We start from the raw sequence: 69,339 nt of genomic DNA on the forward strand, positions 1-69,339 counted from the left end.
GCGAGAAGTTTGTAGAAAGCGCTTTATTACGCAAGGTTAAAGGTGTTGACCTTGACTCCACGGAAGTTCAAAGACAGATTGTGCATTGGAAGCGTATGGACTTTGAACAGATCCTTCAATCTACAGAATAATTCCCCAAAACATGAAAGCCATTAAATTTAAACCAAAATGTTCCAGTGCCCACCGTGCGTACACAACTGAATAGACATTTCGTTAGCACCAGACTAATCCAGATGGGCTCAAATATACATATATGCATTCACACAGAATTCTACCACGTTTCACAGATGTGTGAATACAGAAAACCAACATGTTTTTGACTAAACAATCGGCATTTAACTATTACAATTCCACGACGTAAACATAATATGCATAAGTCATCTTGTAAATATACCGTTTAAAACAAGAAATTTTCTTGTTACCAATTTCTTTGTCTCACATCCAGTCACATCCACTCCCTGTTTATTTACTTTTACGGCGGAAGGAATCCCAATCCTTAGAGCAGAAGGTGCAATTAAGACAAAAACAAAATACCGTTTAGTGCTGGTGCATTTACGACAGTGTCTAGACTGGACGTGTTTTCAACCGACCGTTGGAAATTTCTTTTAGTGCGCTCCCTTAGCGGTCTTCTAGACTTTTACCTACACACTCGAGTTTTCTTCAAGACTATATGACTGTCGTACCTGGACGTTAACAAATGCGCTCTAGCAAGTTCACTTTAATTATTTGCAAACATTTCATGTAACTAATTATACCAAGATACACAGCCCGGCTGCACAACCATGACAAATGATGAATCAATGCATATTACCTTTAGTTGTTCAACAAAACCAACTTCGATTTGATGACTTTTCACAACAATTGATTTACAAAAGGAAACGGTCTCTGGTTTTCCAATTACAGGCTATAGTGGTTTTAAAGCTCGTTTATGTTTAACATTAATCTTCGAGTTTTCCATGTTTCCAAGAAGGCTTGTGTCAACTTCTGTTAGTTGTTTCATTGTTCTTGCATACACAGCGCACATGTTGAACTCTTTTTTAAAGAGCTTAATGTTTTAATCTTCTATATAAAAGGAGCACTAACTGTCTGATACCATCATAATTCATAAATGTCCATGCTGGATCGTCCCAAATGAATACTTCCTCACATTTGACTTAAATTCTATGGTGCATGCCAATGTTCTATATGTACAAATTCTAAAGTAAGGGTTCTGAGGGTCTGAGTGAAATGCTATTCAAATTCCAGCCACAAGAGACATATATGGTTTGGTTTAATTTAGGAATTACGTTGACTTTATTTTTGTTACATTCTTAACTTTTGATGCATATCTTCATAGTTTTCTCTTATTTTCACTGCATAACAAGTAAACTGCAAGCAAAAACATTTCTTAAATGGTGTAGAAATAGAAAACCCTGCAACCTTCACTATATACCTATAGGTACCTTCCAGTTCGTTTTTAGTAGATAATGAAACTGAAAAAGAAATTGAGTGAAAATAAAAAATACATATTTACAAGTAGTAATACTTCACAACTTGTTATAATGCTAATTGCATAGTCTCTTAAAGAAGGGCAGTTTGGTAATGTTTTAACGATTTCGACTACACAGTAAAAAGTCTTTGTGACTAAAATAAAGAATAATAATAATAATAATAATAATAATAATAATAATAATAATAATAAAGGATATTAACTAGTAAATATGCATCCTAATGACAATACTTACGATAAGCCCATTACAACGAATCAAAGACCGCGGAAATTATGATGGCTTTCACGTTATAGTTCATGTGAAATGTCACTTAGGCCTATCTCATGCTTCCACGCTAACCGTTTATGGGGAAAAAGAGCATTCACTTGATGCAAATGAACACTTTATCCTTTGCGCGCGTTCCCTTCTTAAGATCTTAATAATATTTTATTATTAATCCGATACTTGAAGTTAATGGCATTAAAAAGCAAGACAGACTAAGAAATGAAGAACCTATTTGTCCTTAAAGTCCGACTGTTGTGGCATCAACCACATTTTTGTCTGAAGTTGGTGCTTCGACGATGTCTTCGTAATCACTTCGAGTTTAATTTTGTAGATTACATATCCATTATTCGCCGAGGACAAAATGACAGTTCACAAAAGCGGATTACCAGAATAGTACTGCAGGCGATCTCGGCTTAATTTCTTCTCTTTCATTCGTCGGTTTTGAAACCAGATTTTAACCTGTCTGTCAGTTAGGTTTAACATTCTCGAGAGCTGGAGACGTTTTTCTTTGTTGATGTAAACGTTAAAGAAGAACTCTCGCTCAAGTTCTCGGATCTGAAACTTAGTATATGGACACCGCTTCTTCCTCGTCCGTGGTGTACCTTAGAACAGTTTAAGAGAGAACAAAACAGAGTGCAAGGTCAAATACGTTACAGGCACTACAATGTGAACAACAGCGTGCAACAAAAGCATCAAGAACACCTACCGTCCGGTTTAAAGAATAATTGTGTATTATGCTTACGTTTCCAATATTTGCGGATGCTCATTTGTATAAAGTAGACACGATTCTGAATCAGAGCGGTGCGTCCACCACGCCGAAAGCAGATGTAAATGTTTCTTTGTCTCATTCTCACAGGATAAAATCTGCCTCGATATATCAGATCTATATGCAAGTGCTCGTTAGTGGAAATAAACACGGAACACAGTTCGTCTTCAGCATGCATTACTTAAAAATGGATAGTAAATCGAATTGTTTTAAGATCACAGCAGATACGACATTGCATAATCTAGTATTAGTAGCATAACCTTAACCATGTCACATGATTGCTTTATAAAGAATTCGCACTGACCTCAAAATAAATTGTAGCCTAAATATATCACATTTAATGTTTGTACGTAGACTCATCAATGCCTAAATTACTAGTGCAGCGTGCATATCTAACGCTAACTTTGAATCCTGTTAAGAGTACATCTACAGTGTAGTAAAACACACTGAGAAAGCATTACATCTGCATATTTACACAATATTTACACAATAGTGTAAATGTTGCCTATCGTGTAAGTCAGGGCATGTTAATAGCTCAGTTATAGCCAATATAACATTTTAATCTAAATAAAGTACCCTTACCCTTAACTACCCTTACACTTAAGCATATCTAGGACTAATGAGATGACGGTATTTTAAAATATTTAACATTCTGCAGCCAAAGAACGTCGGGAAACGCTATTATGTTAACAGCTAACTATATTAATTAAAAATAAACCAAAATAGCAGTACATAGAAGATGTTGCACCAGCACTAATTGCAGGCGACACAAGAAGGATGCACTGCAGACATTTTGCACGTGTCTGTAAACTGCACATCTTAAAGCAAAGCTGCCAGCCTACAGTGTAAACCAAGGGAGCTACTTATATACCAATCAGTGAACTATAGCCTACTATATCTAGGCTTAAAAAGCTACTCGCCGAAAGCACTGTTATGCCCAATTGCTTTTTACTCTCTACAGCCGGCGAATCATCCCTTAAAATGCCTTAGCGCAAGTTCATGATCAAAGTTAGCATTTGTCACAATAGCTGGCTCTTAAAATTTCACAGACTCACATATAGCTTCGCCTGTGTGTAGCATATCGGTTTTTCAAAGATCTTTCCCATCGTAAAAATTCTTCTTGTTAGAAGAAAGAGCTTTGTAGGTTATAATAAAATCCTTTGAATGCTTATAAAACTCCACATAAAATCTGACCGACGAAACACCGAGCTTCTCCCTTTTCTCCATTTACAGCTACAGATACCTACTGGAGTGATCGGTTTTGCACAAGTTGTCATCTTTTTTCCCGGTAGACGAAGCACATGAACCCGACGTTGTGTTGTCCTCATCATCTTCATGTTCTTTTTCTGGATCTTCGGTTCCACGGAGGGCTGGGGGCGCATTCGACGCCGAATCCGACTTGCTGGTGTCGCTTTTCTGCACACAGTTCTCTAGCGAGCCACCGTCCTGTCCGCAATGGACACCGTCGAAAAAACGATCAAAGCCTTGCGGAAGGACGTTATTCTTCCCCACGCCGGAATAAAAGCCCGTGCTAGGGTGGTTTGAGCCAGGGTGGTGGTGATGGTGGTGGTTGTAGACACTTTCATTCTTCATCAACATTTCCGTCATGGTGGATGATGGCGGAAGGCATTCTCTGTGCACCAGGTCCTCCCCTGTATAGCAGGATGCATAGTTCCCTCTGTGGTGCCACTTTCCCGATGGATCCAGTCCGTATGACACGTCTCGAACCGGCTGAACTTGTGAGAGGTTCGTGGAATAGGGGTAGGTGATCTGGCGCGAATGGGCCTGCGGCAGAAACGAGGAGACTGCAGAAAATTCAGGGACGTAATAGGTGCAGCTTGGGAGGTATAGATTTGAGGCACAGCCCGTTCGCTCTCCGAAATCGGAAGTTCTGTCTTTTCGCGTCTGGGAGCAGAAGTTGCCCAGATTGACCGAGTTAAACATCGTTCTAACCCGTGCTCCCTGCGACTACAGATAGATGTTTTGGATACGAACAGCAGAAGGGGAAAATTTGGGAATGCGAGATGACGCGCTTTCCGTCTAAGTCGCTCTAAGACACGTGATCGAAAGTAGATATTGTCGTATATCAATTTGAAAACCTTACATGCGTAGGAGTGGTTCTCTTAAGATATAGGCGGCTGAAACGATTGGTTTTCAAAGACCACAGGAAAATAAGCGGTAATTAAGTTTTTATCCTGATGTAAATGCATAAATATTTCAGTGAAACTAATTTTGCAGCATATAGCACATGCGCAGTGTTATAGTACATATATTAAGCATTCCTTAGTTCATTATTATTTGATAATACACACACGCACACACACACACACACACACACACACACACACACACACACACACACACACACACACACACACATATATATATATATATATATATATATATATATATATATATATATATATATATATATATATATATATATATATATATATATATATACGTAGTGTACTTAGGTAAAATAGGTAGAGATATTAAACATTGTAGTGAAGTACACGTTTTCCAGAGGAACTGAAACAGGACAGCTGTGCAAGCAAATAATCACTTTTTCGATCTTTAATTATATCAGCGTGATATGTTGAACAGTACAACAATTCATAAAATTCATAATTATTTCTCTCTTTTTGACTAATATTCTTTAACCACGTTGATTTAATATATATTGCGCAGAATGTTACATTTTCCATGCGTCAGTTAAATAATTATATAACTGCTTTATAAAGTATCTGGTAATCAGTATAGTCAGGATCGTTATATTAGTCTAATCTAATTAGTCACATTAGTCTAATATGATCTGCAGGGTAAATGTAAGATACTAAAAATAAGATATATATTATAATATAACCTACGATATAACCTATATATAGTCTGGATGTTTTATTTCACGTGATACAGACATCAACAAATGTTTTATGTGGCTTAAGTATTATTAGATTACAAAACACGTACCATCTTTCTCTCTGTGACCATCTTTTGCGATCATTTTTCAGAAGTGTCTGATTGACAGTTGTAGTCGCTTCCAAGTCTTTGAGGACTTAGTTGTAACAAAACAACATCCACTAGCCGGAGCACGTGACATAAAGTGAACCCGAAATAATAGGTTGTATCCAAAGGAAATGTGAACAATTTGGTAACAAATAGGCCAATTATCCTTCTGTTTTGAAATTATGATACATATGAAACATTACCGTCGATACTGGAAAGTCCCATGTGGCGCTATTCCTTGTTTACATCTCTGAATATTCGCCTACTGGCTACGTAATTTAAGAAAACCGTCATCGATATGTTAAAACAGTGAACCGTTGGTACAAATGTGACCTTTCTTAGGGATAAAAGGTTGGATGCCTTCAGTCAAGTACAAAGGAACCAGACAGCTGTCCAGACAAGCCTTGAATTTGACCACTAACATTTTGTAAGCAACAAGCCTACCATAAAACGCCAAATAGTCGCAGAGGTGTTTTTGTTTGCGAAGAAGACTGGAATCATATCTAAATACACGGTTTCCTTAATTTGCTCCTTTTGGCACATAGGCCTACATATCATTTTAATGTATAATTTAAGTGTATGCATAAGGAATGCAATAAATATCGCACTGTGCATGACAACTAGGCTACGACATATTCCACTTAAGCAGTAGTAGTCACCTGGGTTACTAATTTCCATCAATATATAATTTGATGTGGCTTGATTGTTGCGTCAGCTAAGAGACAAATAGCCTATGCAACGTAATGTACAGGAATTTAGATTTTATTTAAATGGTTTGCCATTCTGAATAAAATATTTTTACCATTTCTATTTTCTGTATTATAAATGTATTTTATATTTTAAACATAAACTACTATAACAGCGCTAAATTTATAGCGGAATCGGTTGAGATAAAAGGCATTCTGGACTTTAGATCGGCCTCCAAAGATGACCATTAGCTGCCCCTTCTCTCGTTCACCAGTTACGGAAGCTACTCTGCACATTCAAATCGTTTGGCATTCTGTTATGCGTAAACCTCTGTCACTCTTTCAGATATGTATTACGGGACTAAATTTGATGCAGAAAACCCTTTACCTGATATATCCTTCTCTCAATTGTACCAGTATTCTGCTTTGTTCTCTGGTTGTCTGCCATGTAGGAAGGAGCTTCAGAAAGCTATGGACAGGAAATCATAGCTGAAATACATTTGGCATTCCGTGTTCTAGAGTAGAAACCGGTACTAGGAAGCAAATTTTAAAACATGTATTTCTGCGGAATATTGTCAAAGCCTCTGTCTTAGAAGCAAAAACGATGAGAACTGCTGGGCCTGTGTTTCCTCAATCGAAACATGAAGTCCCTGAAAATGAAAAGATCAAACCTTTCAAGCGTTTTCTCTCAACAGCGATCAAGATAGTTGTTCAACGGCATCTTCGCGCATAAATCGGCTCTGAAACAAGCCTTAAACGTGGCAAGCGTGTTAAATAACGTTATTGTCCCCTCACGGCTACGATCATTTTAACTGGATGTAAGCCAAGCTATTAAATTCGGTTGTATGAGCTGCGAACAGTCTAAAGCATCAGCAAAAGAGCCATCGCTAACACCAAGACTCGAGCAACCCAGTGAATGCTGCCATTCTTGCCTGTAAAAGCACGGTTAAAAGATCAACGCAAGAAAGACTTAAGATATAAAACAAATACAAACCATATGCTCGAAAGCAAAGCAAAGTAACACCTAATGCTAAATTATATTGCATTTATTAACACAATTATTATCACTAAGTAATGTGATCAAAATAAATACATAACCGTCGCTTGCATTTTGGCCGAATGCTCCATGAAAATGCAAGCGGGCGAAAATCAAACTAGACATTTATTGTTGTAAAACGTGAAAAACTGAAATTACTCAGTCTTAATGTGTATGCGTTCTTGCCCTTTATTGCACATACAAACTCATGCATATATTAGTCATACAAGACCCATTAAAACACGGAAACAATTTGTGCATTTAGCTGTGATTTATTCACTCTGGTTAACGTTGATGATTTCCTTAAATATATTAAAAATATTAAATGTGTACTGTGTTTGCATTGTATGGTCATCATTTCTGAATTAACTTGAAAGAAGACGTTTGACTTGATATGGTTTGGCTATGGTTCGACAAAATACATCGTTGAATTTTGTCAGTTGAAATGAATGGTTCAAATATAAACAGTTCGTTTTTTTATTAAATGATAGGGCTTTCATGGTGCATTGTATTTATTGTTTACACGAAAAGCTTACCGTATGTGTTTGTGGTTTTAAACTATAACAGTATTATCTGTTTATTGATGTGGACTTGGAAAAAGACGTTGATTAACCTTATGTTCTAATGTTAAGAACATTCTAACATGATTTGTCTTAGCACTTAACGTTTTGTATAAAATGGACTTTTCCCCACGGTGAATAGGTAGGGGAAACATGTATCAAAGTGTTTGTTCTCCTTGTCGTATCTGATAAAAAGCAGACGTATGAAAGATGAAGTAGTATCTGTATTTTCTTACCGAATTTCCGTTTTTGTTTCCTACAGCATTCTGTTTCACTAAGCATTGGGCCCTAATTAATTTCCTATCCAATTCAGGGTTGCAGCGCATAGCACATATACCCACGCAGCATTAAAGAGAAAATACAGCTGACAGAAAACGAATCAAAACATAGTCAGAACTCGGTCAGAACTCCAGGGCTGTCTTCACTATTCTTTCTTAAAACATCAGCGATGATTATCAGAACTCCATATAAGGTGCTTACCAACTCGACCTTCAATTTGTATTGGTTCCCGCCCACATACGGAACCTAAAACTCCAGGACCTTGAGCTATTTCTTCATTTTGTGAGATGAACTCTGGTTTCTACGTGTGCCGAGCAAAAAAGTACATTCCAGAGAAGGGACGGGAAAGGCATGCCTTGACTTTTGTACATCAAAGGGGTGTTGCACTGTAGATGAAGGTGGCATAATTAATAATCAATTAGTATATAATATACAATATAGTAACATGACACACACAATACATACTTGCTTACTTTCAAAATCTTTGATATGGGCACTTGTGTAAGTTTGACACAGTGATTCTCCATTTCTTCCCTTTCTGTCTGTCTCTGTCTCTTTCTCTGTCTCTCTCTCTCTCTCTCTCTGTTTCTCTCTATCTCTCTCTCACACACACACACACACACACACACACACACACACACACACACACACACACACACACACACACACACACACACAAATAAAATAGATGAACAACCGTAGGCAACGATAATTATGAACGCCTCTGCAAAATAGTGTCTTAAAGATTAATTTTTTTATCTTTGTGTGTCATTTTTAGAAACTTTTGGCCTGTCACAATTTGAAAATATCAATATAAAGAAGCGTAACTTCGCGTTTAGAATATAATGGGGCGATTGCCGACATGACTGCATGGTCATAATACGTCTACGTGGTTTGAAAAGATTTTCGAATTTTCTTTTATCTTTATTTGTGTTTGTGAGTGCACACGTTTGATAAAAACAATACATATTTACCTAAGATTAAGTATAACATTTGGATTAGTCTACAAAGGCTACAATTAAATTACATATCGGCTTCTATCGAAATATGTAATTTGTTAGAAATCAACATATCCTTCAAATTTATGTAAAGTATAGATTATAACGAAACGGTTGCGGTATATCACTGATCTATATAACATTTACGCTGCATAAGCTTTTTAATATATACTTGGTTACCGTCAGCTTGAATTCTAACAACATAGTCTACTGTGAATGTATCAAAACATCTTGAACAAGCTATATGAAATGCAAGAACATGATCTAGTAAAACTATAGTGCTATGAAACTGTTAAATTAAATAATAGAAGTGAGATAAACACACGCGCACACGCACACACACACACACACACACACACACACACACACACACACACACACACACACACACACACACACACACACAGAAGTACACACCTATACACAACAAACGCGCTTGCACGAACTCTATCACACACATTCGCACTCACACACACTCACGCACAAGGACGCTTCTTATTGGCGCGTTGTCAGTTCAAGGTCACTGTCTAGTGCGCTGGTATCTTGGATGTATCGAAACGGCCGTTCTGAATCCCAGACTAGATATGACAAGCGTAAACAAACAGTTTTACTTCCTTTTACGTTGCGTGTTGACAGCGCGATTGTAAAAATAACATACTGCGATTGTAAATCTAAATTAAAAATTTAGGCGTAATACATGTAAATTGCAACCTGAAAACAAAAATTAAAAATAGAGCTGACAATCCCATTGAGAGCAACGAGAATGACAGTAGGGCAGTCGAGTCGCTGATGTCTAAACACTTCGTCAGTGGAATCTAAAACTTTTTTGTTTGTGTGTGTGTGTGTGTGTGTGTGTGTGTGTGTGTGTGAGAGAGAGAGAGAGAGAGAGAGAGAGAGAGAGAGAGAGAGTGTGTGTGTGTGTGTGTGTGTGTGTGTGTGTGTGTGTGTGTGTTTGCTTGAGAATTCTCTCTGACCATGATGCCACTATTTTTGTAAAGCTAGTTCGCCTCTCTTAAACATCTGGACAAAACATTAAACGAGAAGAGGGCCTACGGAGACTTTGCATAGTTTCTAACCAAAGCAAGACAAATACGTAAGTTTATAAGTTTAGAACATACATGGTCTAAACATTTGTAATCTTACATTCCCTCTTGTACTCGACCCAGGCCGCTATCACCACACGCGCGTGCACATACACACATGCACACTGCCACATTCAAGGTCTGTGTCAATTGCATAGATATATGACCACAGACCTATAAAAGTGCTGCAAGTCCGTCTCAAAGTCAAAACCACGCGCCTTACTTAAAGCGCTGTAGTATCATTCAAACGACCAAAACACGTTGTGTTGCAGACCAAAACAAACAACTGCCGCGTTTAACACGGGAAAAATATGTTTCGTATCTTTTTCCCCTAGGATATTCACATATCAATATGTATATGGAAAATAGTGTCAAGTAAAGTGAATCCCTCTATGTTGACAGACTATTGCTAGACTGAGATGTCCAGTGATGGAATAGAAACTCGTGATCAGATTACATGCATAGGCTAAAGGTTTTTATATTGCCAATATTTGAATTTAAGTGATGGATGTTCCTGAAGCCAAAAATAGGAGAAATCCACATACCTGTGCATTTTTAGAAATAATTTTTTTAGATTTTTAAGCATAGCATACATTTACTTATTGTGAAGGTAAGTACAGCATGCATTTAAAATCATTAATAATAAATAATACAAATAAAATCTTAGTGTCAGGCCAAGCACTTACATTAAACCGAATTTGCTTAAAGACCTTTTGAAAAATTAGCTTTGAACGTTAGGAACACTGAAAGGCACAATGTTGTGGTAACATGTTGTGGTTCATTTTCACACAAAGCCTCACGCGCTGTTATTCTTAGTTCATAGACCAGCAGCAATGCAAAGCAATCCAAAAGGAATTATTCTATATGTTACGTAATGTAATGTTTAATGTACCCTAAAAGGCTACTGCTATAATACAATATCAAGTGTTAGGCTATATTTCTTTTTCTTTTTTAAGCAAATATAAAAAAATATAGTGCGAACACGCTGTGTTTGACCAAACTGAGTCAAATGGTAAACGTACAGAAAGCGGGAGGGAAAGGTTTTCATTGCAGAGTTTATTATGTCCTCTTTGCACCTTTTAAAGTACCGTATAAAGTGATGTTTGAAACAGATAACAAACATTAAATAGCATGTCGATTGTAACCATATTTTATTTATTTTATTGATTTAGAAATTTTGTTTTCATATAAAAAAATTTTAATGTTAAAGTCAATTACTAAATGTAAAAGAACATTGAGATTTATAATTTCAGCATGAAACTTTTATCAATGAATCGACATCAAACACATTAAAAACGTTCACAGTTTTTAATAGACGTGAATCGGGCACGTACACTTATATAGTAAGTTATATTATTTTGACAAGCAAACTTAGCAACCCAGAAGAGAACAGACAAACAAACACGAGTAAAACAGATCGTCGTGTTTACCATTCCAAGACTAGCATCACAGTTTCCTATTTTCACACATAAGTCATACAAACAGGATGTTTTGTGGAAAAAAAACTCAGAAGAAAAGTACGAAGGAAGAGCAGCACTTATTTAAATAGGCCACTAATGCATGCAAATACTGCACCAGAACAAGCTTTGCTACTTTCGAATAATAATTAAGCTTGTTCGTTAAATCTAGTTTCCTCTACAGAATACGAATGATTAAATGCATAAAACAATCGCTATGCAAATGCAGAGACATGTTTTGTTGGTTGTTTTTCACACCACTGGAACCAATTTTTTATTTTTTAATGTTTTCATCATATGTATGTATTTGTTTGTTCTCTCGCATGTAATCTAATGAATTAATTCTGCTAAATGTCGCCGAATAGGGGAACAGGGAGATTTTAGGGGCTTGTGAGTCCTTAAGTGATTGTTGAAACATTAGTTACTGTTTTTTTTTGTTTCACTGGGACCATAGTGAAATCTTATCATACGGCACAAAATCCCTAGTGGCGTCCTTGATCCCACTACTCGTCATGACTTTAATTCAGGACATTACGGAATAGCAACATTACTCAGACTTGTTTTGGTTTTTAATGAGTCAGACAAACATTAAAATGTATAATTCAAATCTATTATATGGTCAATTTATAGATGTTTCATCCCAAGCGGATTAGACCTATAGACTGGGATAATGTAAATATATTCTCTTCTGAAATATTACTGTAAAGGAATGCTTTTTGATAAAATATAGATTACCTAGTCATAGTTTTGGCGTAGAAGTAGCCTAGATGCAACTTAAGCACTAAAAAAGTCTCTTTATTTAATATAAACTTTATTTAATATACCAAGCTTGTTCAAATACACATGGAAATAAAATGGTTTTTGTGAAAGCAATGGAAAGTGTGTATAGCTAATAAACAAACCTTCCGTATACTTTCGCGTATTTTCTCAGTAAATACACACTGATAGCAAATAGTATTAATAACTGAACACCAGTTCGCGTCTAAGCTCCCAGATTCTGCTGATTAACTTTGCGTCCAAAAATAGCAGCAAGAACTAGCACCCAGTTGCACAATCTCCTACAACGTTCACTATCCAATTATATATTTGCTGACTCTGAAAGCCCCCACGTGATGCGCACGTGGAGGACAAAGTATGCTTAAAGCGTAATTACGTGAAAAAGGAACAATTTTATTGTTGTTAACTTTAAGAAATCTGATTGTTGATCATGGGTTCGATGAGAAATGTCACCTGCTTGTTTTCGATACAGAAGACCGTTAGTGACGTAGAAAGTTGCTTTCGTGAGTCTTTTTTTAATCATGCTCATGGACCTATAGTCTCTTTTATATCCTTTGTGTCCGGCCCATTGCATTTAGATATTTATGCATATATATATATTGGACATGCTACACCAATGGACATTTTTTTACTTCAATAAGACCTCAAAAAGTGTTTTCCTGTTTGGATTTCATGCGATACGTGTAAATTGTCATCGGTTAATATGTTAATTGAAAAGGTAATTTCCGATGCCATTAAACCAAGTCAGCAATATTTTAGTGTATTTTAATGATTCCTATTTGGCGATCTTATTAAACTAAGGATAGACTCGTGTCAAGAGAGATGCATTAATAAGTTTGTTGGCATTAATATCAAAATCTTTATATCATTGTGGTTAACCTATATTGGGAACACCTCTATGGGCATATTTGTTTGTGTCCTGAAATGTACGGTTTATTTTCTGCCTTTAAAAGAAGGACAGAGCCTGTTCTCTTAGCAACAGTCTTTTCTTCTTCATGCGGCGGTTCTGGAACCATATTTTCACTTGTTGGTCCGATAGATTGAGTCGGTCCGAAAGCTCCCTCCTTCGCTGACGGGTGATGAATTCGTTGAGCATAAATTCACTCTCCAGTTCGGCCAGCTGTAGTTTGGAGTAGGGCTTGCGCTTCTTACGGGTTCGTGTATGCACAGGGTACCACGTCGCACCTGTGGTGACAGGTTGGGACCATTAAGTGGGGAAAAAGAACATACGCACAACAATATGCATTTTCAGAAACAATATCAGAAATGTCAAAGTACGTATAATGCTTCAAATGGAGTCGAATCACGTCAAAAGCACATCTTTTTGGTACGTTCTGGCTACCTTTAAATATTGGCAATATAAAAATGTTTAGCATTTTCATATAATTTTCTTAAGAAACTTTAATCATACATAGGGTGAGTATCTTTATAACACCGGCGTACTTTTAAGATGCGGTCAGAACTACAGTGCTTTTGAAAGCTGAAACTAGGCCAAAGTGTAAAGTGGTGTTTTGAACTTCTAGTAGTTGTCACACAAATTGGCTGCACTGTACGTACACATATTACATTTGGTTAACCTTAAAGAACCTTTTTGTCTTGTTTTTCGTTTTTTATTACAGTAATACGTCAATACATAGGCCTATCTTTAAACAAATTTGGGGTATATGCGTATAAGCATGATCATTTCATGTAACTGTAAACCATAAGAACTGTTGTCTGCGTGGGAAGGGAGTAGCAGTATCAGTACAAGGCAATACAGACAAAACGATCTTGAATGTTGTTGATAGTAACTGTGTTCTCTGTGAGTACGTTAAATATCCCGTACGAAAATCTGCACACCCACCTCCCTGACCTTTATTTGAGAAGACGTGGGAATATAGTATCACAAAAGAAAAAAGAAAAACGTAAAGAAAAAATGGAAGATAAACGTATTTGCTGTCCTCATCAGCAGATCTATGTCTGTTTTATTGCGCAAAACGCGTTTACGGTTCTTTACAGAGGAAGATGTAAAGCCAAAATGGGTTTCTAATACCCTCCCCTAGTGCTGCCTACCCCAACGTGCAAGTGTTTCCCCCCTTGCTGCACTGTTTCTGTCCCGTTTCTGTCATCTTGTGGCAGCTATAACTACATATCCTAAAACACGATTATGTAGCCAAAACGTGCACATTCGTCTGAGAGGGGATCGAAACAGACTGTCACATATATGGAAACTACTCACCTCCGCCCGGTGCTGTTCCGTTTGCGGGTGGGCCAAGGGATGGTAGTGCATGTGTGAGGATGCCTGGGGCTTTGCCCCCTTCGTTTTGTGACGAACCAGAGTCCGATTCCATGGAGTTACAGGATGGCGGGTCTTGCGTCAGATTCTCGACAGTGGGTCCGTACTCGTATTTAGAGTAAATCCTACCACCGCCCATCATATTCGAATTGTGCAGTCCGTGCTCTGGCGTTATAGACACTGACGAATCGTCTCCTGCCCTTTCATCACGTTTAATGTTTGAACTGTCGGCGAAGTTTTCCCGGTTATTACCTCCACCATTGACTGTGCATCCACCACAGCTGTAAAAGCATTTGTTCTCTTCTTGCCGTGTAATCTCACATGCTCTGTTAAATGTGGGGTTCAGGGAGACGGGGTTGCTAAAGAAGGACTGAGTGTATCCGTTGCACTGCTCCGACTGACTCCAAGGTAGGGAGCAAACATTGTCCCTTCTTGGGTAAGGGAGGGAAGGTAGACCCGCCAGCTGTCCCCCAGAAGCACGAAAGTTGGGGAGGTAAAACGTGTCTCCGGTGTGGATGTTTACCAAAGGTCCCACAATCCCGGTATTAAGAAGGTTATGCTCGCCCATTTCGGCGGGCCCGAACAAGAGCTTCTAGTTTATAGCAATCTGACATTTAACGTAGTTAAAACAAGCGGCGCACCCCATTGGCTGTGTGTTGGTCACGTGGCACTGGTGAACTTGTATTACACAGAGTGCCACCCACCGGTTTCCACGTCTGACTAAACAAAACAACTTCTGGTTTACTGATTTTATAAGGTTTTAAATCCGCCATAAACATTTTACAAAATATAACCTGTGGTGAACCAAAAAAGAATAAAATTTGAATAAAATAATTTGTAAAATCTTTCGTATAGCCCTAAACTACTACAAAGAACAGGCTACCTATGAATTCTTCGTAGGCTAATTTGACAGGTTATTTGTATATTGTCACAGACTATTTTGACCAAATCCATTAATTAGAAACTTTGAAAAATGATAGCTTTATTGATTTGGCAATGTTGGAATGTTAACTGCATTTATAATTGTAGTTAGCACGACCTGATCACCGTTTCGTATCTATCTAATACGGGACTTTGTTTTACGTGAACTCAAAAATAAATTGAATGTCACATAAAGCGTCGAGACCCCCTTTTACAGGCTAGTTTTAAAGATATACAAAGCCACACTTCTCTTATACTTTACAGTATTGAGGCAATCGAAAGGAAGCCATTAACTCTGTAAAACGTGAATACATTTTGTACGAGACTTTATTTTAGCAGTAACACATTATTAGATATTTTTTGCACCTACAGGTAGATTAAAATTAGGGGCATGTCATCAAATGAATAACGTCATAATGCACATGTTACAGTAAAGACATAGTAAAGACAATAATAATAACTAATGTCTGTGCTGAGATAGACGGAGAGAGAGACAGAGAAAGTAGCTAAATGTAAAAACTGCCGTGTTAAATTAATGGAAATTTGAATGGGATGTTTTTATTTAGTTGAAAACATATGCAAACTAATGACGCAATAAACAATGAGAAACCAAACACTGAAAGATTTATTCTGTTTCTGATTGACCATGTTACTAATAGGCATAGCTTATTACACTGAATATTATAATAAATTTGCTATCGTAAAGTAGAACGAAATTCAAATTTTCACATAGGTTAGTTTATTTGTCACCTGCCCATGCTACATATGACCCTAATTCTCTTAATTTGTAAGCCATAAACATCACAAGCATGTGGCCAAAAGGGATGGCGAGCCATTAATATTTTTATTATCGTACGAAAAACTTGTTGAGAACTCCAGAATGACATCGGGTAAGAAACGTGGGGTGACATAATTCTCTGGTGGTATGTGTGAGTAAAAAGGTTTTTAGTTATTTAGTCATACTTCTTCGAACAACAAGCGAAACATAATTAGGCACGTTAATCTGATTGTAATTCAAGTAATATCACAAACCACAGACACGAAGATAGTGGTTTCATGCAATCTAGTCATGTTACAGTCATCTTTCGAGATTTATGGGAATACTTATGGGAATAATGCCACAAAGTAATGAATTTTGCGCTATGCCACTTCATTTCACTAATACATTAAAATGTTGAACAAATACGGGAATATTGAACAGTGTAAATGGCAATCATTTGTAAGATATTTTCTCATGAGGTTCTCATGAGTGGACATCATTCGAAACTACGCATTTACATACACGAAACATTGTTGTGTGTAGTATATACTTCTCAGGCAAGCATGAAAACCGCTTTTAGATGTGTTCGAAATCAGTGTTCTTCAAAAATCCATCAATACAGAGTTAGGAAACACATTTTAAACACTGTTTCCAATGTGCTGAAGCCCATTTGCTTGTATCTCGTTAGCTTTAGAGTTAGTCATTTCCTTTTGTGCTTTTCTCTTCTAGAGAGGACGTTTCCTATTGGCGCGTCGTCAGTTCAAGGTCACTGTCTAGTGCACTGATGTCTATCGAAACGACCGTCTTGGAATCCTAGACCAGACATGACAGAAGCAAACAAAGGGTTTTTGCTTCCTTTGACGTTGCCGTTGTTATACTCGGTAAGATTTCATTTTTATGTGCAGAAAATGTAAACTGTGCGCTGCAAAACAAAATTTGAAAGTGTATGTAGCTTTAGATTTAAATGAAATACAATATAATTGAGGAAAAAACAAGAGAATGGAAGTAAGACAGGAGCTGATATCTCAACACATTGGAAACTGAAACCTGATTTAACATCAATACTATTTACATCAACCTGTGCTTTTACCATATTTATTCTTTATGTGTGACTTTTTCGATTCCTTCAATTCTATTAAATTAAAAAATATATAAAACAAAACACAGATAGAACCATTAACAAAATGTAACTTACCAATACTAAACATAAAGGTCAGTTAAGTCGATTAAAAGTTCCAGAATCAGGACTTTATGAACAAATCAAAGAACTAAAAGCTGAAGAAAGAACAGACATAATGGCATTAACAATGTAGGCTATATGTTTTTTTTCTTTCGCTTTTTACATTTTTTTATATACTTTAATCAGTTATACAAAGGAAATGTCTGAATCAACAATCAGAGAAAGACAAAGAGAGAGAAGAAACAGAGAACTGGCAATTCGAAGCATTGCTTCAACACAAAACGATTTACTGTTAGGCAAATGTACAACGTGTGTACATTTTTACAAAAAGTACCATGTGAGGAGACATGTGCAAATGGCACATACTAACTGAATGTCACTAAAACTGTTGAGGTGGCACATTCACAATATGTAGTTTAAAAGGTATCAAATACAGAGAAACAGTTTGCGGTGTGGTAGTCGTGTATTATAAAATATACAATTATTCGCTTGGACAGTAAAACTGAGCTAAAACACGCATGCGTCGTCGCGCAAGATTAAATTCATTACACGAAGATCTACACTCAAAAAGTAGATCTACATTTACTCTCCCTCGCCACTAGAGGCTGTCATGCGCCATCTTTTCGGCGTTTGGGGCGTGGGGAATAACTCATTGCTCAAAGCAAGGGACGTTCCGAATAGTATTAGTATTACAAACAATACTGAGTAATAAGGTTGTTTACTACGGAGCGTAAATAGTGATTTCATCGCGGCAGCCTTTTCGTGCAGCAAAATAGATAGTTCAAATGGAATACAAATTCAAGTCTAGGAGACAGAAGACTGCAACTCATTGTCTTTTAATAAAATGTGATAATCGTACATGTTGTTTTAACTGTTACTTTTTTCAAGCGAAAGGCGATTTTTAAATTACTGGTATTTTCCTATATCGCAAACAATTGTTCATTGTTGTTAAATAACCTGTGAATCTACGCTAGAAATTTCCTTTCAATTTTCGAAAAGAGGCGCATGCCTTTCCTATATCGCAAACAATTGTTCATTGTTGTTAAATAACCTGTGAATGAACGCAAGAAATGTCCTTTCAATTTTCGAAAAGAGGCGCATGCCTTCAGAGAACGTTGTGACTGAAGCTAAACGTGACGTATTTGTGAAATTTATAGAACAATAAAACCTGCCGCCTTAGAAAATAACACATTAATGTGTAAATCCTCGTCCTTAATATCCTCTCAGTTACACTACTAAAATGAACAACCTCATATATTAATAATAAACCAATCGTATTGTAATATAATTTTGTTATTGCTATCTGTACATACAGAGGGTTGCAAGAGTAGTTCAACACCGTGTATTTCGATCAGTTAGGCCGACAAAGGGTTAAAGCCTGAAATCCATTTAAATTTCTGCCGTTTATTTCTTTCCACGTACAGGGAGGTTGTAGGTCATACGTAGCTTATTATGTTGGTTGGTAAGAAGTAGGCGGAGGTAAGCTTCGTGTTTCGGTGCAACAACGTTAGTGTTCTGTCTCCAGGCCTACAAACGAACTTGACTTACTTCACTTTGACAAAGTTACTAGTTTAATTAAAGGTAAGCTTTGATCTTCATGATTAGGTGATTGAAAAGAAAGCAAAACAAACAAACAAACACAGAAAAAAAACAAAGTGAGACAATCTCCGGCCTATTTAGAAATGTACATTTTGACTTTTTTATTACAAACAAAACAATAACATCCACAGCCCTATTAGTAACTGCTTGTGTTATTGCTGTTGCTCTTATTTTAGCGATTATGTAAACAAATTGAGAAAATTATTTAATTAGTATCAGTTCCAAATCAATATCAACGCCAAAGGGCCATAGCACAACTTGATAATAAAATTGAAAAACCAGGCTTACATCTTCTATTAAAATCATTTTACGTCCATGCTGGCTTTCGTTAATCATTTTTCGATGAAGATACTGCAAAAGTTTAATTTTCAAGCAGTGAAGCAGTATTGCAATAAAAGGATTGAAGAGAAAGTCTGCTAAACGTTTGTCATAAAGAAAATAAAAAATTGCAAACCTAAGGCATACTCAAACATACCCTAATGAAAAATCTTTACAGTCCAATTCTCTCTGATTTAATTATTCCAAAAGTCCACTCTAACTGAAATTAAAGACTGTAGACATGTATGGTGAGCTGGTAATAGGTCACATATACCCTTTGTATGGTCCATTAAAAGTAATCGCAGAAACCTAAATACACTCACAAAGTCAGGGGCTTGGTGGCACAGGGTGGCACACACACACACACACACACACACACACACACACACACACACACACACACACACACACACACACACACACACACATTATATTATATTATATTATACTATATTATATTATATTTTTGTGTATATACTATCTTCGTTATATATTATATATTTTCTCGAAAATTAATTCACAAAAAACATGCGTGTGCATTTTTACTTTTAACGTTCGTTCAGATTGGATTCTTTCCTCTGATTGGCTCAGCAGCAATTATACAGTGGTTAGGTCTGACAGTGCTATTGGCTGAGACCAGTTCTGTTAAAGTCACGTTGACCGCACTTTTAGAAATATTGTAGCTTGCTCCACCACTACATCCATCTGGGTAAACCTGTTTATCAGAGCAGTCTCACGATATAGTACGACATTGAGTGTGCCTGACACGTCGACCTAATTGCTATGCTATAGTAAGCTAATAGTAATTTCATATGCATGACGTCTGCAGACTTTACCACCAGAAAGCCTAGGATTCCGTAAATAGAATGGCTATAGCTGTCATTTGACCGTTTGAAATATACATGCTTATTTATAGTATACACGAGGTAAATAAAAGTGCATGTTAAATAGGTAATTAAAATGCCTGCAAGTCAGCTGTAAGGTTTAGGTTTAAATGTTTAGAATATTTATTTATTTATTTATTTTTCAGAACCATGCCTAAATATCTTGAACATATGGATCGACTGGTGCCAAGTAATGAATGAATTATTCTCAGTGTTTCTAGCAGCTCAGAGTAGTCAGACGAGGAGGGTCCATGAACCCAGGAGGCATCGCCGACTGAACATGAAAGCTCTTCATCTTCATCAGAGTTAGAGCCTCATCACAGGTGTGAAGTATCACTAAACCCTTAGCCGTATTTATTTTCTCTTTGGTGACATTTTAGATTCATGCTATTAGTTTCTATTTAGCCTGTTGAGCTGATGTTTTATTCTATTTATAGTTTTTTACTGATATTGTTTAATTTGGTAAATATTTTTTCATTTTAATTGTTTTGCTAGATGTGTTCTGAAGTAAACAACAGCCGACCAAAGCGATGGAAAACCAAACAAGTGTCAAAGTAACCCCTAAGGCCTTTCACGGTAGTCATATTGAGACTTTTTTGTGCTTTGTAATATAATTTTATTTAACAATTTTATATTAAAATATGCACTGATATAATAAAAGCAATACATCAATAGCCACTGGTTGTTCATTTCGGCAAGGTTATTAAAATTTGACAAGGATGTAAAAATTTCAAAAGGGTTAAATGTCTCGGTTGTTATAATGTTTGAGAGGTGTAATCCTACACAATTCATCTTGATCGGATACTTCACAATCAGCTTTTCATATTGACATATTTTTAGTAGCGCTCTATGTATTTTAATCAAATTCTATTATGAGTATTATGAACTGCATAGCAAATATGAAGTCAAAGCTGTAATATCATTATATGCCCATAAATTTTACATATAAAAATAATTTATTCTGCATATACAGCTTTGCGCCAATAAATAATTAGATGGCACAACCCGGTTACCTTTCCCTTTCCACCTCATGTATAACATTCTGCACAAAACTGTACTAAGAAAGATCGTAATCATACAACTAATCTCAGACACACGTACCTGCTAGGATCTCCTAAGCGTTACATGACTGGCACAGTACGGTTTCCACATAGGTAGACAATATAACATAACAACATGCAAAAAAGACTTCGCATCTCCAACTTCCAAGTCGGCGCGATACACACACTACAGATGTCAGTACTCTTCCTGTTATAGCTATATGAAAATATTGGTTTACAGACTCATGGCTATTCATCGTATTCATAGTATAAAATTAAATGTTTATTACTAGCGAGAATAGTTTTCAAGCATGCAAGCTTTCTTGCTTACTTTTATATCTGGGGTCAGAGAAGGGGTAGGGGTACACTAGACATGTTACAAATGAAGACTATACTTTGGAATGTTGTTGCAGGTCTGGATGGTTTGGACAGTAGTTATGCCGCATTTTCTTGCCATTTTATCACCATTTGGCCATAACTAAGCGGAAACCCACCCTTCCCTTGTTTGCCTTGAGCTTTTTTGTGTCAAGGTCAAAGTGACTTCGTAGTCATGGTCAAGGGTAACCAAGTGACTTGCGTAAAGACATAATGGACGACGAGCTGTCTGACTTAGACGGAGACTGGTATTATAGCCCACCAATAGGAAACTAGACTAAATGAAGATCTTGTAGTTTCAGTTTACTTCAGTTTTGCTGTTTGACCTGGAAGCAATATTTAGCTTTAAGCTAAGCCGTGACGATGTAGACTAACTTATTTTAATGTAGCTAAATATTTAAAAATTCTCAGTATAATCAACAACTCAGCCTACATCTAGCTAAACGTTTAGCTAAACTGTTATGATAAAAAATGTTTATGAGACTTGTTTTGTCTAGATCAGAGAAATATCATACCTTATTGTTGTAAAACGATACATTTGGATATAATATTAAGATATTTAATACTCTTTGTAATATCTCCACTTTTTAACTTTTGGGCTATTCTGCAAGTCAGCATAATATGAACGTGTCACCAATGTCATCATTTTTTCATCATTATGTTAATATTAAATGATATCAATGGATAACTAGGTTATCAACATGTAGAAATATCAATAAAGCACTGTTGGAGGAGATTGGTTACTACATTATCTGAATGGTTTACATCCGTTCTCTACTTTTAAATTCATTATATGTCTTATCTCTGCTTTTAAATTTATTGTTATGTCTAATCTCTTCTTTTTAGTCATTGCTATCTTTAAAATAAGTTTTCCTTCAATAGGATAATGGACTATGCGAGTGCTGACTTTATTTCAAAACTGTGTCATATCTTGTAATCTGTACCCTAATTTCTATAAATTCTGATTTAAATTACATCTTTATTGTATACAACATAGCTCACATGAAACAATTAAGTAAAATATTTGTGCAGTCGTATCTAGCTTATTATAGTAGACCCCTAAAACTAATACAGAGATGCGAATGGCGATATAGAATAGGACAATAATATCAAAGGAGGATAGTCTAAAATATGCTCAGAGTAAACCGCACACTGTGTTGCTCCACAATATTATCGACACTACTTTATATCAATGCTTGTGGTTAGTGTTAATGCTGATATTTTATTTCAGTTGAATATATTCGCACATACATAGAGAACATATGAATTTTGCATAATCAAAAATTGTTAATAGGAACAATGCACACATGCAGGAAAAGATACAAACACGCTACATAAACAGGATGAAGAACGTGCAATGTTACTCTTTAATATCAACATTCAAGTTTCGTGACAGAGAGAACAAGAGAACTGTGTAAGCAATTTACAGCTCCTATCATACAAGGAGGCCTTATTTAAATAATAACGCATGGCAATTTACAATTTTACAATAGCAGTCCTGTTTACACCCTTGGGGTCAGATACAAGACTATATTTGAAACACGCGCTTTATGAACATATTTAGAATATTTCGTTCTTAGCGATTCATTGTAGCCCTCAAAGAACTGCGCAGCACCTGATGTGTAATCTAACGATGCATCACAATAAAAGATAAAGTCAGTTCAATAGTTTTTCATACAGTTTTTATGTGTCAGATTTCTTCGATTTAGCCCAGAAAGTTGGGAGGCAAGGTACGCCAGGTTTAATATTAATTATATAAATATTTCGGTGCTTGAGATAACCTTTTAAAAAAGTTATTTTGGACACGAATCAGGTGGCCTGCATGTGGGTGTTTGATTTTGATTTAGAGACGAATTTCTTTTCCTTTACACGTCGGTTCTGGAACCAGATTGTAACCTGGCGTTCGGACAGGTTAGTAGCGTTGGAGATGCGCCGTCTCTTGTCTTTGGTGATGAATTTGCTGGACGCGTATTCTTTCTCGAGCTCTTTTAACTGGATCTTGGTATAAGGCACCCGCTTCTTGCGGCCACGGCGGTAGCTATTGACTTCCGGCTGCAGTGGCACCACGTCTAAAAAGGGTCAAGTAAGGACAAAACCAAACATTAAGCTAGCCAAAACACGCATATTATTTTTGAAAAAAAAAAAATATATATATATATATATATATATATATATATATATATATATATATATATATATATATATATATATATATATATAGAGAGAGAGAGAGAGAGAGAGAGAGAGAGAGAGAGAGAGAGAGAGAGAACATACAATTTTTAATTTCCAGTTTAACTCAATTCAAAGGTCTTGAAACTTTCCCAATTCAAAAAAAAAAAAAAAACTAAGGATAGAGCCAACATACTTTCATTTGCCCAAGTTGGATTTTTTCATATAACAGCCGAGTAGTTTTGATTGATTTTAAATCAAATCGCTGAAAGTAATTGAAAACATAAATTCTACAGCACCTTCAATCTTGACGTGTTTTTTTTATTAAACCTGAGCGATTTGACTGATGACAATTCTTTAACACAAAACGTATCTACAGAAGACGCCGACGATCAGAATATAAATACAATTGACATACCAGTCCAACAAATAAAAAAATAGATCGATGGCAAATAACACAGGTACGGTCACAGAATATAATGACAGTCTCAAGCTACGTGAGACATTAACATTTTGTTTCGTCATATTGAACGTCATATTCACGGTTGAAGTGTCAGATGTCAAATATCTTCCTGATAAAATATACAGTTGGCAGTGTGCTATTTTGCTGGACTTAGATAACCTCTTAATCCAATAATGACAAGAACTCCATAAGAGATAAAATAGTGTAATAATAGTGTTGAATATGCATGGAATGTGACTAAATTGTATAGTATTATTACCCGGTGTTTTATATGAACAGTGATTCAAATGGAAATTGTGGAAACTTGAAATTGTTGAGGTTTAAGGAGTATTACCATCATCAATAACACATGCTTCATCAATGTTAGATTCCGCGGTCGACAGTACTTCGGCAACTGTTGCTTTATTTCCTTTGCATGTCTACTATGTCATTAAGGGAATACAAGTGAATTTGTTTAAATAAAACATCTTAACTACTAAAATAAAATAAAAAAACTACCATCATTTATAGGGTCAAATATACAGTATTACAGAAGACAGTAGAGGGACAGACTGTTCTAACACGATGACTGATTGCAGGGCACAAGCCATTGGAGAAGCTTCAAGTTCTCTTTGAAAGACGGATACAAGCTGAAGGTTAGTGATCATATTAATATCGTGTGATAATAATATTCTACCTTCAGGCACTTCAGTCATCCACCTCTATATGATAACTGTTAACTAGACCTGGAGTGAGGAGACAAGATATCCCACCAAAGAACTCAGAAGCTGGAAGTGATACCAATATTCTGAAAAAGATTTTGATATTTAGGTGGAAGAGTTTACAGCGTTGCAAAGTTTTATCTGATCATTTTAAGATGAACGGAAACTGCATACAATACACATATTTCTATAAATACAAATGGAGGCCTATGCCAGTATTCGAGCTCACCACCACGCCCCCAATCCCCCATCAAACACGTACACACGCACGCGCGCACACAACACAACACACACAACACACACACACACACACACACACACACACACACATATTAAACAGAAATCGATATGGCGATAATAATAATAATAATAAGTACAATAATAACAACTATTATGTGGTTTAATTAAAATCCTAATATAATGTACAATTGCAAGCCACATAATATTTGCATTACCCAGTGTGGTAAAAAAATGTCCCGAGTGTGCAATATTTGCTTGCTGTAGTTAGAAACTTAAACATATTGTAATACAAGTAAACGATTTCAGCCAAAATGTCAAACATTTACGTCGTAACAGTCCGCTTATTCTTAAGCAGGATATGAACAAAACTGAGAGTATCCTGAAATTAAGAATATTCACTATTGATAATTGCTACATTATACGCATATATGAACTTGAAAAGTCTCTATTTCACTCACACCCACTCACCCACCCTCCCACACGATGCCCCCCACCACACACACACACACACACACACACACACACACACACACACACACACACACACACACACACACACACACACACAAACACGCGGTGTTTACATTTTCTATGAAGTAATGAATCCGCATAAATGTAATTTTTAAATTGATTTCCTTGGACCTAGACAAATGACCAGAATTTGTTTAAGCATGTGCGAAGGTTAATTTATTATTGGCCTAGCCTATACCTGTAAAAGGGGATTTCCAGAGGTGGCTTGACTGAGACTGCTCCTTGGAACAATATACCTGGCCGTCCCAGCTGTTCGACAGTGACCAGTGATTATAGCCATCCATTGGAATGAAAGTGTCATGCCGTGGTTCTGGATGTGCGCTGATTCCTGGCATCACAGACATATCCAAATAGCCAGGGACAGTTTGGTAAGAGCCGGTAAAGCTCGGGTAAAAAGCAAACTCTTTGGCCCGGCTGGAGAGCTCTTCAGTAAGTCCGCTAGGTTCCGCATATTTTTCGGAAGGATGGTATGAGCACGGTTTTTGCTGCACGTTGACGCTGTGTGAATGCGACAGACGGCATCCGTAATAGGGGCTCCCAAAAGTATAACCATAACCCAGCGACGCCCCCGAGGATGTTTGCGGGGCAGGACACTGCCTAGCGGTGTCCTGCGCGGGTAGGTCCGGGTAAACCGAGCCCTGGTGGCTCAGTATACTTCCAGAGTGGCGCCCCAACGCAGGTCGAGAGATCAGTTCCCTGCAGTGAGTGGCAGTACAGTTTCCGCTCAGTCCCTCCATGGCTTGGTTTTTATGTGGAATATTTTCATTCGGGCTTTTTTCATACACGTACATCAAGGTGTCCGCCCAGTGTGAATGCACGACCAGCGAAGTTGTCATATCACGAGCTGTCGAAGCTTTTTAAAAGTGGACTACTCGAAGAGGGACACCTCACTTCCAAGCTCATTTTTCTTTCTACGCGCATGCGCGTCCACCCAAGCCTCAAGTGTCCGGTTCATTATAAAGACCATGGATTTTGCTGACACGTGACCCTAACAGGAACGATGCGTTAGCAGAGAGGTTTTGGGAAAACATCTCATCCGTTTAAGTGGCCCATGCACAACGTTTTTAAAGGCATTTTAAAAAGCATCAGAGTCTGATATAAAAGAAGCAACTATGCTTAAAGGGAAAGGCACCTATGTTAACTGAAGAGGGATAAGTCAAAAACATTTTCCACTGTATTTGGCCTGATAGCTTAACTAGGTTTTTATTAATTATATCTACACATGAATAAAGTGTGGGTCTATATGTGTGAGAGATTGGGAGAGAAAAGCAAAAGAAATCACAGCGGTAACAGTAGACTGTTACACAAGATAGAAATACACTAATTTGTAAAGTTTGAGAAATACTTACAATTAAAAAACTTGTTAAGTATAAAATTCCTCTCTAAAAAGAAAGAAAATGCAACTAATTTGGTCTGGTAAAAAAGTAGCTCACTAAAATTCATCATTCGTTTTCACTGTCTGTCAGGAGGTTCAAGGTCAAGGTAGAAACTCAGACAGTCAGGGTCGTTCTCGGTCTAGACAGACAAGAGCGAACTTTACACTAGCGGTGTCGAGTTTACTGGCAATGTTGGTGTAATTAGTGAAACCTTCGCGCGCAGGCGAAATCCATTGTTAGCCTGTAACGTGTATCCAAATTTTGGATTGATTTAGCTGTTGCCACATTATGAACATGAACATGTAGAATTCCCAGTTTTCTAAAATATCCAAATTAAGCATTATGTTCAGATAGCTCACTTAATATAAATACGCTATAACATCCTCAATATTTTGAGATATGCTAAAATAACTTTTATAACAAGAAAAAAAAACCTCAATTAGCTACTGATCAACATTATCAAACAATTTCTTTAGTAAATTCTGAATTCTGAAGTTTTTCAACGTTTGATTTTGTGTGTGTTGGGGTAGGGGGAAAACGAAATGGATTTTAAATTGAAAATCAAATCAATTATATACACACACACACACACACACACACACACGCGCACGCAAGATATTTTGCTAATTCGACAATTTAAACCATAGTAAGTGTATTTTCCAGAGTCGGGCTTCTAAAAATTAGGCATTTCAAATCACTCTTTTGAAAGGAACAGAAACAAAAAGCACAGTTGCATTTCGTATTAACAGGATTACATGTAAAAAAATGATGTAGAAGAATGACATGAACATTTATAAGGATTATATGAGATTTTTAAGTGATTTTTCAAATGAGAATAACACAACTGAGCACTGAAACATTAAAAATACATATCCGTCATAATAGGCCATGTGTCTATTACACGCCTTCGGGAAAGTGTTTCATAATAATAGAACAGTCCGATTCATTGTCAAACTCGGCATTTCCCCGACAAAACGAGGAAAAACTTTTTCAGTGATGAAGTGACTATGATGTTTTTGTTTGTTTGTATGTTTGTTTGGTTTTTGTTTCTTTGTTGCTTCTGTAATTGTAAGTCAAATAGTTCAAATATCTTTGAATAACGTGTAACTTATAAACATACAACTATAAGCTATTTTACAGTGTCTCAGAAGACGAAGTTTCTCCTTCGCCCCCTTCCCGTGCAGCACAATAGTACCCGCAGACAGCCCTCTGTCTAAGACGTTCAAGTTCAAGTTAAAGGGCTTTTGTCCAGACAGCAGTCTCCAGATCGCACCAGTAAGTCTGAGTATGCAGGTTTTTCCGTTTGAAGTCAACCCAGCATTTAAAAGAAAGGCCTCTAAATGTATACATTATTTGTGCAAATGTATATAAAGCAAAAACCTGCTGCAGTGTTATCGGACTTCTTTTTTGGTATTTTATTAATGCATTGGTCGTGGATTTCATAATTAGCGTTAATTCACCACCACTGTGTTTGTCAGTGTTTGGAATCACTTGATTCCCTTATTATTAAATATGTTCATGCGCCTAAAAGAGTTACAAACTCGTTACAGAGAAGCAAATGAACACAAATGGATGGATATGCCGCATCAGTGAATTATAAACCTAACGAGTCCGCATCGATACTTCGTGTCCTAAGCACTTTTAATTGTCAGGGTGTATGAAATGTGCTATATAAATAAATTTGCCTTGTCTTCCCTAAAACATAGAGTAAATTCCCAAGAATATCCTAAAAACAGCATAGGACAACATTTGCTATTTGCATAAATGTGGCAACAATACAATTTTAACATACAGAAACAATACATATCCAAATCAAACAATGAAAGCTACATAGCTCCATTATTTCAGAATTGTACTTCAGTGCACTCGAATGAAGGATCTCAAACGATTAGGATATTCATTAAAATGTCTTAGTTGAAATGATATTACCAGAGCATCCTTAGTAATTAGACCTATAATATCTGGCTGATAGGTGAACTTCACTACATCTCATGCCGTTTTGAAAGTCCAAATATTCTGATTTCTAAGATGCTGAGAAACATCACACTAGTTTAAATTTTAGCTAGTTTATCACTCTATGTCGAATTACTAAAATTAATTTCTATAAATGGGAACTGACCTGTTTCTTTTACCAGTGAGGTTTCTCTAGCATTGTAAGGAATGAAGTGAGTAATTGTGTGATCGAACAATATACCACATTAATTTTATATGACCGTCTCAGACAACGACTTCAAAGACAGCTCTGTTACAACTCACCTTGCGAAATAAAACAAAGGTAGGGAGCTTTGTTTGGGCAATTACATGTCTGTGGCGAAAAACAGATTTTACAAAATGCGAGAAAGTGCGCGAAAGCTGACTCACTACATTCTTAGCCTGCGACAAAAGCTTGTTAAACTTGTTGAAGTAGTCCTCTGTCTATTTTAGAAACCGTTTTGTGAAGAGAATTAGATGTGAAGATAGTGGTAGAATTTTGATTTTACAGAAAGAAGGGACATATTTCATCCAATATCGAACAATTTCCCCATTCAGAGCTGCCTGTATCAAAATGAGAAATATGAAAACATTTCAAATATGGGCTACACACGTATTTCAAATGAAAAGAAGAGACAGTCCTGTTTGAGTGATTTCAAGTAAAAGTCTTAAGTTATCGTAGATTGCGGAAATTGCGCAGATCAGGACGGTTGAGACGGAGAGAAAATGCGTCCACCTGCAGTAGCGTATAATGATACCGCCTAAACAAATCAGAGATGGGTGCTCAACAGCATCATAAAACGTAAATCGTCTTTAAATGGCAGAGTAAGCATTATACTACACATATCTCTGTCTTTTCCCATCTAAGGTGTTCTGATAACTACGATCATTTTGTTAACCGAGGCCCAGACCATCATTAGATCAAACGAACTAGTAAATCGACAGCTATACAAAAAAGGTCATGGTAATACTTAAGAAAATGCCTCCAAGCTAAGACGGTTTTAACCTAAAAGTTGGACATCAGTCGACAGCCTGCAAACCTTTAAAAATATCGCAGTGCACATATTGAATATTGCATTCTACTAAAACATATGGTTTATTACTTTTAGATAAATAAAAACTGTCAAATACGTTTATACTTTACTAGAAAATGTTTCATTAGTGTTATCCTAATCTTTACTTTATTTTATGTTTTTAACTTGTTTTAATAAATAATAGCCATAGTAATTCAAGAATAACACATAGGCCACGTTTAAGTGATTATATCTGACCACATGTAACTGCCTGTAACAGAAACAGATTTAAAGAGGATGTTTGTCGATAGAAATATAGGCAAATATGGTTTTTACATGGTTTTTAATCTGTTTTACAAAACCGACCAAATGAACCCGTCAAATTTTCAGATTCCCAGATTCTTAAACTCAGAATATCCAAATGTTTTTTTTTTCTGTTCCCTGATGTCCATATTCAAATTATGAGTTAAAAGGGATCAAAGTTCAAGTTCAAGACTGTCCACGTCTAGTCGCTTTCCATGGCAATGCGCATGCGTGCAGAGCATTTAGGTAAACACAAACCCACGCGCACGAACACACGCGAACGCCACACACACACAGAGTGAGTCTGTGTGTGTGTGTGTGTGTGAGAGAGAGAGAGAGAGAGAGAGAGGGAGAGAGAGAGAGAGAGAGAGAGAGAGAGAGAGAGAGCTGGCACACTAAATGATTATTATTAAAATATAATCTAATAATATACGGTGGATCCAAATACACATTACCCACAAATAACATTCCAAAACCGAACAATTAATTATCTGTTTGACGAAATAATGACATAACAACACACATATAATCATATGATTGCAACTTACACTACACGTTTAAAACAAGGCGTTGCTTTAAATGTGCAGAGTAAGTGACAATACTCTACTACAAGGATTTTGCAATTGGATAAGGGCTGTAATTATGACTAATTTAGCTAGACGTTTCGGCTTCTTGTTTTGTTCTGGCAAAATATTACTTTTTTCTTAAGGATAATTAAGACAAAGTCATCGTAATTTGAATGCTGATTTCAATTTTTCTTTCAAATAAAAACAGCATTGCAATGCAGTTCCCTGCTATGAAACAAAAAAACAAACATGAAAATAAAGTAAACATACAAAAAAATTTATGTTGTTTTCATGTGTAGTAAAATAACATTTTATCGAATTACAACGTCTCTAATGTATTTTCAAACTAAATACCTTTACCGAAATGTCACCCGTCTCCTGTGCAAAGTAAGACGCTACACTGCTTACAGTTACTACAGTTGTGAGCTGACTTGTTATCCAGATTTTGTTGCAACGATTATTTAAGTAAGGCCTAAATGAAGGGGCTTCCCTTAGTACTTGTATTTCTGTCGAGATGCACAGCCTGCCAAGACGATAGTTTTTCGCATAATCTGAAGCTTTTGGATCACTGGTAAATTGTCGGGTGGAGGGAGAAAAAGAAAAGAAAGTCGTATTCCTTTCCCTAAACAATTAGCCGAAGTCAATAGCGTTCATCCTGTAGTGTAAAGATTCAAGTAATTCTTGTATTTAAATGTTCAGCTCTAAATAAATCATATCCACAAAACATAAATAATAATTTAAATATATCCCAGTAAATCCCCCTTTATGCTCATTCGTTTTAGTATTGAAGAATTTCTGTTCAGTTAGCGGCTAGAGTATAAAAAAACAACCATCATTAAGGCATTTCTAAAAAGGCAAAAGTAAGACAGAACCAAAAACGTCATGAATGATTTAATAACGCAGAGCTTGCGCAGTAACACCAAACTTAACACAGCACTTCCTTATCATTAATTGGCCGAGACTAAGATATAGTAATGTGTTTCGTATTTTTTGTTTTTGTTTTGTCAGGAGTCTTATACCAAAGACAGAAAACAGGAAATAAAAAAGGAAAAAGAAAAAACAAACAAAAATGTGCTATCTGGTGAATGAGGGTGTTACTATGCACATAGTTTAGAAGCTTAATCATTAAATAATGCTTCAGGCAATCAGATTTTATGATATAGGAAATGTCTGGAGCTCCTAAGACAACGCTATGTACTTGGAAATAAAAATTTCCATGGTGTTCTGAAGTGGTAATCAGTGCTGAAAATTGTATTAAGCCTGGTTTATGTGTGGGGGTAAGTGTAGGGTGTAGGGGTGGGGGTGCAGGGTTTGATGGAGCCAAAAAAGCACATTAATAATCTGCCACGATTTATTTTGTCTTATTTTGGGAGAGATGTGCACTTATGGCAAACTAAACACGACAGCACAGATGTTGCAAAAACATCTTAATTCTTATGCATATTGCATCAGGAAATTCACAGTAAATATTGTTTGGTACAGCGACACCGAAAGCAACTTATTTTTTCCCCAACCAATGATACAAAACTGACATTACATGGCGTGTCTTGCCAAATCCTATTCATGACAAAACAAGGCAGGAATTTAACCCCTCTGCCAATGCCCCGTTGTGTATATCAGCATGAATCATCGTGAAACAATTTTCCATCTGTTTTTGCAAACAGTAATACAAAAGTCTTTATGATCACACATATACAGTAGAGCAAATAATAGGGACTTTTTTATGAAAAGACTTAAACAAGTTTAGCTACTTGAAACATGTACTCAATAAATATATAAGATATTTTTACAAGTTACTTGTGATGGACTAGTCTGAGAATCAGAAGCTGAGGCTTTTATTGTAATAAACTGAATACTGTCACTGCTTTTTAAATATAGCCCAAGAATATCTGCTAATTTTGACAGGATGAAGTTGTAAATGGATATACGTTTTGACAGAATTTGTGGTTTATTTATGACTTTTAGTTTGTGAAGTCTCAGCATGAATGTTCAGTATCACAGAGGCTCAAGCACAGACACTCTGCTCCAACACAGACACTCTGCTCCAGCATTCTACTCCAGGGTTGTGTGCTGCTTCTCCAGTCCACCCTGGGCCCACTGGTCACTCATACCTGCAGCTCATTCAAGACTGACTGGGACTATGCACACTCCATACAACCTTTGAAGCTGTTCTGTGCAATGCACATATGAGCTCTCCTGTATTTATTGTCTGTTCCATTCTGTTTGTAAGTCTGTTTGTGTGTTATGGGTATGCAATTGCCCATCAAATATATTCTGCTTATTACACCCATTTGATACATGAAGTATTGTGTGTATCAATTTTTAATAATAAACAAATTTACAATATACAGGTAAAAGCTTAATTATAGGCCAAATTTTTATTTTATTTCAAATTTACAATTTGCAATCACCTCCAATCAGTGTGGGGTCCTCAATTTGGGAGGCAGGTAACCAGCTTCCTTCCTTGAGAATGTTTGTGCATATTAGTTTTTAATAATTAACAAATTTACAACAGGCATGTTAATTATAGATTCTTTAAAGGTTGTTTTTTTCTGTTGTGCATAGTTTTTCCATGGACAGATCAATTGTTAATAGGGCAAAATTCTGCAGCTCTACCATAAGAAGCAGGTGGAGGACCTTTTAATTTAATTTTTTTATATTTCAAATTTACAATCATCTCATGGGTCTTCCACACACCTCGAACCCCCTCCCACCCCCGCATGCCCTGTGAGCCCTGGCTACATCACTGGTCAGAATAAGTCTCCAGTCCACAATATAAAACACTAAAGAAAAATCATGTTAATGTTTTAAAACATGTTAAAATACATGTTTGCACACTCTCAGAGCAAGAAACATCGGGTGAGCATTATTCCACTTTCTACTGAGGAATGTCAGAGACATGTTTAGTTTGACCAGACATTTTGTGATCTTGTCCAGTGTAAACATTTACTCTGTGTACATTTTATACTGTATTTAGATCTTGGTATTTACAAAAATAAAATACAGCACACACATTTTGGCTACAGCACAGAAAATGTAAGGTGTGTAGAAGACATTTTTGAGAACAAATAATGTTATTGGTAAACAAAATGAAGAGTTTAGAACAAACCTTTCCAATGTAATCTGTGTAGGGTATGGAGTGGTAGTATAGAAGCCATCATAGAAGCCATATGACAGAGCCATAAGAACACAAATATCTGCCTAAATTTTATTAATGCAAAAAACCCCTCTAAAACAACTTGTATCTTATTTGGGGATGGATATGTATATATGGCATATTAAACAGTGTGACGGGCAGGGTGTGCGAAATAAAATGGAAGCGATCACGCCAAGTCTCAGGGAAAAAGGATGGTTTAATTGAAAGTGCGCAAACCAAAAACCCGTGACATAGATCCAAATCAAGGATATAATGACCAGCGGTCAACTGGTACAAAGACAAGACATATATAGGCAAACAAACGACCCTCAGGTGAGACAGATCACGGGCTCCGCCCACCTGAGGGACGCACACAACGCAACAAAACAACAACAGCCGCTGTGGACAGAGGCGACCGGTAGGGGGCCGCCTCACCGTGACAGACCCCCCCACCAAGCCGCACTCCCCTCCACTGGGTGTGTGGCACACAGCGGCTGCACACAAAACATGAAGGGGCAGGGACACACCTCCTGCAGTCCAGGAGCTGAAACATAAAACACAAAACATTGATTAGCTCACCTCCCTGGGCGGGACCCTGGACCGACTGGGCCGTTAACAACACAAAACCACGCCCCGGTTGGTCACAGGGCCCTCACACCCTAACCGGCCTTCAGCCGGTGAGCCCCACAGGTGTGAGAACGAGGAGCTACGGCTCCTTTATCGTCCCTAGTGTGTGTGTGTGCAGGTTACCTCCCCGAGGCGTGGCTACTTCACCTCCTGGACCTACCTCCTCCCGGAGCTGACCCCTGCCTTCTGCTAGGGGCCACCCCAGCCTCCTGGAAAGTCAGCCCCAGCCGGGGCCTCCCTTTACAAGGTGGACTCCTCCACCCAACCCAGGAGCGCCAGAGACCGAGGCCCAGAGCACCCCCGTCGCGGGCTGGGGAGCAGCACCAAGGGCCTCCTGGTCACCCCGAGCAGGAGGGAGGATCTCCATCTTCAGCAGGAGCTCTTCAGACCGAAGCCCCATGGTTCCCAAACATCCGGGGGCCCCAGCCCTCTAGAGAGGAGCTCTTTATGACCGGGCTCCAGTCACCCCACAACATAAGGGGGCTCCTGCCAGGTGGAGACCCCCACAAGGTCCTGGAACACCACGATCCACCGCCAGGGAGAAACACCTGCAAAGAACACACACACACACACACAAAAATGCACCATCGACGCCCTCCGTGCCATACCCCGTGGCACGGGACCACAGCCGGTCCCCCCCCAAACACACATTTAAGGGGAGGAGCATGCGTGGAATTACACGCAACATTTCACATGCAAGCGAGGACAAAACACACACGCAAATACTAGACAAACAAAAAAAAACGGTGTACAAATAAACAGACGGAACCCACAAATGCGCGCTCTACATATACACACAAATAGTGATGCGCCGCTCATGTTCGCGGTCGCTCCCCACATGAAACACAAGACAAAACAGGGAGCGAGGCGACGGTGAGGAGCGGCACCAGCGTCACACATAAAACATTCAACATGAAACACAACGAGCACGCACACTGATCCACACGTCCGTTAACACGTACACACACATTTTAACTCTCACAAAACACAAAGAGTCTTCCCAGGGAAGACGCCCTGGTTCTCGCCGTGCCACAAACACGAAAGCATGGCGGAACTCTTCAAAACAAACAGACAACAAACACAAAGAGTTGTTCCCAGGGAAGACAGCCCTGGTCCTCGCCGTGCCACAAACACAACACAAAAGCACGGCGGAACTCTTCACAAAACACCACGCAGACAAACACTTGCCACGAGACATGACCACGAACGAAGGAGAAAGAAAAAGAGACTCGGCGGCTTCCGAAGGGTGGCTGGTCATTCTGTGACGGGCAGGGTGTGGGAAATAAAATGGAAGCGATCACGCCAAGTCTCAGGGAAAAATGATGGTTTAATTGAAAGTGCGCAAACTAAAAACCTGTGACATAGATCCAAATCAAGGATATAATGACCAGCGGTCAACTGGTACAAAGACAAGACATATATAGGCAAACAAACGACCCTCAGGTGAGACGGATCACGGGCTCCACCCACCTGAGGGACGCACACAACTCAACAAAACAACAACAACAGCTGCTGTGGACGGAGGCGGGCCGCCTCACCGTGACAAACAGAACAGCACAAACAGAGTTATTAAATACTTGTTTCCAAAGCCTTTTGATTCTTGTGCATATGGCAACAGACAATTAAAAGTATGGATTCTTACAGTGACACTGAAAGTAGCTTAATATTTTCCCAACCAATGATACAAATGTGATATTACAAGCATGTTTTGCCAAATCCCTTTGCCAATTGCCTATGCCCCATTGTGTACATCAGCATGAATCATCATGAAAAAAATGTCCATCTGTTTTTGCAAACAGTAATACAAAAGTCTTTATGATCACATATTACCAGTAGAGCAAATGATGGTGACTTTTTATGAAAAGGCTGTCACCATTCTTAAAACATTAAAACCAGTTTAGCTACTTGAAACATGTACTCTATATACATATAAGATTATTTTACAAGTTACCTGTGAAAAATGGTTACCATTTCTTATCCCTTTAAATTCATAAACTGAATATGTAACTGCTTTTTAAATATAGCCTAAGAATATCTGCTAATTTTGACAGGATGAAGTTATAAATGGATATATGTTTTGACAGAATTTGTGGTTTATTTATAACTTTTGGTTTATGAACATGAACATGAACATTCAGCATCACAGAGGCTCTAGCACAGAGACAGCGTTCTACTCCAGGGTTGTGTGCTGCTTCTCCAGTCCACCTTGGGCCCACTGGTCACTCATACCTGCAGCTCATTCAAGACTGACTGGGACTATGCACACTCCATACAACCTTTGAAGCTGTTCTGTGCAATGCACATATGAGCTCTCCTGTATTTATTGTCTGTTCCATTCTGTTTGTAAGTCTGTTTGTGTGTTATGGGTATGCAATTGCCCATCAAATATATTCTGCTTATTACACCCATTTGATACATGAAGTATGTGTGTGTATCAATTTTTAATAATAAACAAATTTACAATATACAGGTAAAAGATTAATTTTTTTAAAATTTTTATTTTATTTCAAATTTACAATTTGCAATCACCTCCAATCAGTGTGGGGTCCTCAATTTGGGAGGCAGGTAACCAGCTTCCTTCCTTGAGAACGTATCCCTCCCAGTCCACTAGATACTGCAGTGTTTTACCTCTCCTCCGCAAATCCAATAAAACATGGACTGCATACACTGAGCCGTCTTCCAGCATAATGGGGGAGGTGGGGGCGCTGCACTCTTGTGTACTAAGTGCAGAGATGTGGAAGGCTGATGATGCATAGCTGTTCTTATGCCGATCCTGTTGGTAACTGGGTTAATGCACTTGACCATGGTGAAATAACCTTGCGTCTAGTTTGCCACGTGGTCCCACCCGGCGATCCTTTGCCGCCTTCCAGACCTTGGTATGGTAAGCCAGCATTTTGCCTTGTCTTCAATCCATTTTCCTTTTGAATCTCTTTATGAGAACGTAACCACAGAAAATGCAGATACAGGCTGAGAACGCAAAGGCATAACCAAACAAATCAGCAATGATCCATTTCCAAAAGCTTCCTCAAGAAGCCTTCAGACAGCTGAAACAGATCATTACGGATTACATCCCGCAAGTCTAGGATTGACTCGGGTGCCCCTCCTGATGGTAGAGGGAGTGGCATCCGAGCCAGCCCTTACAGGCTGCTCCGATGTGAGGGGTTTCCAAGGATACCGTGGTGATTGGAAGCCCAGCACACATTTGAACGGAGTGAGTCTTGTTCCTTCATGCCAAAGGGAGTTCTGGGCATACTCCGTCCATGCGAGGTAGGAGAACCAGGTGTCAGGGTGTTTGTGACAGTATGCTTGCATAAATCTGCCCAGCACCTAATTCGCTCTCTCTGCTTGTCCGTTTGCCTGTGAGTGATAGCCATCTTACCGGCTACCAGTAGCGAGCCCCTAAAAGCCCCAGTTTTGCTTGTTTCCGTGTGCCCAGTGCCCAGGGAGGTGTGTGCCTACACTCTAAAAAACATTGGGTTGAAATTGACCCAAATTGGGTTATTTTCACAACCCAGCGCTGGGTCAATATTGGACAAACACAGCATTGGGTAGAATTGACCCAGCACATTTGGTTATTAATTTGACCCAGCATTTTGGGTCAAGCATTTAACCTAAATGCTATGTCATTTTAACTAGAATGCTGGGTTAATTGAACCCAAGTTTGGGTTGTATTTTGATTACTTTTAAATGTATAATTTAGACATTACCTTAACACATACTTTACATATTATATATTCTTACACTTAAAAAAATACCACTTTTAAGCACCAACAATAATTATAATAATTACATTTATTATATAAAGCACATTTCTCAATGACAACAACAGCAGCAAGCACAACAACAGCAACAACAACAACAGCAAACATTCAATAATTCATATTCAAAACATTCAACATATTCAAAAACATATTCAAAATATTAATTTCTCAAAAATAAAAAAAGACAAGAAATAAAAACAGGTAACACACACATGGCGCCATTTTGGGAGCCGTCACTGATCTGTGGCAAAAATAAATGCCCGCAAGAGTCTTATGGAGGGAGATTCCTGACCTGGTAGCTCATAAACGACAGTCTGCAGAAACTCCCACACTGAAGAACACTGTCGGGGGTAGTTTCTATCAAATACAAAGAACGCCTTAACACACATCAACGGCTCCCACGAGCTCTGCTCCATAGCTTGTCCATTGATGACCGCAAAACACTGGGAACAACGCTGATCATCACCTATAATAAGATAATCCTTTATTAGTCCCATGTAGTTACAGCAGCAAGGGGAGAGCAAAACAGAGTAAACAAATATTAAGAATCTAAATAATTATAAATAAAAGTCAAAAACAAAAATTAAGACACATGAAATCTGCATTGTACATACAAATACTGCACATTGGTATGTCGGTACACACCTAGAGCCAAAACAAATGGGTATGGTCTTGTGGCCTCGGAGACGTATTCCACCATATTAGTCCCAATCTGTTGTAAACATGAAAATTGAAACATAGAATTAGTACCATTATCTTACATCCTAATTCTAACATGATGAAATAATCCACTTTGATCTGAGATGTCCTAATCTAAGTTTTCTGTCTTTCAATTTGAAACTGATTATTGTAACACTGAGCATCAGCTGACATCGGTCAAATGTTTGCATATGTAACAACCATAGAATTTAGTCTAGACAGAAACCTGTTAGTCTACTGAATACTGCAGTACTGCTTCTTAGCTTTTAATATGACACATTTTAGTGATGCATTTCTTTTTAAATTACCATTTGCATTTGATAGTTTACAACTGCAACAACAAATCGATATTAATTCAATTAGCTGGCTTGACATGTTACACCCCCAACAGAAAAATAAAAACCTCATCAAAGTGAGAAACTGTTAAAACTGCTGTTAATTTGAGGTAGCAGTCTAGTTTCTCACCATGATGTGACTTTTCCGCTTTTTTAGTTTAGTATAAGGCAGTCGACTGAGTTATGAGCTGATTTTTTTGTCTAAACTGAATGTCTAAATTTGCTGAAGTGTACTTACTAGTTCTTAGGTTCTCAGGTCTAATGCTGCTAGTCCACACAGGCATCCACTTCTCTGCAAGCTTCCCAGCACAGGCTGGGTGTAGAATGGCAAAGTCCTGAGCAATCTGTAGACAATTTTAATTGAATTACTTTTCCAAGTAAATTACAGATAACATTCAGTGTACTTGATAGTAAATTCTGACTTACTATCAAGTACATTCTGAGTTTGCATATCCTACCTTTCCTGAAGTATCCAGAAGACGTGGATACTCTCTTTCGATCTCCTCCACTGTCTTTGACCCATGCTCCCTTATCTACTTAGCTCTGTGGATGGCTGTCTGCTTCATGTATTCTTCTACTTGGTTAAGGGGTCGGATGTTATTTTTTTAACCGCTCCGTCATCGCCACTGTCCTCTCATCAGATATTTCAGTCTCTGTATTATGCAGAGAAAGACAATGCATTCACTGTTTGAATCCAACACCACAAATTATCTTGCGTTATTTCCTGACTGGAAGTAGGAAATCCTTCAAAGTCATGCATTATACAATGTGATTAAATAATGATATTCTACACATTCACCTGAAACTAAATTTGTAGGTTTACACAAATCAGCTACATTAGCTAGTATTAATCTTTACAGCAATTAAAGGCTCAGATCCTTACGCTCACTCATGTTTCCTGCTTCCAACAAGAACTGACTATTATTTTCCTGTCTTGACCTATCTCTCCCCTTGACAGGTGGTTTTGAAGTTTTGGCCAATTAGTGTACTTTAATGAAAACGTAACAGCAGAACCAAACATGTGAACTGTAGCATAAATGGCAAGTCACAAACTGTTCGATTTTCCAAAACACACCAGCCATTCTACAGTGATAATGCCATTCTAACAATACTGTCTAATAGAGGATCACATTAAAATCAGCAAGACAAGTTACCCAAAATCTTGGTATGATGACAACTACTAGTTACAGGGTTCTCCACAGGGCTAAGTCTGCGCTTTCCACTACGGAGCCTTTCTTTTAACAATGTAGCTAGGTAACCTAGCTATGTTTAAGATAACTAATAGCCGCTGCCTCACAACGTCTGTGTTCCTTATAAAATGGTAAATTGTCAATATAAAAAACACTAGTATTTTCTGTGGTATGTAAAGGCTTTGGTTTGAAGAAAATGTGGTTTAGAAAAAGTTTGATGCTAGTGGGTATTAGCCTCCTAACTTCCGTGTAAAATAAAAGCTAGCTAGCTAACGGTAGGTTAGTTAGTTAAAACTTTGGTCGCTACTCGTTCGACGGACAATTGTTGCGTGGAATTGTTATTTTAGCCCAGGCAAAACGCTTGATATCTAATTTTCCCTCACGAATTAAGGTTAAAGAAAAATATATTATAAGCATTACGTAAAACGTACGTAAATTAGCACATTAGCTAGCTAACATGCTAATTTACGTTTTACCTAACGCTCATAATACGTTTTTTTTACCTCAATACGTGAGGGAAATTAATCAAGATATCTTGTGACTAGCTTATAATCAATATATTTGGGCAAAAATGTAAGATTAATAGGTTTAGAAACGTACTTTCTTTCGGCTGTGGTCTTGCTGCCAGAGCCTCTTCCAGCGGGAGGGAAGCGGTGTTGGGCGGGAAACAGGCGTCCAGGGAGTTACGTTACGTGCATGTTCCCTTTCACGTCCGCACTGTTAACGCGTTGTTTAAAATGACCCAACAAACGGAAAAATAACCCATATTTTTGACCCAAGTTCACTAACGTAGCAGCTGGGTTGTTTAAATAACCCAGCATTTTTTAGGGTGTAGGTGATGAGCTCAGTCCCGTCGACTTAACGGAACATACAGTCGGCCTTCAGGACAGTGAGGATGCAGGTTGGCACGTTGTATGTTTCAATCTAAACTCTAGTATAGAGCCCCCAGGAAGCACTGAGGAGGGAGCACTGGCTCTTCGCAGATGGGAATAGCAAGGCAATTGTATTGTCGAGAGTGCGCATCCATCTTCATGTTCTTCTTTCGTGGTCGGTACGTTACCATGAATGCAAACTGGCAGAAGAAGAGTGACCACCGAGCCTATTTCGAGTTAAACCTCTTGGTGTTCTCAAGGTTTTTGTGGTTGGTGATCACCATGAAGGGGTGCCATGCTCCCTCAAGCCAGTATCTTCACTCCTCTAGTGCAAGCTAGATGGCAAGCAGTTCTCTATCACACACACAATAGTTTTGCTCGCAGGTGTGAGTTTTTTGGAGTAGTAGGCTATTGACCAAAGCCCACCTCTCTTCTTGGTCCTTTTGGACAGGAACACCCCTACTCGCATGTTGGAGGTGTCTACTTCTACGATAATAGAATAGGAAAATCTAAATTATAATAGGAATCTAAAGAAACTTCAAATAGTTCAAAATGCCGCAGCTAGAGTTCTGACCAGAACTAGAAAATTTTAGCTTATTAGACCAGTCCTATCAGCCCTGCATTGGCTCCCAGTTAAATACCATATTGATTTTAAAATTCTACTATTAACATATAAAGCACTGCACGGGCTTGCTCCTGAATACCTCCAGGAACTTATTTCCTACTATGAACCACAAATTAATAAGGTAACAGCAGGGGGAAGAGCCTTTTCTTATAAGGCCCCCCAGCTTTGGAACAACCTCCCAAAATGCATACGGGACTCTGACACAGTCACAATCTTTAAGTCTAGGTTGAAAACCCACCTATTTGGTTTAGCGTTTGATAATTAACATCTCCCCTTAGATAAAGGTACAGATCCAGGGGTTCATAGATGAAGGGTTTTATGGTAGACTGGGGCGCTGGTGCTGTCGTCCCGTCACTGCTCGTGGTCACTCAAGTTTGTTGACAGTGCAGTGGATGGATGCCATTGTCTCAGAATGCCCCCAAGCCTATGTTACCTTCTGGTTCTGCCTTTTTTAGCTAGGCTGTAATAGTTTAACTTAATGCCGGAGTTGCTGCCACACTCCAGAAATGTGTTTAATTTCATCTGTCCTGTATATGTCCTCATGCAGAGCTAATTTTCCCTGTTTTGTTTTTTCCACATGGCTGCCCGCCTGTTCAAGGAAAAATGAGATGAGGAGACCCAAGCAATTCATCCAGTGCCAGCCACCTCCTGCCTGACCGGATGAGCCTACATCATGATGGACATTACTACATCTTTTCCTTTTCTTTATTTCTTTCTGTTTAAATTGTTGTTGTTGTCATGGTGACCGATGTCGGCCAGAGGGGGATGGATTCCCCCCCTGAGTCTTGGTTCCTCTCATGGTTTCTTCCTCATGCAAAAAAAAAAACTAGGGAGTTTTTCCTTGCCACTGTCACCCTTGGCTTGCTCACTGGGGGCTAGGACTCGGCACTTGTAAAGCTGCTTTGTGACAACAACTGTTGTAAAAAGCACTATATAAATAAAATTTGATTGATTGATTGATTGATAATGGGGTTTTTGGGGTTCGGCTGCTGCACCACATGCTTCAGTATGGTTGACTCGCGGCGTGTGAGGGTGCAAGACCCCGCGCTGTGGAGGAGAACGTACGGGAGAAGGAGATTTTCACCTAGAGAAATTTGAAATATAATCTATTGATGTAACAAAAGGATAGAAGAAACACCAAAGCATCTTCCAAGAACAAAACCGAGAGTTTATTTTTAACTGCAGCCGAAACTGAGCGGAACTTCAGCAGCGCACCGGTAAGGCAGAGCAACGGCTCTGCGTTTCTAACGGCAACGGAGTAGCAGCGACCGGACAGTTGTTAGCAAGCGCTAACACAACAAAAACAACAAAATAACGGTGCCGATACATACAACTGACAACAGACAGACGGTTAAGCACAACATCACCCAAAAATGAAAAAAAAAACGGCCATTTCCAATGTTTCCAACGGCCATTTGTTAAGTAGAACTTAACTTCCCTACCTACCAAATCATTGAGACTGTGTCTGTTAACCGTGGCAGGTATAGGAATAACAGGGCGATATGTTTTAAAAATCGAATTAAAATTAAATTAAATAATCAACATGAAGTGAGCAGCAATATTAAGCTAAAGCTAGGACTTCTAAACATTAGATTGCTTGCATCAAAAGCTGTGATAGTAAACGAAATAATCTCAGATAACAGACTAAATGCACTCTGTTTAACAGAGACATGGGCTAGAGTAGACGAATATGTAAGTTTTAATGAAGCAGCTCCTCTTGGATACAGTTATGGGGTGGGTTTCCCGAAACGTTCGTAGCGCCAAGTACTTCGTAACCTCGTATGAAACGTATGAGGTTAAGAAGTACTTAGCGCTACGAACGTTTCGGGAAACCCACCCATGTTCATCAGCCCCGTATCACAGGGCGTGGAGGTGGAGTAGCCACAATATATAACACAGATATAGGTTTTACTGTAAAACCAACAACCTCTACTAACTCATTCGAGGCTTTGATAGGTGAAATAGGCAATAATCTTATAGGCAATAAAACAAAGCTTAAATTAGTGACCATCTATCGACCGCCGGGTCCCTACTCAGAATTTCTTCAGGAATTTGCTGAGTTTCTTTCTGAACTAGTCTTAACCATCGAGAGATTTGTAATTGTGGGTGATTTCAACATTCATTATGAAAATGAATCAGACCCACTGAAAATTGCGTTCGACTCCATACTAGATTCAGTAGGTATAGCCCAAAATGTGACAGGGCCTACCCACCGCTGTAAACACACCTTAGACTTAATACTTACTTACGGATTAAACATAGAACATTTGGCAGTCATCCCCCAAAATGATGCCATTTCAGATCATTCCTTACTAATATATGAAATGACTTTATACAATGTACATCAGATGCGCCATACAAAAACCACGCGCACTATCACATCCAACACTGCAGCAACGTTTATAACCTTACTGCCGGAGCTACCGAACACTATGCCACTGCAGCCCAATGAATTGGAACAGGCAACACAACAGTTTTATTCCACACTCAGCAATACCTTAGACAGTGTAGTGCCAATTAAAACAAAATTAATTAGGGAGAAAAAGCTTACACCATGGTATGACGAACACACTCGTCTTCTAAAACAGGCAGCTCGAGCAGCGGAGCGAAAATGGAAATCCACCTCACTAGAAGTGTTTAGAATCACATGGGAAGACGCCATAGTCAAATATAAACATGCCCTAATAAAAGCTAGAGCCGCATACTATTCAACACTAATAGAAAACAACAAGAATAACCCTAGATTTCTCTTCGCGACGGTATCTAAACTAACAAGAAATATCAACGACACTAGTTCTAACACAGCACTTACACACACTAGCGATGAATTTTTAAACTTTTTCAATAATAAAATAGATAATATCCGACTACAGAGTCATAACACATCGCAGCCTAACCTCCAATCCAACCCCAGTAGTTTAGTTATTAGTAACTATGCATCCAAAAATATTACTGAGCTAAATATCTTCGATCCTATATCGCAAAAAGAGCTCACAACACTGATTAATTCGTCTAAGCCTACATCATGTATATTTGACCCAATTCCAACCCGTCTATTTAAAGACCTACTCCCAGCCATTGCAGGGCCCTTACTTAATATGATTAACTCCTCCCTTAACCTAGGTTACATGCCCAAACAATTAAAATGCGCCGTAATTAGACCCTTGATTAAAAAACAGAATCTCGATCCGCAGATTCTAGCTAACTATAGACCTATTTCTAATCTCCCATTTATCTCTAAAATTTTAGAAAAAGCAGTTTCCAATCAGTTAAACCACTATCTCCAATCAAATAGTATCCATGAAAAGTTCCAATCAGGATTTAGACCAAACCACAGCACTGAAACAGCTCTACTCAGGGTAGTGAATGATCTACTAATATCGGCCGATAATGGGCTTGTCTCGTTCCTTATACTGTTAGATCTTAGTGCAGCTTTTGATACTGTAGACCACAACATTTTGCTGGATAGACTAGAAAACACGGTAGGTATTAAAGGAGTCGCACTCTCCTGGTTTAGATCATATTTAACTGACCGCTTCCAATGTGTAAGTGTTAATAATAAAACCTCTAAATCTATGCAGGTTAAATATGGTGTCCCACAAGGGACAGTCCTAGGACCACTTCTATTCACACTGTACATGTTACCCTTAGGCGAGATTATGCATAAGCATGACATCAGTTTCCATTCCTACGCAGACGACACTCAGCTATATTTATCGGCAAAACCCGATGATTTAGGCGCAAACAGTAAGATTGAGAAATGTGTAGAAGAGATAAAACATTGGATGGCGTGTAACTTTCTAGCACTAAATCCCGATAAAACAGAATAAATAATAGTTGGGTCTAGGGCTGCGAGAGACAAGATACATAATGTAGCATTAAATCTACATTCTTTTACTATAACCCCCAGCGCAGAGGTAAAGAACTTGGGCATCACAATAGACCCAGATCTCTCGTTCAATACACATATTAATAATATAACTAGGGTAGCGTTCTTTCACTTGCGCAACATTGCCAAAATTAGAAACATATTAAATATTAGTGATGCAGAAAAACTAATCCATGCATTCATATCCTCTCGTTTAGATTATTGCAACAGTCTCCTAGCTGGATGTTCTGGTAAATCGATAAACAAACTCCAGCTGGTTCAGAACGCAGCAGCACGAGTTTTAACAAAAACTAAAAAGTTTGATCACATTAGTCCCATACTATCGTCATTACACTGGCTGCCAATTAGATTCCGTATTGACTATAAAATACTTTTATTAACATATAAAACGCTGCATGGCTTAGCTCCAGACTATCTTAGTGAACTTATTGAACAATATAACCCAGCGCGTTCACTTCGCTCTCAGGACGCAGGGTTATTAACTGTTCCTAGGATCAAAAAGATCACAGCAGGTGGAAGAGCCTTTTCTTTTAAAGCTCCACAATTGTGGAATAATCTTCCTGCCTCTATTCGGGACTCAGACACAGTCTCATTGTTTAAAACTCGATTAAAGACTCATCTGTTTAGTTTGGCCTTTGATTAATCTGTTACATAGTTACTACATCTCGTATCTTTTCTCCGAGGTTCACCTGGAGAGTAACATTGCAGTCGGGGCCTACAATACCAGCATCGCTGCTCCGACATGGAATGAAAGCCTGGCGTTCATCAACAGACATTTACAGTGACAATATCAAAACCCAGAACTTTCATTTTTACCTTTACTTAGTCTGATTGTGTGATTTGTGTGTGACTTGTGTATTTGTCTGTATTTTGTGTAATTTGTGTGTTAACGGGCCGCCCAATGGAGGATGGGTTCCCTTTTGAGTCTTGGTTCTCCCGAGGTTTCTTCCTAATCCCCACCATCATAGGGAGTTTTTCCTCGCCACTGTCGCCTTTGGCTTGCTCATTAGGGTTCTGGACCCATAGTATTGTTAACCTTTTAAATCCTGTAAAGCGTTTTGTGACAACATGTGTTGTGAAAAGCGCTATACAAATAAACTTTGATTTGATTTGATTTGATTTATTGATCATTACAATCCAGCACGTTCACTTTGTTCACAGGACGCAGGCTTATTAACTGTTCCTAGGATCAAAAAGATCACAGCAGGTGGAAGAGCCTTTTCTTTTAAAGCTCCACAACTGTGGAATAATCTTCCTGCCTTTATTCGGGACTCAGACACAGTCTCAATGTTTAAAACTCAACTAAAGACTTATCTGTTTAGTTTGGCCTTTGAATAATCTGTTACATATTTACCACATCACATATCTTTCTTCTCCGAGGTTCACTTGGGGAGTGGCACTGCGGTTGGAGCCTACAATTCCGGTATCATCGCTCCGACTCGGAATGAAAACCTGGCGTTCATCATAAGACATTTTTGCATTGACGATATTCTACACCCAGAACTTTCATTCTAGTTGTCTTGTACTTGGCCTGATTGTGTGATTTATTTGTGGCTTGTTTATTGGTCTGTATGGTTTATTTTTGTGTAATTTGTGTGTTAACAGGCCGCCCAATGGAGGATGGGTTCCCTTTTGAGTCTTCCCAAGGTTTCTTCCTATTCCCCACCATCTAGGGAGTTTTTCCTTGCCACTGTCGCCTTTGGCTTGCTCATTAGGGATTTGGACCCATAGTATTGTTAACCTTGTAAATCCTGTAAAGCACTTTGTGACAACATATGTTGTGAAAAGCGCTATACAAATATATTTGATTTGATCTGATTTGATTCAGTGATGTGAACACTCTTTCAGTTTCCTCTGCCCACTTAAAGTGCCTCGCTCCTCCCCAGAGCAGGTCAGTGAAAGTCTTAGCCAGGGTGCTTAGTGATCGGATGAAACGCCGGAAGAAATTAGCAAAGTATTCCCTTAGACTTCGTTGATGAACACCTGGAAGACCGACGGGGCTGTGGCAAGGCCATATGGCAGTACTCAGCACTCGTAATGCCCTGTGCTAGTACTCTTGTTGCTGCTGTCCGAATGCAACATGTTGAGCTGCAGGGACAGTCACCACATCAGTGGCACTTGTTCTGTTGCCCTGGGGCTGAGTATTCTGTGACGTTGGGAAAGCAGCAGGAGGCAAGATGGGAGATGAGTCATCTTTAATGTCCATTATAACAAAAGTCAGACAAAAAACAGCTCACTAGCGAACGAAAATAAGCGTAGATCAGGGGTACCCAATACATTGATTGTGATCTACTGGTCGATCGCAAAGGAAGTGTGGGTAGATCACATGACATTAAAAAGTAGGGGACAAATGACAGGCTATCGTCTATCTGCACTGACAGTTGTCTTTTGATTGACATACAGCGTGGCCAATCTGACGTCTGAACTTCTGAGAACCTATGCATGTGCATTAAACTGCGCTAACTTGTTCAGTTACCTTGCTGCGTAGCTAGCCTCCAATTGAAACAAAATACAACAAAGGGTATAAAAATTAGTGCCGTAGCTGGTCCAAGTAAGAAGCCTAAAACCTACCAATTCCATATAGAATGGGAGGAGGATTTTTTTTACTGTCATATTCTAAGTGTGTTTGTCTCATCTGTCAGTGTACCGTTGCTATTCCAAAGAAGGGAAACGTGGAGCGGCATTTTCGGACTGTTCATAAAAACTATGACATTGACTTTCGTCCGAAAAGCGAGCTGAGAAGGAGAAAGGTGAAAGAACTAAAATCCCAGTTGTCCAGTCAGCAGTAATTTTTCTCACATTTGATCACAAAAGCGAAGGCAGCCACCGAAGCATCATTTCGGGTGAGTCACTTAATTGTTAAGCACAAGAAGTCCCTCCAAGCCGGAGATTTGATAGAAGAGGCATTTGTTGAAGCCACTGATTCTTTGTTCCGAGACTAAAAACAAATCAGAAATATTATCTTCAATCAAAGCTCTCCAGCTATCGAGGAATACAGTCACACGGTGCTCTAAAGCCATGATTTGACCCAGCAACTTTGGAAGGATATTGTGGACTGCGAGTGTTTCTCACTACAATTAGCGATACTTTAAAATACTTTATAAATATAAATAAATAAAATACTTTTATCCTAAAAGTAAATGGAAAGAAATTATATACCAATAAATAGTAATAATAATTACTTAAATAATGATAATATAGAAGAAATAAATTTGTTTTGCATTTTTATTGTAGGTAGATCATTTTGACTTGGTCATCTTATAAGTAGCTCGCAAGCTGAAAAGGTGTGGGCACCCTTGGCTTACATGCAAAAAAGGTGCTCAAAGCACAGAAGTGCTAAACAGTCACAAACTTGGCTACAGAGAGTCTCTGAATGATGCGTTCAGGGTGTGTGGTATGCTGGCTTTCTCAGTACAGCCTCAAGGAATACACAGCACTGAACAGTGGGACCTGTCTGGGGAGTTTTTCCTTGCCACTGTCGCCCCTGGCTTGCTCATTCGGGATCTGGACCCATGCGATTGTAAAGCTGCTTTGTGACAACATATGTTGTAAAAAGCGCTATACAAATAAATTTGACTTTGACCTGTGGGTATTTGTAGAGAGAAATAAGTGGAAAACAGGTTCACAGTTAATGATAAGGCGTGTCAGTAAGCAGGTGACTGTGAACGGGGGAGTGGTGTAGTTGAGGTGTGTCTGTGAGTGGGTGTCTCCCCTGGGAGCGGCCTAATGTGACAAGAGCAAATGTTACTTGAAACAGTTTGTCCAGATAGCTAAGGTTCTAAATTAGATGATGGCTACATTCTTTGTGGTAATACTGACAGAAATCCTCAAATGACTTTGGTGTTGATCACAAAGATATCTGCCTAGCACAGAGTATATGTAACCAAGGCTGAGGGCAGTAACCACACCTAGTTCTCAAATGCAACATGCAGTCTAACCACCAAACCTAGGATCCAGGTATCTGGATCACCAGCCAGATCACCAGCCAGAGTACCCATTTACCTTCCTGAGTGATGGCCGCCATCAAACCTCCCTTTCCTTCAGAGAGTGATGGTTTTTGTCACACCATATATGTTTAAGAAGATTTGAAATACCCTAGCTAGCTAGCAAATTTATGGGACACATCTCCTTCTGTGGCTACATGTAGCTAACTTGTGATACCATAGTAGCCTATAGTGTAATTCATTGTCACATCATGACATGTCTTAAATAAAGATGTATGCGAAACTTAAGTGGAAATCAACATACTTCCTATCTTTTAATACTCAGTTAACACATTTATATATGATGCACTTTGTTACATAGACAAGGGTAATGAACAGGCATAGAGGTTAGTAGGCTTCCCAGAAAGGACTGCAAGAATGTCTCCAGGAGTCTTGTTCAGTACTCATATGTAATTTTCTTTATTTGCAGACAAACCATCATGAGTATTAAAAACAAGGGGACCATTACCTCCCCCTTACCCATCAAGCTTCCCTTCTATTTCCCCAGTCACCCATACCCCTTAGCCCCTCCCCAAATGAGTAGGGCTCCACCACCTCAGGTATAGGTAAGGGAAACATTTAAACACACCACAAATGGAAACGATCATTGTCCCATTAAATGATTTAAAAACCAAGTATGCATACTATTTAATATCAGTCCTGCATGTTCATTGTCTCTGGATCTTCTTCCATTGGTGTACCTTGGGATGACTCTTACCTCATCACACACTTTTACTTATACTTCCTATAATGGCTGGTTACACCTGACATGCCCATCACTGGGGAGGATGTAGTAGCAATGTGGTGTTTCTGGAGGTTAGATGACTACTAAAGGTTGCTCTTTACCATCGCAATCTGGAATCAGATTAGCATTGCAGCCTACTGGTGCTACACTGTAAAAAACAGAACTTAAAATTGCTCACATTACTATGATTTTTAGTTTAGATGAGCCAAAAATAATTAATTGCACCATAAACTATAACAAAGTAATTAGATTGGCTTACTTTATTGAGTTTCTTGTTAAAAGTTGATCTGACCTTACAACCTGCATTGTCAAAACATACAAATTGTAGTTGAACCCTAGTTAAGGCCAGGCCAACTCCTCTGCGCATGCTCAATTTGACTCCTTAGTTGAGAACGGGGCGGGGTTTGCGATTTCGACTCCGGACAACTTGAAATGGATTTCACCTGCAGCAAGCAACGACATACGCTACTCTGAATTGAATATTAACATCCAAATGTGTTTTGTCATTTGTCTTATATGACCCAACTTCAGTTAGCTATTCTTAGTATTGAATTTAGAGATTTATGTACATGTGAAATACATACCAGTCAAGTTTTGTATTTAATAATACGAGACATTTCCCGTATCGCGTAATTTGCATAATCGGTTATTTGCATATAGCTGCAATCGAGGCTGTAGGAGAGACGAAAACATCTTTGGAGTGGCAAAAAGTGAAGAAAAAACACCCCAAATATGTTTTGAACTACAAATGTGACTAAACCCGCGAGTTTTCAAAGGTTTTTTTTTTTTTAAAGCATTCATGTGCCACGCCAAACAGAATTCTGTCACTAGTCTTGCGAGAACTGCCACCTGCAGTAGTCTGGGTAGCAGTTCTCGCGAGGCTAGTGACAGAATTCTGTTTGGAGCGGCACATGAATGCTTTAAAAAAAATAACAATTGAAAACTGAAAATACGGGAAAATACTGGAAAATAAAAATACGGGATGACGCCGGGACAGAGCGGTAAAATACGGGACTTTCCCGGCCAAAACGGGACACTTGACAGGTATGGAAATATACATTATCTGAACAAGATATTGTAGCGTCGGGGTGACGTCATTACCCATGAGCCCTTGCGGCTCCGGCCCTGTTATGCGTATTATGTGGTGTTTATGTCTGTATAGTGTTATATATTATTGATTATTAATTGTGTGTTATTCGTTAAGTCACCCCGGTCCATTTTTTAATGTACATGTGCATTATCTGAGTTTCCCCTCCATGTATGTGTAACGTTGTCATCTTCATGACCTCCCCCTATAATTTCATGTGTAAGGCCAAGTTAGTTAAGGCCTTGAGTTTGATCTAATTGTGCCTGTGAGTGCCAATTTTCGTGCGAGGTGAGAATAAAACCTCTGTTCTTGATAAGAATGGACGTGTCTGTGGCCTTTTTCTCCCACACCACGCCACAATATAATAAGTTAGCACAACTTTAAAAAACTTGGAACTCCTGGTATGTAACTTACATTTTGAGGTTCATATACATGGGCAAGATAAATTATCTGAACAAGATATAGTAAGTTAGCATAACTTGAATCATTTGGAATTATTTGTAGGCAATACTTAAAATCTGAAGTTTATATACCTGTGAAAAATAAATAATTGGAACAAGAAATAATAAGTTGGCTTAACTGAGTGAATTTCTTAAAAACTTAAGAGTTTGAGTTGGGATCAAAACTCAAAAATCGAGTGCAGTAAGTTGCCTTGAACTCCTTTGCCAAGCTTTTGCCTTTGGATTCCTCATCGATTGGTGGATAGGATGTGACATGTAGCCCCAACATTGGATAAAGACCACACAGAGTCGGCAGGAGGAAGAGGAGCGGGAGATTGATGAGACAGCAAGCGTGTCACGGTACGGCGGGCCCCCTACTGGTCGCCCCCGTCTACAGTGGCAGCTTGTCCTGTGGGTGTGGCGTTGTGTTCATCCCTCAGGTGGGCGGAGCCTGCGATCCGTCTCACCTGAGGGTCGTTTGCTCGTCTATATATGTCTTGTCTTTGTACCAGTTGACCGCTGGTTAATATATCCTTAATTCGGATCAGTTCACGGGTTTTGGTTTGCGGGTTTTGGTTTGCGCACTTTCAGGCCTGATAGTTTTCAGGCGCCACGCCGGAATTCCGGCGTACTGACATATCCGCGAGAAAAAAAAACACATTTTATATATATTTTATATTTAAAATATTGACGGAAAAATCTATCAAATCATAATAATAAACCACACACATGCGCGTGCTGTCTGTTTTGAGGCTGAAATATGATCCTCTCACTGGATCATCAGCGCTGGATGGATGACGACGGTGTCACTTGATTGACTTGCGGGTCATCCCGCCTTCTGATTTTCGGACATTATGTAAAAAAGCTACCTCCCTCCAGCCTTAAGTCCAGTTTGTTTTGGTCAGTTCATGTTTTCAATTTGATTGGTCGTGCCGAAGACATTAATGCATAAACATCATACAGGCGGTCCAGGAGTTACGAGGTTCCCGAGTTACGATTTTTCGTGGTTACTACACATCTCCCATTTACTGTATAAAGCCTCGTTTGTACCCAAGTGATTCTGCATCATAAACGGAACTTGGTGTTTGGTGTGCGCAGCGTCAGGATTAGTTAAACGCAGTTATGGATAAAGGTATTTGCCAAAAGGCTAGCTTTAGGATAGGATAACTGCGTATAGTACGTTATTTACGTACAGTATGTACGTATGTTCCGATTTACACCGAAAATCAATTTACGACGGATCAACGTCGTAACCCGGGGACCGCCTGTATTTCAGACATCGGAAGAGCTTCAGAGGTAGATACAAGATAAATTCAGTATTTTATCTTTATTCTGATTAAGTTAAATTTTTATCAGAAATATAAGAAAGTGGTTTTTTTTGAGCCGGTACAGGTGGTCAGACGATCTGGTTCATCCTGGCCGCCTTACGGCGTAAGGTGTAATACATGAACAAAAGCACAAAATGTATGTCCTAATAAATCAACACAAAATATTGATTAAATGTTTTATATATTTAAGCTAACTATAATCATAATACTTGTGTGACGCTGGGCGGCGGCAGACGGACGAGACACAGAGTCCTTGTTGCGACAGACGTCACGTTTATTTTTATACGTATATTACGCAATAGCGCACAATAAACATTTACACATGCAACACAATGTGCAGACTTAGACAACGACGAGCACAGGACACTGCGCGAGCGCACATTAAATAGACAAACCACATTAGCCCCATGTGATCACGAGACGATTCACAGGTGAGACTTATTAATCACACGACATAACCCTAACCACGGATATCCACTGACGCACACAAAGCACATGGACAACGTTGACACACGCCCAAAAGGGAGGGGCCGGGGTCCTCAATGTGACAACTTGTAATTCTTTTAAACTTTATTTGCATAATTTCTTTGAGTTGTCTGGTATCCTATAATTTACTAACAGTAATGAATCAATAATGAATCATGCCTGTTTTTAACATATTGTGTCTAATTGTGTTAACAATCTTTAGGTTACAGCATTTTCTCAGAATATTAATAGGAATTTATAGAAATTTGTTTTTTTATTTCACGATAATGATTACCTGACATATTTATTATTAATTAATTTAAAGATTAATTATTAAATATTCTAAATATGGTACAATTCCACTCCACCCCCCCCGCTCTACTCCAGTTTCTGGGAAGTTTTCCCACTATTACCCCTGCACTTTACATATTAAACTTGGCGTGATCGCTTCCATTTACTTTTGCTCACCCTGCCCATCACAAAACGATAGATATAAAGCAGCATTTGAGTGGGTGTTTCATAATATGATTGGGTTTGTGTGTACCGCTTTGATTGGTTTTCTGATAATGATTCTGGTTTGCCCCATTTTGGCTTGGTTGCTATTAAATGTAATTGTACATAGCTGTACATAACCCCGTGTGTTGTAAATATTATCTCGAGTGTAGTTTGGGTGAGTAGGGACCTCTATGCTCTTCTGTTTGCAGTTTTTGTTTGATTGTTATTGTTTGTTATTTTGAGCATGGTCTGTTCCTGAAGAGACATCCCTCTATTATATGATGTGAGTGCATATATGTAAATATAAACTCTTTACTTCATCATATTTCTCCATGTTTCTCTTCATTCTTGATGTTATACCCTGCATCCTAGACCAGGGATTAACAGATTAATTGGTGGCACATCACTTTTTGTTTGTGTGTGTGTCTTTTGTGGGTTTGTGGTTGGGTCTGTGTGATAGCGTGATAGCCATTTCTGGTAAACTGGATTTTGAACAGGTTACACTGTTCCCTACTACAGACCAGTTTAACTTGTGCCATAAGGACAAGTTATTGCTGATTTCTTCAGCATGAAAGTGTCATGCACCGCAACCAAAAGGTGATTAAAGCTGCATTGTATACTGAGCTGGTACAGCAATAGATCCTTCTTGAGGAAGGTGAGGCAACTACTGCTCAGACGGGGAGTCTGGCATGGATTCGAATAGTTTTGGTACATGATTAAAGGAACTCAATTTGGAACTGTCCTGACAACGTTTCTGTACGCTGAACACATAGGGACATTAGGTGCATGCAGGGCTGGACTGGGACAAAAAATCAGCCCTGGCATTTTTGGTTTAGACCGGCCCCTCATAATTATCGGAGCACAACCGACTTGTAATTTATGCATGTGGGGTACGACGTGGAAAAAAATAAAATAAAAAAATTACTAGTTAAAGTAATCGGATTCAGTCTTTATTATATCACAATCACTTATGATTTTATTGAAATCATCTCTAATGTGTATTTTCTGAATTTCTCCGATATAACAGCTCAATTCAAATTCTTCAGGTTAAAGGTGCTCCCTCCTTTAAACAGCTATAACATGTATTTGTATCTGGCTACAAAGCTGGTTTATGAATTCATGCAACGCAAACATGTCTTAAAAGCATTTGACACCGTTTTACTCTTATTCAGTGTGGGCATATCTTTTGCTAATATTACTTTTATATATTTTTTACACTTACTGTAGTCATGCTTAAATTGCAAAGCTTTTTTATCATTTATAAGTTTTAAAATCTGTAATTTTACTTGTTTGAGTCCTTTTAAAACATGTTGAACCACAGCATAGAGGCTTCAATGATTTAAACTACTATGCAGCCTTTCAACACACCTTTAACCTAAATATCTAAAATGCTATGACAGCCTAAAATGGACACTTGCTGCTCATCCAACACTTCTCAGTCTTGACCATTTGCTATTTTATCTGAATAAGCGCGCGTGGCTGCCAGATTTTGGGAAGTATGCAAATACCAATTAATATTGATACTAATCAATTGTCATTGCTCATAATTCTCATGTAATGAAGTCCCTGTGTTATCCTAACGTTACTACCTGCTTACATACTACACTTTCCCTCAGTCTGTCCCTCGGTTTCTCTTTCACAAGCCTGCATCTCTGGCTGCTGCACTCCCTGTCTGCTGCTGCTGTCTTCACCTACAGAGGATGCGGAGGCTACAGCAGCGAACACAGCACTGAACAGCGGGACCTGCCTAGGGAGTTTTTCCTTGCCAATGTTGCCCCTGGCTTGCTCATTAGGGATCTGGACCCATGCGATTGTAAAACTGCTTTGTGACAACCAGTGGCGGACTTAGCAATTTGGGGGCTCAAGGCGAAATTAGCTAGGGGGCCCATCAACATTAATATGCGAGAAATAAGTTAGCTAGTCAGGGGGCCCCTACAGTGGGCTGCAGTGGGAGGAGCCCAAGGCAGTTGCCTAGCCACGCCTCTATGCAAAGACCGCCTCTGGTGACGTGTTATAAAAAGCACTATATTAAAAAAATTGACTTTGACCTGTGGGTATAGAGAGAAATAAGTGCAAAAGAGCTTCACGGTTAATGAGAAGGCGTGTCAGTAGGCAGGTGACTGTGAACGGGGGAGTGGTGTAGTTGAGGTGTGTCTGTGAGTGGGCTTCTCTCCTGTAATCTGGGAACGTCCTACTGTGACAGGAGCAAATGTTACTTGAAACAGTTTGTCCAGATAGCTAAGGTTCTAAATTAGATGATGGCTATATTCTTTGTGGTAATACTGACAGAAATCCTCAAATGACTTTGGGGTTGATCACAAAGATATCTGCCTAGCACCAAGGCTGAGGGCAGTAACCACACCTTGTTCTCAAATGCAACATGCGGTCTAACCACCAAACCTAGGATCCAGGTATCTGCATCACCAGCCAGAGTACCCATTTACCTTCCTGAGTGAGGGCCGCCATCAAACCTCCCTTTCCTTAAGGGAGTGGACGGTTTCTGTCACACCATATATGTTTAAGGAGCTTTGAAATACCCTAGCTAGCTAGCCCATCACTGGGGAGGATGTAGTAGCTATGTGGTGTTACTGGAGGTTAGACATACTACATATATAAAAGTATCCTTCATATGTACTTGATCATAAGTATGGAATTTCTGATTCAATCGGTTTTCAGATAATCGGTTTTCTTACTCAGAGTGTGGGAACTTGTTGGTTTTAAGCAGTCTGGCTCTCAAGTTTCTCATTCTGGGTGATGCCTTCATTTTTGTTATATCAATGTTATACACTGTTGTCTGATGGAATGTGTAAAATTTCTCAAGTGTGCCATCATAAGACAAATTAAAGACAAAATGTGCTTTGAAAAGTTCATCAAAGGCCCAAGGGAGTGGTTTGCCTGAAATGGGAAGAGACTCTTATCCATGATGATGTAGAACCTGTTGATCTTGCTGTACTGATGCCCGACGGTGAGACAGTGCAGCTGTCAGCCAAGCAGCTTGGAGATGCTCCTCAAAAGTGCAGCATGTATTGGATTGAGTTGAGGACATTGAACATTAGACACAAAAGTGTGTGTGTCCACAAAATAAACTACATTCAAATGGCTAGTGAAAATGAAAACGACTATGAAGACTTGATTTCAAAGTGACATACTTTCTTTTACATATGTGACAAAATGTACGTAATTGTTCAAATTTACATATGTGACTCAGAAGCTGTGATGAATTATTATCCCTCAATAATATTATTATCTTCTGAAATACAAGTCTCTCAAATGTATCACATGCACTTTTGGAGATGCCAGTTTTGGTCTTGGTGGAAGTATATATAACAGCAACAGCAGGACAGCCGTTTCTTGGTCAAAGGCTGAGGACAAATATCACAGCACAGCTCCTGACCTCTCATCCCTTGGGCGTGTGTATGTTTGTGTCTGGTCATGTCCTTGTATGTACAGTTGTGATCAAATTTATTCAACCCCCAATGCTGCGAAGGGTTTTATGGAATTCAGTGCACATTTGTAATTGTGTTCATAATGAAATCTTACAAGGACTTGTTAAAGAACTAAATGCAACTAAGATAGCATCAATTTTTTTTGTCATAAAGTATTAAATGGCCTTTTTGTGATTTCTTCATTGACACAATTATTCAACCCCTTTACGACTACCACTCCTAAGAACAGAGGTTCATTCCAGTGTTTTCCATCAGGTATTGAAAACATCTGTGGATGTCAACGAGCAGCAATCAAGCATGATAAGCACCAATTAGGCAGATTTAAAAGGACTGTGATACTCAGCTCCTTCTAGACATCTACTGGTGTGTTTCCAAGCATGGTGAAGGCAAGAGAATGGTCCCAGAAGACAAGAGAAGAGGTTATTGCTCTTCACAAGAATGGCAATGGATATAAAAAGATTGCAAAGTTGTTAAATATTCCAAGAGACACTATCGGAAGTATCATTCGCAAGTTCAAGTTAAAGGGCACAGTGGAAACGTTACCTGGTCGTGGCAGAAAGAAGATCCTGACCGCGACTGCTGTGCGCTACCTGAAGCGTAATGTGGAGAAAAATCCCCGCGTGACTGCTAAGGAACTGAAAAAAGACCTGTCAGATGTGGGCACTGAAGTTTCAGCTCAGACAATAAGGCGCCCACTGCATAACGAAGACCTCCATGCCAGAACGCCCAGACGCACCCCCTTGCTGACTCCAAAGAACAAGAAAAGTCGACTGCAGTATGCCAAAAGTCATGTGGACAAGCCACAAAGGTTTTGGAACAGTGTACTGTGGTCAGATGAAACTAAATTAGAACTGTTTGGGACAATGGACCAGCGCTATGTTTGGAGAAGGAAGAACCAGGCTTATGAACAAAAGAACACCTTGCCTACTGTGAAGCATGGCGGGGGGTCAATTATGCTTTGGGGCTGTTTTGCTTCTAATGGTACAGGAAAGCTTTAACGTGTGCAGAGTACCATGAATTCCCTTCAGTACCAGGAGATCTTGGAGGAAAATGTGATGGAGTCAGTCACACCTGCGGCTTGGGAGACGTTGGACCTTCCAACAGGACAATGATCCGAAGCACACATCCAAGTCCACTAGAGCATGGTTGAACATGAAAGGCTGGAACATTCTAGAGTGGCCATCGCAATCACCAGACTTAAATCCAATTGAGAACCTCTGGTGGGACCTAAAGAAGGCAGTTGCAGTGCGCAAGCCTAAGAATGTGACTGAACTGGAGGCTTTTGCCCATGAAGAATGGGCTAAGATACCCATAGGTCGCTGCAAGACACTTGTGTCAAGCTATGCTTCACGCTTGAAAGCTGTCATAACTGGAAAAGGATGTTGTACTAAGTACTAAAAAATAATGTCACTAGGGGGTTGAATAAAACTGATAATGATGTGAGCACAGTAAAGACATTTGTGGTTATTCCATCATAAATATTATGTTATGTTTGTCTAATTTATAAGTGCCTCTTTGATATAATTGTAAATAAGATGACTGAAATGATCAAAATCAATGTCAAACTGGCCAAAACACTTTATTTCAGTGGGGGTTGAATAAATTTGATCACAACTGTATGTCCTGGGGGTGTAGTGTTATGTGAGTGTGTTCATTTGTTGCACTTGTCTTGTTATCGTAATGTGGAATTGTGTGCGTCTACGTGATCCATGCATGTTTTTGTTGCTTATGTGTGTATTGCGTGTTTAAGTGTTCTGAAGTGCAGAAAGTCTGTCTGTATAAATTACGATGCTGTGTAAAGTGCAAATCGCCTCCCCATCCTCTTCCTATCTCGCGTCACAAAAAAGAATTACAGGAATTAGGTATTCAAATTAAATGAATGAAAATAGGGAGACATAATGAGAATTTTAAACAATCATCCATTTGTTATTCATGTTATTACAAAAATCTGATAAACTTTCAGTGATGCAAAGAAAAAATACTATAGTTACCGGACTATAAGCCGCTACTATTTTCCCCACGCTTTGAACCATGCGGCTTATAATGAGGTGCGGCTTTTCTGTAGATTTTTCTTCACCCATCAGGGGACGGAACAGAAAATTAATCGGGTGATAAGTCAAAGTTGTAAATCAAAGAAGAAAGTGCTCATTTTCATTTAGCACATGCAAGCAGCAAACACAAACCAACATGTGTTGTGCCAAATTCCGACTCCCCTCGTTTGCACGCTTAAAGACGCTACAGATGATATTCGGGAGTTACAGTGATTATAACTTAGTTCATTGAGCACTGTAGTTTTGTTCTAACTAGATATTTAGACATAATACTACTGCGAAGTCATGTGGTCAGAAGTAAACTTCAGTATAGCCAGTGTGTATTTTATTTAACATAATTAACACCCTTGAGCCAGTGTGGTTTTGGACATAGATAATGATGTGATAATAATTGATAATTAAAGTCTAGCTCTTATTTATGCAAAGAAACGTAAATCGACAATATAATCTGTAGCGTCTTTATGCTCGGATAAACGAGGGGAGTCAGAATTCGGCACAACACTGGCTGAAAGCCAAATCTGTCACACGTGAAATGCTACAGGCACTGTTCGGAAACTGATCAGTTCAGTTAAATGCATTCAACTCAGTAGATATATGCGGCTTTTATCCCAGTGCGGCTTATACAACATTTTCCTTTTTTTTTTTACTTTGTAGGTGCGGTTTAAATTGAGGTGCGCTCTATAGTCGAGAAAATACGGTATATTCATTCTAGTAAAACTGTCACATCTCCTAATTTAATTATATACACATGAAAATTATGCCCGCATCAAATATAAAACCCTGGTGCTGGCCTACAAAGCACAGGGTTCCCACACCTCGGTTAACATCAAATTCAAGGACCTTTCAATGACTTTCCAGGACCAACTTCCTCAAATTCAAGGACTGCACCTGGCAGCATTTACCTACTGTTACCCCTGAATATGTTGTCAAAAAACAATGTTAATTCAATGCAAATTCAAAAGACCGAATGCCATTTCAAGCCATGCATCCTGAAATGTTCCGTGCATGACGTTAAGCACTGATTAAACGAAAACTTAATTCATACGCAACATGTCTGGCAATTAAGCAGTGTACCTGTGAGAAGGTGACATTCACGTAAAGCGGCTACACATACGTTAACTACATACATGAAACACTAGCTTTTGGTGCTGAACAAACAAACAAATTTCTCTACAGGAGAATGACCAAACTTTTGCAAAGTAAATCAGCATAGGCCCTGTAGAATCAATATCATTTTAAATGAACTTGTGCTGACACGTTGACAGTAGACAAATAATAATAACAATAATACGCATATACAGTACATACATAAAACAGAGGAGCAAAGCCATATAATGAGATTAGATTAGAAATCTGGTTTATAATTAAAAGTTTTTTAATCTACTTAATGATTCTTAATTAATTCAATCATAAAGAGAAAAGAAGGCTTTTAACCACTCCACTTACTGTAGTGAATGTGGTATTTTGCTAAAAGTACGACTACATTTATGGCATCAGAGAAATCCAAACTTAAGTTTTCTGCATAAAGTAAAATGGTATCACAAGAAAGAATGTTAAGTTTGGGATTAATTGAGTTTCTAGTGTCCATGCAAAAACTTTGTGAATATTGACATGAAAAAACTAATGCTCCTGGAATTCATCTTCTGACTTACAAAAGGCTTACAAAAGTTTAAATATTCTTTCAAGAAACATGGCTACAGGATATATCTTATTTATTATTTTGAAATGAGTCTCTTTTACTTTAGAAGATATGGGCCATTTGACAAGCCATTGTGGTTTTATAATTTGTATTAGGATGTTTCTTTAAAGAATCTCATTCATTCAACTCTGAATATAAAATTACATTTTTGATTAATTGAATTAATGCTAAAGGAATCACTTTGCAGACTTTCTTAAAATCTTTATAATCTTTATATAAAATCTATCATATCAGATCATATTTTTCAACAAAGGATGAGAAATTTAAAACATTATGACAATCTTTTTCATAACAATCTTTTGTAAATATTGACTTCCTACCAACTTTGCCCTATTATTCCTTGACTGCGGTATTCATCCATATGAAATTTCAAACCCCCCAAAATATTCAAGGACCTTCAAGGACGGCTGTCATTTATGCCTGTTTTCAAAAACTTTCCAGGGCCTTGAACTTATTTTTTCAGATTCACAAACTTTCAAGGATTTCAAGGACCCGTGGGAACCCTGAAAGCAAAGAATGGTCCAGCTCCTCCTTATTTGATGGCCATGGTAAAACCCAGAAGCATACCTAGAGCCCTCCGCGCCTCAAGTATGACTCGTCTTGACACAGGTACAACCAATCACATTCCGGCGAGAAGCAGCAGCCAATTGCACACAGCGTACTCTCTACAGCGTACTCTCTCCTGGGGGACTGAATGGGGTGCAGGAAGGGGAGAGAGGACAGACCCTAGTGGCAGAGCACCATCTACCACTGGGCATACAAGCACACAGACACAGACACAGACAACTGCTTTTTTATTATTGGACATGAAGGGACAAATACACACACTCAGGGAGAATTTGTAAGGGAATCAGGGACTGCCAATTTACCTAATCTCCATGTCTTTTGGAGGAAACCAGAGACCCCAGAGGAAACCCACACAGACACGGGGAGAACATGGAAACTCCACTGGGATAAGGACTTGAACCCAAGACCCCAGTGCTGAGAGGCAAACGTGCTAATCACCAAGCCACCGTGTTGCCCACCTCTTTCAAGTGCACTTTACATAATTATGCTTCGTCTATTGTGCTTTATCGTCTCTTTCCTCAGATATTTGTTATAGGTATTGCTTACTGTCTTTTTCCTCAGGTGATGTGTATATTCAGGTATAATAATGACTTGGCATAATTGTTAGGTATCATATGACTTTCGTCTAGTGATTTTTCCAGCTTAGAGCACCTTGTGTTCAGGACTATCTATACTACCTTGGAGATTCCAAGCAACTACGTAGCACTTTTGTAAGTCGCTTTGGATAAGAGCAGTGATGTCAGTAACGCGTTACTTAGTAACGCGTTACTCTAATCTTACCACTTTTTTCGGTAACGAGTAATATAACGCGCTATTATTTCCAGTCCAGTAATCAGATTAAAGTTACTTATCCAAATAACTGTGCGTTACTATTTATATTTTCCCTAGTAAAATATATATTTTTGCTTTCTTCTTGGCTCAGTTCTACTTTTGCGTCTGACCGTAGCGCTCGACTCCGCACGCTGCGCGCGACCCTGTGAGAGCGCGAGCACGTTTTACAAGTCATTCTTTGCAGAGTCCTCCCGAAACGATATGTGGTAGTATAAAGAAACACCCCTCAAAAACAGGGGAAGGAACATTTACCTGATGAATTTTAATGTTGCTTTGTGTTCCACGTTTGAAAAGTGCTGGAATTTTGACTAACGTCGCCTACTTTAAAATGCTTGAAATTGTAATGGTATTTCGTTTCACAAGCTGTCTAACTGAACTGGGGTGGGTTTCCCGAAACGTTCGTAGCTTCATACGAGGTTACGAAGTACTTGGCGCTACGAACGTTTCGGGAAACCCACCCCAGTTCGCTTGTATTACGTTTACAAATAAATTTACAAATAATACCGCGCAGCTACACAAACGTAATGTCAGGAGATACTGTAGCGACTCCTACTCCTCACGGCGAGTCTTGCCCTTTAAGTGACACTGGGGGGCGGGGCCTGCGCGCGCCAGGGTTGCGTTATCAATAAAGTTTCCCTCCTCGGGATTTTTGGATTAAGCAGTTTCTGCCTCGGTTACCGAACCTGCTTCAATACATTGTTACTGTTAAAAATGCACTTCCAATAAAGTGAGTATTGGAAAAATTTATTTTGCTGCTGAATGTAACTACTAAAGTAACTTGTAATCTAACGTAGTTACTTTTAAAATCAAGTAATATGTAACGTAACTAAGTTACTTTTAAAAGGAGTAATCAGTAATCAGTAATCGGATTACTTTCTCAAGGTAACTTAGCCATCACTGGATAAGAGCGTCTGCTAAATGCCATAAATGTAAATGTAATGTAAATGTCTATTTAATGTGCGTTCATGCAGTGTCCCATGCTCGTCTTTGTCAGAGTCATTAATGTCTGTCAATGTTTACGGTCCACATGCGCTATCTGCACATTTATGTTGTTTAATAAAGTAACGTTCGTGCTAGAAGATTGGACTTTGTACCTCGTCCTTCTAGCACACCCCAACGTCACACTTGAGGCATCTGGGTTTCTGTTTGGTATTCCTGTAGAACTTTTCAACACCAGATTTAACTGCTTCAATTATAATGATAATTAAAAAACAAATCTTGATAATATAAAACATGGCAATAAACAGCTTTTCTAGAGACTGAGTGAAATATATTATTATTATTTTTTTTGTTACAAACTTTTTAGCAATTACTGCATCATTCTCAATTTTGTATCTTGCTAGGGACTTCATCTATTATGACAGACATCTCAAGAGTAGAAGATTAGGAACAATCAGAAAATTATAGAGGATCAGAAAAAAATACATATGTTTTTTTTCTGTCAGGTGTAGAGTACTTGATTGTTTATGACTGTCATTTGAGAAAACTGTCAGCACCACTTTGCTTAGTCCAACAAGGTCACTGAATATATTGGCATCAGCTTATGCTTCTGTTTTATCCTTGTACATAACGTTTTCATGAAGTGGGGCAAAATCTCTATATGCCTGGAAAAGATAGTGTAACGATTGGAAAGACAGGAGTGACACAAACGCAAGATAGAATATCGTGAAGGTAACTGAAATGCTTTAATAAAAAATGAGAAACGCACAAGACAAAACACAACGCAATATGAAACTTAATACAAATACGTAGCATCTAGAAGACCACTACTTCTAATCATAACAAACAGTAAGGTAAACCTACAACAACCGAACGAACACGGAGGGTAGGGTAAATCATACAATAAGAATAACACAGGAATACGGGCGTCACAATACGAGGGAACTATACAAGGGAGCAGGCTACTAAACACAGAAAGGGGACTGTACGTAAGGGGCTAACCAACACTACATGAGCACAAGGAGAATACACAGGGGAGCAGGCTACGATGGACAGCGAGGAGACAAACATCGGAAGACACAAACATCGAATACAACCAGGACAATGACCGACAAGTAACAAAGGATATGACGGGGAATATATACATGGCAACACTAAGGAATAACACAAAACAGGTGAGTAGAATACAACAGGGGCGTGACAGACAAAAGGAAAAACTAGGAAACAGGAAAACAAGGCGGGGCTAGGGACGATGAACACGGGACCGGGAAGGAGGGCGGAGCTGGACGTGACAGATAGTAAGATAATGCTCAGCGTTGTTTCTTGCCTCACAGTGAATTACTGCTCATATTAAATGTATTCATCCACCCATTTACATTTATAGCATTTGGCAGATGCCCTTATCCAAAGCGACTTACATTTCACTCTTTTTTTTATAAAAGTGAGCAATTGAGGGTTAAGGGCCTTGCTCAGGGGCACCTCAGTCATGGCCTCAGGTCTGGGAATCGAACCCATGACCCTCCCGTCACAAGACCAGTTCCCTACCACCAGGCCATGACTGCACCCATGAATGATCATTAGACATAAAACATATTTCCCCTCACAAAACTCATTCCTGCTGAATGATGATGATTTTAAAGTCTGCTGCTATATAAACTCAAAATGTACAACATTAAGAAGCTGCAGAAGGGGGTTTTAGAACAGTATGGATGTGCTTTGAAACCTTTTTCATAAGCCTGTATCTTCACAGCCCCGGACCTCTCCCCTTGAGCATGTGTATACATAGTCCGCGTCCATATATGTACTTCCTGTGGTTGTTTGTGTATGTGTTCACCTGTCTCGTCAACCTAATGTGTTAGATGCAAGCGATAGATGCCTTCGATTTGCACCCTGCCTCACAGCCAGAGGCAGAGTCTTCTCAGCCCCTCAGTTATGAAATAGTCTTCCAGCTCCAAATTCCGACATTCTGACACAGTTCCAATAATTAAATCTAGACTTAAGACTCATCTATTTAATCAAGCCTGCAGTTAATGTACTACATACAAAGGTGTGAAGCTCTGGAGCCCCTGGTCATTGAGTATTCTGGTAATCTGAGAAGTAGTGTCATGCATAGGGCTGCCACAAACGATTATTTTTATCGACTAATCACCGATTAATTTTTATGATTAGTCGACTAATCGGATAATATATTAGTTGAATATAAAACATACATCTTATCGCACGAGAATGCAGCTGCTATTATATAACCATCATTAGATTTCATCTAATAATAATAATCCATTTTATTTATAGTGCACTTTACATTTCAATGAAACCTCAAAGTGCTACATAGTAGTTAAAATCAGAACAAACATATAAGAGCAAGTAGATAAAAGCAACAAAAATTTTCGCACATCAGAGATAATGCAACAAATACTAGTAGGATTTTTTAAAATAAAAACGTTTTAAGATTTCTTTTAAAAGACTCCACGCTCTGTGGTGCTCTCAAGGGGTTTGGGAGAGCATTCCAGAGACGTGGGGCAACAGCTTGGAAAGCCCGGTCACCCATAGTGCGTAGTTTGGTCCGGGGCTGCTGAAGGCAGTAGGTATTTGTTGAGCGGAGATGAATTGCGGTGTTGTGCGGAATAAGAAGCTCTTTGAGGTAGAGTGGAGCGTTTCCATGGAGACATTGATGAGTAAGAAGGCAGAGTTTATATTGGATTCTGTAATGGATGGGTAACCAGTGTAAAGTTTGTAGAACCGGTGTGATGTGGTCATATTTGCGCCTCCTCATCAGGATCCTGGCAGCACAGTTCTGAATTTGCTGAAGCTTCTGTAGGCTCCTGTCAGAGATTCCTGCGAGGAGGGCATTGCAATAGTCCAGCCTGGAGGAGACAAAGGCATGGACCAGTTTTTCAGCGTCCAGTTGGGAAAGAGAGGGACGGAGTTTTGCTATATTTTTTAGATGAAAGAAGGAGATTTTGGCGAGGTGACGGATGTGTTTATCTATATGCTAACTAAAAATAAAAACAGTTTATATCATAGTTCATTAAACCTTTAATGAAATATGCAGCTTGTTGCAACAAACAATTATTAAAACAAGGATAAGGCACTGGCTTAAACAACACAAAAATAAATATTTTTTTAGGATTTTCTTTCTTTCATTTGTCTCTTGCATCAAACTTAGCTACATGTAAATCAAATTAGGGCTAATGAAACAAATCGCCATCGCTAATGTTAACTTTTACAGCTATCACGATGAGTAAGTATTAAGTTAACGCTCTGTTCACGCTAATTTTAGCAGCTAACTGTGACGGGCAGGGGTGAGCAACGAAAAGGAAGCGATCACGCCAAGTCTCAGGGAAAAAGGATGGTTTAATAGAAAGTGTGCAAACCTAAAACCCGTGCACTATCTCCAAATTAAGGATATAATGACCAGCGGTCAACTGGTACAAAGACAAGACATATATAGGCAAACAAACGACCCTCAGGTGAGACGGATCACGGGCTCCGCCCACCTGAGGGACGCACATGACGTCACCAGACAACAGCCGCTGTGGACAGAGGCGGCCGGTAGGGGGCCGCCTCACCGTGACAGACCCCCCCACCAAGCCGCACTCCCCTCCACTGGGTGTGTGGCACACAGCGGCTGCACACAAAACATAAAGGGGCAGGAAGGCAGAGACAGGCAGGAACACACCTCCTGCCGTCCGGGAGCTGGAACATAAAAACACAAAACATTAGGCAGCTCACCTCACGGGTGTGAGGACGAGGGGCTTCGGCTCCTCTCTCGTCCCTCGTGTGTGTGGGGGTGTGCAGGCCACCTCTCCAAGGCGTAGCTACTTCACCTCCTGGACCTACCTCCTCCCAGAGCTGACCCCTGCCTTCTGCTAGGGGTCACCCCAGCCTCCTGGGGAGCCAACCCCTCCCGGGCCTCTCATCTCAAGGTGGACTCCTCCACCCAACCCAGGAGCGCCAGAGACCGAGGCCCAGAGCACCCCCGACGCGGGCTAGGGAGCAGCCCCAAGGGCCTCCTGGTCACCACGGGCAGGAGGGAGGATCTCCATCCCCAGCAGGAGCTTTTCAGACCGGAGCCCCATGGTCCCCAAACATCCGGGGGCCCCAGCCCTCTAGGGAGGGGCTCTTCACGACCGGGCTCCGGTCACCCCACAACACAAGGGGGCTCCTGCCAGGTGGAGACCCCCACAAGGTCCAGGAACACTGCCAAGGAGAAGCACCTGCACAAAGAACACAACCTCACACACACACACACACACACATATATACAAACACAAAACACAAACGCGCCTTACCCTATTCAGGGCCTCCCTCGGGAGAGACGCCCTCCATGCCACACCCCATGGCACGGGACCACAGCCGGTCCCCCCCCAAACACACATTCAAGGGGAGGAGCATGCGTGGAATTACACGCAAACAATTGACAACACGCTAGGACAAAACACACACACAAAGACTAGACAAACAGAACTTAGTGCGCAGACACTGAACGAACGGGACCGATACTTGCGTGCACTACACATAAACGATGGTGACGCGCCGCTCAGAGTCGCAGTCGCTCCCCACATAAAACACACGACACACGGGGAGCGAGGCGACAGTGACGAGCGGCGAGCGTGTCACACACACAAAACACTTAACATATAACAAACGCGCACGCACACGGATCCTCATGTCCGTTCACCTGAACACACTAACACCACACAAGACGAAGAGTATTTCCAGGACGACAGTCCTGTCCCTCGCCGTGCCCCTAACACAACACATGGGCACGGCGGATCTCTTCACACAAACAAACAAACAACAAACACGAAAAGTATTTCCAGGATGACAGTCCTGTCCCTCGCCGTGCCACTAACACAACACATGGGCACGGCGGATCTCTTCAAACAAACACCACGCAGACAAACACTTACCACGAGACATGACCACGAACGAAGGAGAAAGAAAAAGAGACTCGGCGGCTTCCGAAGGGTGGCTGGTCATTCTGTGACGGGCAGGGGTGAGCAACGAAAAGGAAGCGATCACGCCAAGTCTCAGGGAAAA

General features: G+C 39.1%; 4 protein-coding genes and 1 long non-coding RNA gene across 6 annotated transcripts; 1 reads left to right on the forward strand and 4 right to left on the reverse strand.

Annotated features, from left to right (window-relative positions):
- Positions 1–1,264: 1,264 nt before the first annotated feature.
- Positions 1,265–4,589, reverse strand: LOC143482240 (homeobox protein Hox-C11a-like). The gene is made up of 2 exons (XM_076980588.1): positions 3,768–4,589; positions 1,265–2,356 (listed from the first exon to the last, which is right to left on the reverse strand). Exons 1-2 carry the CDS (start codon positions 4,462–4,464, stop codon positions 2,124–2,126), a joined length of 930 nt encoding a protein of 309 aa, XP_076836703.1. The 5' UTR covers positions 4,465–4,589; the 3' UTR covers positions 1,265–2,123.
- A 7,395-nt stretch (positions 4,590–11,984) lies between these two features.
- Positions 11,985–15,276, reverse strand: LOC143482312 (homeobox protein Hox-C12a-like). The gene is made up of 2 exons (XM_076980686.1): positions 14,620–15,276; positions 11,985–13,586 (listed from the first exon to the last, which is right to left on the reverse strand). Exons 1-2 carry the CDS (start codon positions 15,242–15,244, stop codon positions 13,348–13,350), a joined length of 864 nt encoding a protein of 287 aa, XP_076836801.1. The 5' UTR covers positions 15,245–15,276; the 3' UTR covers positions 11,985–13,347.
- A 1,571-nt stretch (positions 15,277–16,847) lies between these two features.
- On the forward strand, positions 16,848–43,269 carry LOC143482461 (uncharacterized). 2 transcript variants are annotated; one of them, XM_076980865.1, is made up of 6 exons: positions 16,848–17,238; positions 20,485–20,661; positions 20,834–20,914; positions 24,964–25,020; positions 28,363–28,508; positions 33,052–33,358. In XM_076980865.1, the coding sequence occupies exons 3-6, from the start codon at positions 20,869–20,871 to the stop codon at positions 33,274–33,276; spliced, it is 474 nt and encodes a 157-aa protein (XP_076836980.1). In that variant the 5' UTR covers positions 16,848–17,238; positions 20,485–20,661; positions 20,834–20,868; the 3' UTR covers positions 33,277–33,358. The 2 variants fall into 2 exon arrangements, 1 of the variants encoding a protein (XP_076836980.1); XR_013122262.1 differs by lacking the exons at positions 16,848–17,238; positions 28,363–28,508; positions 33,052–33,358 and adding exons at positions 19,943–20,245; positions 42,930–43,269 and having other exon boundaries at positions 20,551–20,661.
- LOC143482399 (homeobox protein Hox-C13a-like) lies at positions 22,776–26,785 on the reverse strand. The gene is made up of 2 exons (XM_076980774.1): positions 26,036–26,785; positions 22,776–23,822 (listed from the first exon to the last, which is right to left on the reverse strand). Exons 1-2 carry the CDS (start codon positions 26,691–26,693, stop codon positions 23,563–23,565), a joined length of 918 nt encoding a protein of 305 aa, XP_076836889.1. The 5' UTR covers positions 26,694–26,785; the 3' UTR covers positions 22,776–23,562.
- Positions 38,551–41,279, reverse strand: LOC143482588 (uncharacterized). Its single transcript, XR_013122269.1, has 4 exons — positions 40,103–41,279; positions 39,883–39,988; positions 39,256–39,322; positions 38,551–39,076 (listed from the first exon to the last, which is right to left on the reverse strand). It is a non-coding gene; the product is annotated as an uncharacterized LOC143482588 (long non-coding RNA).
- Positions 43,270–69,339: the final 26,070 nt, after the last annotated feature.

Source organism: Brachyhypopomus gauderio, chromosome 1 (genome assembly GCF_052324685.1).
Source record: "Brachyhypopomus gauderio isolate BG-103 chromosome 1, BGAUD_0.2, whole genome shotgun sequence".
Taxonomy (NCBI): Eukaryota; Metazoa; Chordata; class Actinopteri; order Gymnotiformes; family Hypopomidae; genus Brachyhypopomus; species Brachyhypopomus gauderio.

Coding starts and splice junctions, on each gene's coding strand:
- LOC143482240 (XM_076980588.1), bottom strand. CDS start 4,464: ATGTTTAACTCGGTCAATCTGGGCAACTTCTGCTCCCAGACGCGAAAA. Junction 2,357..3,767: donor GTGCAAAACCGATCACTCCA/GTAGGTATCTGT, acceptor AACTGTTCTAAG/GTACACCACGGACGAGGAAG.
- LOC143482312 (XM_076980686.1), bottom strand. CDS start 15,244: ATGGGCGAGCATAACCTTCTTAATACCGGGATTGTGGGACCTTTGGTA. Junction 13,587..14,619: donor CGGAACAGCACCGGGCGGAG/GTGAGTAGTTTC, acceptor CTGTCACCACAG/GTGCGACGTGGTACCCTGTG.
- LOC143482399 (XM_076980774.1), bottom strand. CDS start 26,693: ATGACAACTTCGCTGGTCGTGCATTCACACTGGGCGGACACCTTGATG. Junction 23,823..26,035: donor CTGGAAATCCCCTTTTACAG/GTATAGGCTAGG, acceptor GACCCTTTTTAG/ACGTGGTGCCACTGCAGCCG.
- LOC143482461 (XM_076980865.1), top strand. CDS start 20,869: ATGGAAAACCAAACAAGTGTCAAAGTAACCCCTAAGGCCTTTCACG. Junction 20,915..24,963: donor AACCCCTAAGGCCTTTCACG/GTAGTCATATTG, acceptor GACTGATTGCAG/GGCACAAGCCATTGGAGAAG. Junction 28,509..33,051: donor GCAGTCTCCAGATCGCACCA/GTAAGTCTGAGT, acceptor TATGACTTTTAG/TTTGTGAAGTCTCAGCATGA.